The 71,101-nt window shown below is 41.6% G+C and overlaps 7 protein-coding genes across 13 annotated transcripts in view; 5 read left to right on the top strand and 2 right to left on the bottom strand.

Annotated features, from left to right (window-relative positions):
- LOC311048250 (DENN domain-containing protein 2D-like) overlaps positions 1–14,317 on the top strand; it is a 31,183-nt gene extending 16,866 nt beyond the window's left edge. Inside the window, exons 3-14 of one of the 2 annotated variants that reach the window (XM_084061398.1) lie at positions 1–11; positions 1,500–1,615; positions 2,811–2,880; positions 3,030–3,107; positions 4,249–4,389; positions 4,799–4,947; positions 5,521–5,692; positions 7,293–7,343; positions 8,484–8,565; positions 10,136–10,378; positions 13,598–13,693; positions 13,776–14,317. The exon at positions 1–11 is cut by the window's left edge and continues 150 nt beyond it. In XM_084061398.1, coding sequence (XP_083917524.1) covers positions 1–11; positions 1,500–1,615; positions 2,811–2,880; positions 3,030–3,107; positions 4,249–4,389; positions 4,799–4,947; positions 5,521–5,692; positions 7,293–7,343; positions 8,484–8,565; positions 10,136–10,378; positions 13,598–13,683 — 1,199 coding nt within the window. In that variant the 3' untranslated portion in view covers positions 13,684–13,693; positions 13,776–14,317. Of the gene's footprint in view, positions 12–1,499; positions 1,616–2,810; positions 2,881–3,029; positions 3,108–4,248; positions 4,390–4,798; positions 4,948–5,520; positions 5,693–7,292; positions 7,344–8,483; positions 8,566–10,135; positions 10,379–13,597 lie in introns of both variants that reach the window. The other variant, XM_084061397.1, reaches the window with a different exon arrangement.
- A 2,972-nt stretch (positions 14,318–17,289) lies between these two features.
- On the bottom strand, positions 17,290–23,392 carry LOC311048256 (DNA damage-regulated autophagy modulator protein 2-like). Its single transcript, XM_084061405.1, has 8 exons — positions 23,056–23,392; positions 22,141–22,299; positions 21,055–21,122; positions 20,476–20,618; positions 19,941–20,118; positions 18,312–18,394; positions 17,810–17,902; positions 17,290–17,563 (listed from the first exon to the last, which is right to left on the bottom strand). The coding sequence occupies exons 2-8, from the start codon at positions 22,269–22,271 to the stop codon at positions 17,441–17,443; spliced, it is 819 nt and encodes a 272-aa protein (XP_083917531.1). The 5' UTR covers positions 22,272–22,299; positions 23,056–23,392; the 3' UTR covers positions 17,290–17,440.
- Positions 23,393–27,646: 4,254 nt separating this feature from the next.
- On the top strand, positions 27,647–28,690 carry LOC311048460 (E3 ubiquitin-protein ligase TRIM35-like; the record flags this gene model as incomplete). Its single annotated transcript, XM_084061718.1, has 1 exon — positions 27,647–28,690. The coding sequence occupies one exon, from the start codon at positions 27,647–27,649 to the stop codon at positions 28,688–28,690; it is 1,044 nt and encodes a 347-aa protein (XP_083917844.1).
- A 1,626-nt stretch (positions 28,691–30,316) lies between these two features.
- Positions 30,317–31,357, top strand: LOC311048459 (E3 ubiquitin-protein ligase TRIM35-like; the record flags this gene model as incomplete). The annotated part of the gene is made up of 1 exon (XM_084061717.1): positions 30,317–31,357. One exon carries the CDS (start codon positions 30,317–30,319, stop codon positions 31,355–31,357), a length of 1,041 nt encoding a protein of 346 aa, XP_083917843.1.
- Positions 31,358–36,157: 4,800 nt separating this feature from the next.
- Positions 36,158–43,673, top strand: LOC311048260 (transmembrane protein 263). Its single transcript, XM_084061410.1, has 4 exons — positions 36,158–36,458; positions 36,498–36,636; positions 38,789–38,879; positions 41,299–43,673. The coding sequence occupies exons 2-4, from the start codon at positions 36,628–36,630 to the stop codon at positions 41,577–41,579; spliced, it is 381 nt and encodes a 126-aa protein (XP_083917536.1). The 5' UTR covers positions 36,158–36,458; positions 36,498–36,627; the 3' UTR covers positions 41,580–43,673.
- Positions 43,674–45,929: 2,256 nt separating this feature from the next.
- Positions 45,930–63,097, bottom strand: LOC311048242 (cryptochrome-1-like). Of its 4 annotated transcripts, XM_084061377.1 has the most exons (16): positions 63,002–63,097; positions 60,844–61,043; positions 57,256–57,364; positions 56,674–56,816; positions 55,968–56,152; positions 55,195–55,292; positions 52,860–53,000; positions 52,084–52,395; positions 51,413–51,564; positions 50,873–51,075; positions 50,375–50,473; positions 50,162–50,266; positions 49,314–49,426; positions 47,814–48,078; positions 46,999–47,630; positions 45,930–46,609 (listed from the first exon to the last, which is right to left on the bottom strand). In XM_084061377.1, the coding sequence occupies exons 1-15, from the start codon at positions 63,056–63,058 to the stop codon at positions 47,626–47,628; spliced, it is 2,187 nt and encodes a 728-aa protein (XP_083917503.1). In that variant the 5' UTR covers positions 63,059–63,097; the 3' UTR covers positions 45,930–46,609; positions 46,999–47,625. The 4 variants fall into 4 exon arrangements, with proteins under 4 accessions (XP_083917503.1, XP_083917502.1, XP_083917504.1 ...); XM_084061376.1 differs by having other exon boundaries at positions 46,999–48,078; XM_084061378.1 differs by lacking the exons at positions 46,999–47,630; positions 47,814–48,078.
- Positions 63,098–65,415: 2,318 nt separating this feature from the next.
- Positions 65,416–71,101, top strand: part of rbbp5 (retinoblastoma binding protein 5) — a 16,630-nt gene continuing 10,944 nt past the window's right edge. For all 3 annotated transcript variants that reach the window (XM_084061391.1, XM_084061390.1, XM_084061389.1), the window contains exons 1-6: positions 65,416–65,560; positions 66,504–66,529; positions 68,488–68,660; positions 69,196–69,336; positions 69,781–69,943; positions 70,421–70,530. In XM_084061391.1, coding sequence (XP_083917517.1) covers positions 65,542–65,560; positions 66,504–66,529; positions 68,488–68,660; positions 69,196–69,336; positions 69,781–69,943; positions 70,421–70,530 — 632 coding nt within the window. In that variant the 5' untranslated portion in view covers positions 65,416–65,541. The remainder of the gene's footprint in view (positions 65,561–66,503; positions 66,530–68,487; positions 68,661–69,195; positions 69,337–69,780; positions 69,944–70,420; positions 70,531–71,101) is intronic.

The following is a 71,101-nucleotide window of genomic DNA, read 5'->3' as shown; positions in this document are numbered from 1 at the left end:
AGTTCCCAAAGGTTAGTGGACTGGTTAACCACAAGAACCCTAGCATACCTATCCTGGGACAAACGTTTGGCAAAGATAGCCGATCTCCAAGCTCACAGCACGTCGCAACATGTCATTGTGGTGTCTCTCTAAGGCACTGGTTCTCAAACTTTTTCATTTGAACAACCCCCAGTTTGACATGCATTAGGCCACAGACCCCCATTTGATCCTGATTTACACCATAAAATCCTCAATGTTAATGGACCCATAAGGGTCCATTTGGTTGCTAACTATCAATCATTTAGCTGGGGACCCCTTGGAACCCCCTCAAGGACCCCTTGGGGTCCCCGGACCCCACTTTGAGAACCTCTGCTCTGAGGAACATCACAATGTCTCTCTAAGGGACATATCGATTGGTTACAAAAATGACAGTGCATTTGGGGTGCATTCACACCTAACCTGTTTAGTTTGATGAATCTTTGGTTTGTTTGAACAAATCAGAGTGATGCCCTTTGAATTCAGGCGTGGTTAGTTTGTGTTGACACAGCCGTAGCGTCTGTGAGCCAAAATGAATAGAGGGCAGACATGCAGCTATGATGCCTCTTCAGCATATGGGCCAAAGACCAAAGGTGCATCATCTCTTAGTGACGGCCTCTTTCTGACTCATCTGATGTCATAATGTCAGCATGGTTTGCTGTCATTCACAACAGAATAAACTTTGTTCTGATGTTACACCATCAACGTCAAACGCTATGCAAACAAAGAAATGGTGCTTTCCCACTGCATGGTACTGGATCGGCTCGACTTGATTTTAGTAGCATGTATTTCGTGTTCCTCTATAGATGGTAGCGCTTCAAGGTCCTCATAGCGATGTCCAAACCCTCTGTGTAACGGAGTGCTAAAAGAACAATACGTCTGTTTGTCTTGAAACAATCTCTATTTTACCTGTACAGTCCAACAAAAGCACTTAATGATAACATTTTGGGTGGGTATTCAAAATGTATTAATTTGACATTTATTCGTCACTCAAAACCACTTGTCATCTTCAGCAAGTCAACATCCGCAAACTTTATATATCTATGACACTGTGACCTTCAATACTCAAATTCTAATTGGAGTATTTTTTTTAACTAGGTAGATATAGAAGGGCCTAAGTAGGGACAGGGGTCGCAAATTAGCCTTGGCTAGAAACCCCATATACAATGCAACGGTTTCTTGTTTTTATAACTTGATACATTGTTTTTTGTATTGTCCCTGTCAAATAAACATATAAATAAAAGAAATAAACTATAACACTGTGACAAGGCCCTGAAACTAACACTGTGACAAGACCCTCAAACTATAACACTGTGACAACAAGACCCTCAAACTATAACACTGTGACAACAAGACCCTCAAACTAAAACACACTGTGACAAGGCATGGTCACAGTGGACGCAGAAGAGGGTGAGTGGGGCTTGTAACCTAGAGAGAGACAGCTTTGTACAGTACTGTACTGTATGTGTTCTTGTGCGTTGCAGCTCCCTCCAGACCTGGGCCGCTCACAGCGGGAGGAAGAGGAGAAGTCTCGTGAAGCCATTACACTCTTCTGTTTCCCTGAAGGAGTCGACTGGGCCCCGCTTACAGAATACCACAGGTAGACAACTATGGACACAACCAGTTAGTTCTCAAACCTTTTCATGCCAAGGACCCCCAAATTAATATTTTTTTGGCCCGTTGACCGTCATCAGAAAATATTTTGTGCCAGGGACCCCCATACAATATATATTTGTGTTGTTAAATGTTTTTTCCCCACTTTTTTGATACGCATTTTCAAATAGCCAGTATATTATAGGATTAAAGTGGCTAAACTGATTTTAATGCTATATTAGCTCATTTAGCTGGGGACCCCCTGGACCCCCCATCGATGATGTCACTGGTAGGCTTCTCATGGTTGTGATAACGATTCAATGTCGGGTTGTAAATTACCAGGTTGTCAGACGCAGCCAGGAGGATCAAAAGAGAAGGGTTACTCTCCAAAAGTTGAACTGTTTCCAGGTTGAAGTGCCCAGGGTGTTGCGCCAAGAAACGGCGGGCGTCGGGAGCGCTCAAGCGTGATGCTCGGGCGCTGGGAAGAGGAGCGCACCAGCCCCTCTTTACCATAGAAATGCATGGCAGACTGCCAGCTCTAAACGCGTTCTCAGTGGACACGGCCTCCTAACGCTGGTAGCTGTTTACAAAGACACAAAACAAGTCATAAACACTTGACTTGTTAGACTGTTAACAACATATAAATGTTGATTAACCTGCTTGATTAACACCTGGTATCTCCTCCAGTCAAAAGCAAGACTCATTATACAACTATTTACATATGCTACAGTAGTTCCTGCTTTCCATTATTGTAAATATTGAAGATCACTTATTGATTCTTTATGGTCTGAATATGTACTGTACCTAGAATAATGAAATCACTTTAATTCAATTCACTGTGATTATGAAAAATATCACACAATGCTACTTTAACCATGGTGTACCTATTTTGGGCAGTTAAAAAAAAAAAAAAAAAAAAGTTCAGCAATAATAAAAATAGCTGATCTACAAACTCACAATGCGTTGCAGGGTGATGTGTGTGAGCTGTTTTTACTATTTGTTGTACACAAAGTAGATGGTTTAAATGGCTATAGGTGGCATTGGAAGTGAAAGAACAGCGGATGACTCTTCAATATATAATCAAACTATCAACTATTTTAGTTGAGATACCAAAGAGAACATAAACATCAGTATACATTTCAACATTCATGTTTCCATGTGTAATAATGAAAAAAAAAATCTGTTTGTCTGTTTGTTTCCAGTGAGACCTTCTCTTTTGTCCTGACAGAGGTCGACGGAAGTAGAAGGAATGGATACTGCAGACGATTACTGGTGAGTAACAGATTTTTTGTAATTCAAATGTTTATTTGTTTTTCAATATGGTACAAAAGTAACAGATTATTTGTGAATTATAGATTATTTGTGATGCGACAGATTATTAGTGATTAATGTCATTCTTTTGTTTTGTTGATGACCTGAAGCCTCATGGCAAAGGGGCGAGGCCTCCAGAAGCCTATTGCATCATCAGCAAAGTGGCTTGTTTTGGTCTCTTCTCAAAGGTGAGATATACACACACACACACACACACACACACACACACACACACACACACACACACACACACACACACACACACACACACACACAATAATTATTTATATAATGCACACATTATTCAATTAATTATCTTTCCACAATACATCTGCATATACACAATGTAAATATGTATCTATGTATTTTAGGAGGATTTTGTTTAGATATTAATCGTAGAGCAAACATACATACATGCATATGTATGTATGCATGTTCGCTCTACAATGTCTACACAAAATCCTCCTTATATTTAAATTGAATTGTGGGTGGTCGGTGCCGGTGAGTGGATGTCACAAATGTAACAAATGTAACATATCCGACCGATTGCGTGCGCATCGCTGACGACAGGCGTGTACAACGGGTTATGGCAATGGAACAAACTTCAGGACTCTCTGAAACTGGTGCGATTGGTCTCAATAGAGACATTCAGGGTGCTTCTTGAGGACACACTACATAGTGACTGCACCAGCACCTGTTTCATGTAACACTGTTTATTTGCATCTGATTTTTAAATCTCTGTGTTGTTATCCATGTCCTCACTGTATTGTCTGATTCACCGCCTTTTGCGATTATTTTAATGTTTTCTGCTTTTCTTTTTTGCTTTATTGTTAAATTAGTTGTGACATTGTAATGTGATTCAAATGTTTGTTATCAGGGCATCCTTGAAAAAGAGAGCTTGCTCTCAATGGGTTTCCCTGAATAAATAAAGGAAAAAGAAAGAAAGAAATCATGCATTCCCAACTTGCATCGTTACCGAGTAGGCCGGTAACCAACCGGTCAAGTACAACTTAATCGTGCAAAGAAACAAAAATTGCTGATCTACAAGCTCACAATGCTTTGCATCATTATCAGTATTTAAATATAGCCAAAAATAAGCAATACCGTTTATTGTTGCTGAATGTTCGCCAAGAATAGGGACGCTACGTTTCATCTGTTTAAATACTTAAACCCTCTACACTTGACCTGAGTTGGCTCTGTACTTGGACCGCCTTTTCTGTCTACACCTTCATCTCGTCGCCAAAAATCGGCGTGTTGCGATGCGTTGTGAGCTTGTGGATTCACTGGATTGGCTATTTTTGGCTAATGTTCCTGTCATGTTCCTGTCAGATCTTTGATGAGGTGGAGAAGCGCAGACAGAAGTCCATGGCCATGATCTACCCCTTCATGCAGAGTCTGAGAGAGGCAGCGTTTCCTGCTCCTGGAGACACCGTGGAGATCAAGAGCTTCATCCCTGAATCTGGCACTGAGGTCTTTACCATGTCTCATTAATATCTGACACTGTGGTCTCACCATGTCTCATTAATATTTGACACTGTGGTCTCACCATGTCTCATTAATATCTGACACTGTGGTCTCACCATGTCTCATTAATATCTGACACTGTGGTCTCACCATGTCTCATTAATATCTGACACTGTGGTCTCACCATGTCTCATTAATATGTGACAGTGTAAAAACACACCCCAGTTTATAATGAACACTTAGGATTTTACTGTATATCTGGCATGGGTGGTGCATGTATGTGTATAATACTCACATATGTCAAATATACGTTGTGTTATATATATATATATACGTGTATTATATACTGTACATATATCTAATTATAGATAGATAGATGGAAATTATATATATATGTGTGCGTGTGTGCATGTAGATCATCAGTCTGACACGGCCATGTGACTCGTGGTTGGAACATGTGGACTTCAAGACGTTGTTCAGCTTTCTGTCAGACCAGGAGGTTCTGCAGGTGTTCTCCGCCACTGTGATGGAGAGACGACTCATCTTCATCGCTGATGAGCTCAGGTGTGGAGCTCTCTACATCTCACTGTGCAGAGATGGGTGTGAACATTCCCTAGCCATTGAAACCCTGTATCCTACTATAAACTCACAAAATCTCCGTCCGTCTGTAGTTTGTCTGCCCGTATGGCTGTAGTCCACGTGTCTCGCAAACCGTTCGTGGCATGTTGTCTGCTATTTTTGACAATTCTGGAGATTTTGAATTGTTAATTGTTTTGCCTATAATGACATGCCCAAAATAGAAACACCAGGTTGAACGTGGCTAGGGACTATGAACATTCTCTAGAGAAGTTCTCCCAAAACACTGTGTCAAGACACACTGGTGCCAAGTGTGCCTTGGGATTCTGTAACAACCACTCTATATACACTTAAACACAATAATTATTATCAGTATTTTGTGCACACCCCTTTTCCAATACACTACAAAAACATACAGATAAATAGAAAGATATGTTGAAATGTAATGAATATTTAACCACTTTTGAGGCATTTTTATAAATAAAATAAGAAATATATATTTTATAATGGCACAAAACTGACGTATGGGAAAGTAATAAATATGTGTGTGTGTCTGTTCAGCACTCTGTCCCAGGTGCTCCATGCTGTTGTCGCGCTGCTGTACCCATTCACCTGGCAACACACCTTCATCTCCATCGTTCCCAGAGTGCTCATAGACGTGGTCATGGCGCCCACACCCTACCTGCTGGGAGTTCAGAGGAACATGCTGGAGCACATCATAGACCAATCTGATGTGAGTCTAACACACACACACACACACACACACACACACACACACACACACACACACACACACACACACACACACACACACACACACACATAAACCATGGCACATTTGGGTGGTGCAGGGGGTAAAGTACCTGTCCACCACCGCATAGAGTCTAGGGGTTCGAGTCCAACGCGGTGCATCCGGGTTTGTCAAGCGTCTATATGAACACAATTGCCTGTGTTCAGGGGAGGGAAGCCAGACGAGGGGGGCAATCTTTGTTGTTGCTGCACGTACGTATGCCTACGGTCTGGGGCGGAGCCTGTCCGTAGGGAATGTTCAACAGGGGGAGGAGGACGGAGACACTACAGTATATCCTCCTGGTGGGGGCTCCTAACTGGCAGGTGAGCCAGAAGGGAACAACAGCAGTGGCAAGCAGTTGGGGGAATCAATTGGCATAATGACTAAATTTGAACGAAAAAGTGTGATACAAACAATTGGCTATTCTAAATGATTAAAATAATTGATAATAAACACAACACATACAACATGCTGGACCACATCATAGAACACACTGATGAGAGTCTCTAACACGCCACACACTGTTACGACCTGGCCTTATCATGGTGTAACCTGATAACGTGGGACTCTCCTCTTTCCAACTCCTAAGAACCGCCTGCAACAAAGAATGTTCATCCTTTTAATGGGTTTTTATTCAAATCCAGTTTCTTCAGGGCGGCAGCCAAAACCATAAACGAAAAGGAACCAAACATTAACGACCTAAACTTGCCTAATCAAATCATCAAATCAAAAGTAACCAAAAGACAAATCAGTAACCCAAAACACAGGGGGAAACAGGATCAAGCTAAAGACTACCCACCCCTACAAAACCCAGGCTGATAAAATCAACAAAGACTACAGGTTGGCTGGTAAGCTGGCTGGGAGTGGAGAGAGGAAAGCCCACAAGAGCTAAGGAAAGCCAGCCTTTTAACCTTCCTCCAGAAGGCTGGAACCAGGCTTCCTGCAAAATGACTCACTCAATCAGCCGCACGCACGTGCGAGCGCACACACACACCAACCTGCACAGATTAAAACACATACAGTACAAGCATAAAATGAATTTATAACATCAGGGTCGTAATAACGCACAACGTACTGTGTAACACACCCTCTGTAAAAGGCAGCAGCAAACAGAAAGGTCAGAAACAGAGTTATAGGGGTCCTTGAAATGAAAAGGTTTTGAGAACCACGGCTGTAACAGTCGCCACAACTAAAAACTAAATAAACCTTTGTATACAATGAATTAATTCATAATTGCTGTTTCAACTGCTGCTGTTTCCAGCAGCAGTTGAAAAGTCTTGTTCCATGTTGGCTGTTGTTATGTTTGTCCAGTGACACTTATTAGAGCACAGAGCTCTGTGTGTGTGTGTGTGTGTGTGTGTGTGTGTGTGTGTGTGTGTGTGTGTGTGTGTGTGTGTGTGTGTGTGTGTGTGTGTGTGTGTGTGTGTGTGTGTGTGTGTGTGTGTGTGTGTGTGTGTGTGTGTGTGTGTGTGTGTGTGTGTGTGTGTGCGTGCGTGCGTGCGTGTGTCTTTTTCATGTCTCTGTCCTCTTCTCTTGTCAACAGATGCTGATTGTAGATTTGTCAGCGAAAGCTGAGAACCGATTCATAACTAGTGTAAGTATTAATTGTATGTATTGAATCAAAGACTGTTTCAAAATGTGTGTGTACACACAGTGTCTGTGTGTGTGCGTGCGCTCGTATCTTAGTGTATAGAAAATACGACTGATTAATGCAAATTGATCAAACTTGAATTTCTCCCTTATGATACATGCCTCTTCAGAGTTACTCAGGTATTTACTTGTTAAAGTAACTGTGTTTTTTCAAAGATAGACGCATCAACAGGGTCAAGAACATAACCTCATTATCTGTAATGTGATTACAAGCTTAAACCTGTTCCAGCTCTCATGATTTCTATTTGTGTGTGTGTGTGTGTGTGTGTGTGTGTGTGTGTGTGTGTGTGTGTGTGTGTGTGTGTGTGTGTGTGTGTGTGTGTGTGTGTGTGTGTGTGTGTGTGGGGTCATTTAAGGTTAACATTATACGTTACACTATGTGGTTGTATTTCTACACTTGTATTTCTACACACTCATTTCTAAACACGTATTTCTACACTTGTATTTATACACACTTAAACCCTATATGCCTAGTTGACCGGGGTCCCCCAGGGCTCTATACTAGGTCCGCTACTATCTCTTCACCGAAAATAGCCGTTTGACACACTCACAACGTGTTGCAACGTGTTGTGAGTGTGTAGATTGGCTAATTTCACCAAATGTTCGTCCCCAGAATAGGGACGCTAGTATTCAAGTAGAGTCTACTTCAATCCTCTGCTTCATTGGTTCTCAAAGTGGGGTCCGGGGACCCCCAGGGGTCCTTGGGGGGGTCCCCAGCAAAAGTAGTTAACATAGCATCACAATCATCTTTACCACTTTATCCATTTATATGTTGGCTATGCAAAAATAGCAGATCTACAAGCTGACGGCGCGGCACTTTGTGCCACGCTGCTAGCTTGTACATCTGCTATTTTTTTTATATTTGAAAAATATCGATTTTAACACATATCTTCTCTTCTGGGGGTCCCTGGCACAACACCTTTTCAGATGGGGGTCCTTGGCATGAAAAAGTTTGAGAACTACTGCTCTACTTTGTAGACATAAAGCGCCAGTCACACTAACTGAGCATGATAACTATAAGGAAAGTTAAGTTGCCGTCCACACTTAAGAACGATAAAGTTATGCTTCTCTCTTCTGCTCCCAGATTGGAGATGAAGATTCCATCCTACCAGAGAAGATGCAGGAAGACCTGCTGGAGGCACTGAGTTCCAAGAAACAAAACCTCAGTAAGTCGTTTACAACCTTTCTGACACAAACATCTGCCCCCAAATTCCTACAGTAGTTACTGTAGATTATGTTTAAATGTATAGCAACTACAGTAGCTAAAAGTCCTATGAACTACTGTAGGTAATATTTTAAATTCCTAGTTACTACGGTAGACTATTAGAGAAGCCACACTCATCATTCCATTATATTTATACCATCACAGTGTGTGAGATTGGGGGTGGAAGATGATTCACTCACAGATCAACACAACAAAAAACTTTGAGCTGACTTTTGACATCTTATGACACTGATGTCAAAGTGACTCCCTCCACAAGCAAGATGATAGTTGCTAGTTACTTGTTCACGTACAGTATATTGTTTAGATCATTGGTTCTCAAAGTGGGGTCCGGGGACCCCCAGGTGTCCTTGCTCTTTGGGGGGTTCCAGGGGGTCCCCACTCCCCAGTAAAATGTGTTAATATAGAATCACAATAATTTTAACCTTTTTATATTTTGGCTATTCAAAAATAGCAGATATTCAAGCTCATAGCGCGGCACAGAGTGCTGTGCTATGAGCTTGTAGATCATCTGCTATTTTTTTTTAATCGTGAACATTTGTGCAAACCTTTTGAATATACATATTTTTAAGCGAACATTTGTAAGTCAAATCTTTGCCTCTGGGGGTCCCTGGAACAACATATTTGAGATGGGGGTCCACGGCCAAATACATATCATTTTGGGTGTCCTTGGCATGAAAAAGTTTGAGAACGACTGGTTTAGATCAGTGATTCTCAACCGGTGGGCCACAAGGGTATTGCAAATGGGCCCCCAAATAATTGGCAAAACATTTTTATAATATTTTAACATCAATATTAAAAAGTTGTGGCATTTTTTCTTAAAAAGCTTGAAAAGTGAGTTTTCATTGTGATACTGATCTAAGTCCGGAACACAATGAATTGATCATTAAAATCAGTGTATTCTGAAGATGCATGCGGCCAACCCTGTTTGTTTGCTGTTTTGCTTGATCACAAATGTACAGAATGTTAAACAACATGTTGTTTAAGACAGATACTAGGTTTGATGCTTGCATCCTAGTTACTTTGTAGAACTTCATTGTTTTCTTTGCACTCTATTTATGTGACCATTTACCCTGTTGTTGGTTGACCAGGGCTCATAACATTTACTCTGATCTTTAACCACATTCGACCAGATGTCCTTATTTTGTGCATGTCATTATTTGCAAAAGGTTTCAATGTCACAATATTTTTAATAGCCAAAGCTCACATGTCACTATTATTATACTATTACATATAGATTACATACATTTATAATTTAGGCATTCTGCAGACACTGTCCAGAGCGACTTACAATAAGAAAGTTAAACACATACAGGAGAATGCAGAGAGACAGTGTAGTGCCTCAGTAAACTAGGATCACAGGTAAACCAAGAACCTAGCAGCAGTCTAAACAATATACTATCAAAATTATAACCTGTACATTGAAACTATAGGATACCAGGTAAACATCTGCAATTGGATTAAAAACTAAATCGATCCACGCATTTTATTCCTGACGTTATTTCGCCGCCCAGCGTCACAGGAGTTGAACGGCGTGGTGTCAGAGGCCTTCCTGTCGTTCTTCGTCAGGACGGTGGGTCATTTCTCGCAGCACGTGAAGCACAGCTCCGGCGGCCACCCCGGAGTCTTCCAGAAGAAGAGTTTCTGTAAGGCCGTCGAGCCCAGAGCCAACCGGGCGTTCGTCAAGACCTTCATCAAGACCCAGATGTTTGACCTCTTCATCCAGGAGGTGGAGAGACAGCCAGCCACACAGGAAGGTAGATACATTTCATTTCGTGACTCAGACCTAGTTTCCTGGCTAGGTCTGAGTCACGTAAAACAGTGGTTCTCAAAGTGGGGTCCTGGGGAATCCCAGCGGTCCTTAGGGGGGTTCCAGGGAGGTCCCCAGCTAAATTATTGTTAGTTAAAAACTAAATGGACAAAAACCAAATGGAGGTTTAGACCAGATACGGAAACGGCATTTGTGCGTGCCTATGTGTGTGTGCGTGCAAATTACCGGATACAGTAGGCGGGCTCTACACAGGACTGACCAGTAAATTGATTTCCCCCCCTCACAACCAACCAAACAACACACTCTTGACATGAGGTGCACTGGCAGAGAGTAGAGACTATAACATTTTTGTGGTTAGCTGACACATTATTAGGATAGTTCTTTTAGTTACAATCTGGGAACCCATCGCCAAATAAAAAGGAAAAACAGCGCCCTCTGCTGTTTTTTACTCTCTCACCAACGTAGCACCCGTGCGCAAGGTCTATGGTCTACCCTCAGCGCTCCACTTCCGGTGGTGCGCTTATGTTTTCATTCCCACTAACAATATTTCTACACGGAACACTAACACCACTTCTCCCAGAGAACATGGATCGTTTTGGTTATAAGCCCACTTGTTTCTATGATGAAAGAGCAAGTTAAAATGTGAATATCTTTCTGTGGTTTTGTCTGCTCCGAGGACGCTATTGTTAAATGAGTTTCGGTTTGCTTTCAGTGGGAAGCGAGAGCACAGACAGTAAATCCCGCCCACTACATTTGATTGGGTAAAGTGCGGCCTGCTTCCTGATCTGAAGGCACGCCCATTTGTAGGCCAGTGCGTACACGACGAATCCCCCCGACAGATTCAAGCGGAGAGCAGAATCTGTTCTTGAGAGATTAGTTTAGTTATGAGTTATAGTTATGTTTAATTTGATTTAAAACTAAAGTAATTTGTTGAATTTGATATTGAAGTTAATATTGATTAACACATCTGTGGTACATACACAATTTGATTTAATTTTGCTATATATTAAAACAAAGTGCGTTATGTGTTTGTAAAAACAGTTTAATTAGGATGGGTCAAATGCAGAGAGGTATTCGCTACAAATACCCAGCGCACGACCATCTAACCGTCGTACTACGTATGGGTGGATTACCAAAAGGGCCTGCTGGGTCTAGGCCCAGGGGCCCTAGAGCTCAGGGGGCCCTTAAAGCCTCACTATAGCTTTTTTTTATGACTGTCTCACCTAGACACAGGATCTGACACCGAATTTTGACCTGATGGTCAAGATTCAATTTATCCCCCGAGCAAGTAGGCAGGCTCTGTTAGCTCAATGGTAAAAATGTCAGCAGGAAACTACCGGTAGGTTCAAATCTGGGGTAGAAGAGGAAAGTTACATAGTACTGATTAAGCCAGAGCCTTTGCATGAAGTCGCTGTTCTTAACTTTGCATTTCTGGGGTCCTCAGAGTCATACAAGTACCAGCTTGTGACAAGCTAAAACCGCCATAGCCTGAGAGGACGTTCTGTTGCGCTGACTGACAGATTCAGTCTCTGATTCAGTCTCTCTCTTCAGACTGATTGTACTGTAGATCGGCTTGCTCCACAAGCTGGTAAAAAAAAAGAAAAAAGATCTACAAACCAATCTATGAAGCCATCAAAAGCATCACTTGGAGACAACCCATAGTCACTTAACCGCATGAACACTAGCATCCCTATTCTGCTGCGTAGATTTGGCGAAAATAGCTGATCTACAAGCTTGTAGATCTGATATTTTCTGCAAAGACATTTGGTGTAGATGGAAAAAGAAGCAAACCAGATATAGAGCCATGGGAGACCCCAGTGAACTAGTACTGTATATAGGGTTTAAGGGGATAAAAGAAAAAACTATGGAATACTTCCAAGCTAGTCTCAAATCTCTCAATAGACATTTTGCTTTGAAAGCCTTCGTCAAGTTGCTCACTAGATTGCTCAGAAGAAATAACCATAACGATTGCAGAGGATTTAATATTTCCTGCAGCAAGTGATATGTATAAAACAATGTTTTGGCATGATGAGTGTGTTAATAAACTGAAAACTATTCCTGTTGTTCGACACAAACATTGCTCACTGTATTGATGACATGGCACCCTGTGCCCTGGGCAAAATGTGTTGCTGCTGAGCCATAACCAGCTATAACCCGTTAAAGAGCCTATTAACGGAACCTAGCAAGTTGACACTTTAGGGCAAGTTCACAAATTCTAAACCAAACTTCACACCCACATACAGTATGTCTCAGAAATGCGTCTGCGTTCTTATAGGTGTTATATACTAGGCCGAAAAAGGGCAATTTCTCCTATGAAGGCAATCGGGCAGGTGCTTGGGCATTGATTGGCTCTTATGTGTTGCAAGATTCAAGATTGCTTTATTTGTCATTTGTTTTCCAAACGCAAGCAGCTTCAAAAAACAAGATTATGTTTCTCCTATTAAAGACAGCGAAATTCATTATTTCTGTGTTGAGGGCGAGATTGTGCGTTTTGCACCAAACTGCCAGCTGCTCCACCGCCTTTCTATAGGCAGCTTCGTCCTCATCAGGGATGAGGCCGACCACAAGCAGACTTTACTATGTGGTTGCACATACTGTACACACTGTAATTAGCACTGAATTGTCAGATGTTATGGACTCTGTGTCATGAAAGCTGTACATTTTTCAAGAAGAGAGCTTTGCAAATACGTCTCTTCTCTACCCTCTGTGCTGCTGTGAGAGTGTGGCTGTTAAGTGTGTTAGAGTTATGCACGTCTATTCAGGAGTATTTTTTTCTTCCAAAACTGATGATGGCTTCAAATATCAGGGACGAGCATCGGCAGACACACATGGCATTTTCACCATCACATCACACCCATCAAACCATATGGCAGCCTGTGAGGTGTCATTAAGAACACCACATTTGGACACATGTTGCTTAAGTAAAGGGAAGTAAACCGCTTGCAGTAAGTTACATAACACACTTCTATGCACTATTTGCACATATCTACGTCGTAGATACAGTATTACATATATACACACAAGGTACCCTTCACACACACGACTAATCGAATAATCGAGAAGCAGGTTTTTTATATATATGTATTTTAAAATGTTATTTCCATTGTCGTACTACAACAGTGTTGCATCATAATACGACGCAACACTGTTGATAATAAACCGGTTTCCTTCCTGCGTTGACGTTTTGTCTTTCATTGTGTTTCAGGTTTCTTCCACAAGAAAGTTGCTGAATACCAAGAGAAGAAAATGAAAGAGAAGGCCAAGAGTGGATGGATGAGAGGGTTAATGTGATGATGAGAGGGTTACTGTATACTGGTTATGGATGAGAGACTGTTACTGTGAACTGTTCATCTATGAGAGGGTTACTGTTCACTGATGAGAAGGTTACTGTGAACTAGTTATGGATGAGAAGGTTACAGAAAACTGTTCATTGTTGAGAGTTGCAGATGAACGATCAAAACTTGAAATTTGTGAGAAGTCGTTTGACACTTGTCGCTCAAAGCATAAACTGATCCTTATCTGTGAAGTGTTTGTGGATGAGAGGGCAAAGCCAGATTTATTCTTCGCCATACGACGATGTCGGCCGTCAAAAATATCCGATATAAGCTCACACCGCGTTATGAGCTTGCAGATCGGCTGTTTTCGACGTCACTCTTGTGACTCGTTGGAAAGACACTCCAGTGAAGAATACTTTGTATTTATTGTTGCTTTTTATATATTCTATTCATTGTTATTTTAATCCTTGTTAAAGTAGCTCTTCTCTTCTTTGGTAAGATCTTAACTGTACTGTATGTTTTATTTATGATTAAGGTTAATAAAACTATAGAGGTTTTTGTGACAGACTTTCAGGCTGATGGGATTCAAGCAATATATATTTTTTCTTATTTTTTTCATGAAAATAAAATCGAGAATTTGAAACTTACAACACTGGAATAAATAATTATTCAGAAATCAACTTTAACAGTCACATCATGAAGACTAAATAAAAATCAAGTTGTATGTTTATTTGTTGGAAACAGTCAACAATCGTGTATAATACTGCAGATACTGAAAAGCATACTTGAATGAGGCGGCAATAGGTTATATATGAGCTAATATTTTATATATTAGGGCAGTGGTTCTTAACCGTGGATCAGGGCCCACTTGAAAATCTCGAAAGAGTTTGTGACCCACCCATCTGACTATTTAACACGGCAGCCTTTAGGGCTGCAGATATGGTTTTATTTCTACGTTTCAGTCAGCCGTCCTCCTTAATTACTCATCTATTTCCCATCAGTAGTTTCGTTTTGATAGTTTCGGTTTGATCTGTACAATAACAAGCCCCTTTCGTTTCCCCTCCTTGGAAATCAGTAATTTACGTACACACTTCCCATCAGTGCAGTTTTGTTTTGAGTCACTTTCGCCTTACAGGGGTTCAGGAGGTATTTTATGTATTCATTTGTGATCATTTGTTGTACTCATTGCTATCCAGTGGCTTAGGGGCTGAGCCCCTAGGCTAATAATTACATAATCACAAGCTTACAGTTCAGTATAATGTTAACATCTGATATTTGGAAATCGATTAGATGTTTTCTAAATTAAGTAATCAACACAATAGAAAAAATAAAGCTTACATTTTAATTGGATTTGGGGGGGGGCAGTAAGGGACCTGGATTGGATAGGGGACACCGGCCCAAAAAACAGGGTTAAACAGTTAATTAGTAATTAAATAGTCATCTTTATTAACATGATCGCAAGATAATTCCAAGATTTGTAACAACAGCTGTGATATTGATTCAATTTTACATCGCTACTGTTTCCTTGTTTGTTTGTTTTTCCATTCCGTTTTTATGGAGCGAGTGTGAGAAAATATCCAGTTATGTTTTTTTTTACATGACAAAAATATGTTAAATTGTTTCAAAATAGTTTTAAAATTTTCCAGAAATGTTCACAAATTTCCAAAATTGTGAAAATACCAATCTACAAGCTGACAATGTGTCATGATGCGACACTTTGTGATCAATCCTGCTTCTCTGCAGTCGTCGGATGCCACATCCCAAGGTCCCAACATGACAACTTACCAGAAAACTTAATTTACACACATTCAATTATTAACTTTATAGAGTACTTTTCAAAACTTAAAGTGCTCTACTACAGTATAACACTGACAACAATGACCCCAGAAAAATGAAACAAATAGTTTTAAATATAAAAATGTAAAAGGTCCATTCCGATATTTTAGTTCTATATATTCTTTTTATTTTCATAGAACTTGCAATTATAATACATATTACAAAACAAAAGCACCAAGAGACATTATATGCCCCCAGGATGTTATCGTTGTTTGTGAAGCTATAAACCTATGTACAGTAAGCTGCCATTTTCTTGTCAGTTGGTGAAGCGAGTTGTTGAGTTTGACATGTCATACAGTATAGTATTGTGTTTTGATGGTATCAGTGTCATTATAAACAGTGAGGTACACACACAGCCTCATTTCGTGGCTCAATAAACCAACACACATTGGTTAAAGGTGCTGCAATGTTTTGTTAAAAGGTTAAAGCTCTATATTCTGATAGTATCATTGATTATATGTGCTATGAGTGTTTGTTCAGTCTCTCCAGCTCTCTAGTAATCAGAAAATAGTATGATTAATTTATGACATACTAATCAGACCACACAGAATGTTAGGCAAGTTCCCCATCTTGTGGCAAAGCAGAGGTACAGGTAGCATGCATTTCACATTCTATTGAGTATAGCTACTAACCTTTTGGACATACCAACAAATCTCACAAAGTAATTTAGCTAAATAAATAGTATGTTAGTATGTTATTTTTGGACGGAGCCTACATTTTCAGGTGGGACAGGGAATGAAACCCGTACATCTTCCAAGGTTTAGGACCATGAGAACTACAGGTACAAGCTGCTTCTCCATGCTTTTTTTGTTCTAGCCCAGCAATTCCCAACCTGTGGGCCATGAGGATTAATCCAAGCCAAAACACAACCGATTGATCATTAAAATAAACATGCTCAGAAAATGCCCGTGGTCCACCCACCTGACCACTTAACACAGCAGCTATTTCAAGATTTTCAATTGGCCTTAAATCCTCAAATCCTCTATCCTTAAATGGTAAAAAAAAAAAAAAAAAAATGTGATGCGAGTTTGAATTAATAAGAACACCAAGAGTGTGTGATGTAGTCCTTGGTGTTCAGTGCAAACAACTGTAAAGTTGATCTCTGTAAGACAGAAATCTCTTCATTCAACTGGAGGAGACTTTCAGACATCCAAAGATTTATGTCAGAATGAAATACACTTCACTTCACTGAGGTGTTAAATCATTGGGTGATAGAGATATATAATTGGGTGTTCAGCATAAATATACACATTTATTTTGTGCTTTCTGATGACACGGCCAAGTGTTTAAAAAGGATAGGGCACAAGATGGAGCCTTGGGGAACACCACATTATGTCCATCGTACTTTTCTTAAAGGGAAAGTTCACCCCCAAAATGACTTTTTTCTATCGATTAGTCACCCCACGGAGACTTGAATTCATGGATATTTTGGTTTTTTTGTTGCATTCCTAAGGCAATAATTTGATCACCGGCAGCGGTTCCGGCAGGAGACACAAAGAGTCTCCTTTGTATCTCCTACCGGAACCGCTCCCTATCGGCCCGCTGGTCATCAAATTATTGCTTTAGGAATGCGACAAAAACTAAAAATCTCCACAAATTCAAGGCTTCATGGGGTGTGTAATTGATAGAAAATAAGTACTTTTTTGGGGCAAACTACTCCTATAAGGACCCCCAAAAGCCACAAAGAAATCCTGGCTGGTCAAATAGGATCTGAACCTTTGAAGAACTGCCAAAAACAGCTGATCCACAAGCTCACTCTATTTTTTGCATTTCTGTTTTTTTCTAGTTTTTCATTTTATTTTCAATTTTTTTGTGGGAACCACTGCACTAACTTCACAGTAGAGGTCGCCAGGGCAAGGGCAACGACGTGCTAAAGGTTCTGTGCAAATAATGTACAGCAGAATTCACTCCTCCCTGGATGAATCTTCTCATACTGTTCATATGCTTCCTGCTAACAGTGGGGAGGACTCAGAGTGGTTTACAGGCGTGGTGATGCTGTAGTGAGGAGAGTCGTACAGGTGGCTGCTCTGCAGGTCCGCTTCTGCTCGTAAGTTTATTTTCTAGGGGAAAGAAGGTGATAACAAAAAGGTTGTAAATGTCAGTAGACAAGCTCAGGTTTGTACCGTTTCCTGCAAAAGACACCGTGTGGTCATTAATCAAGGGATAATCAACAGGGTCATTATTGAAAAATAAACCTGGATAGGGTGAGTTTGACCCCGATGTGAAGTGGCGGGGTCTTTAACTGTTTTTTTTTTCATGGCATTAATAAAAAGAAAGAATTACGAAAAAAGTATGAATATTATTACCTGGAAGTCTCTTATGTAGGTCAGGAAGAAACTGACGAAGGAGAAGGCCAGAGACCACTCTGAGATGGTGCTGATAATGTGTGCAGTGTAGCCCTGGACAACACATTGGAGCACAAGATCAAATGATTAAAGCTATAGTCCGTAACTTACATCTCTCTTGGTGGAGAGAGGTAATCACAACAAGCATGTACGAAATACAATAATGATGGCGGCGCATTTAGTGTCCAATCCGGTGCGCCGCGCTTGATGTTTTAAGACATCAATGAAAATATCGCCGGTCAGGTGGAAACCTCATATGGCCGAAACTGATACTTTTCAGGATTCAAATTCAAAAACAGCAAAAGTAGCAGATCTACAAGCTCAAAATGCATTTGCGCCGCGTTTCGAGCTTGCAGATCTGCTACTTTAATCCATGCCATTGCAAGACAAAGTACAAATGAGGCTTCAACACAGTATTAAAATGAGCACACACACACACACACACACACACACACGCACACACCGTCTCTCCAGGGGTCCAGTGCAGTTTGTGAGCCACGTCCACTCCTGGCAGACTGCTGTACATGATGACAGACGACACAAACACTAAGACACACGTTAAGGAACACACACTCGACTGAACTAATGAGTACATTTATTAACCCCTTTCAACCTGCCATCCCTATTTTGGTATTTTAGCCTCAGTTTAAAGGCCAATACAGACATACACCGTCCGACGTCAGAAAATCTTCCGGTTCGGAAAGGCTTTCCGAACTATAGTTTGGAGAGTCAGGACATCTGGTACTGGTACTTTTTCTTGGTGTACGGGTTCCAAGAAAAAGTTCTGTCCGAAGCTCGGAATTTGTAGTTATTAGACTTTCCGAAGAAAGGTTCGGACGTTAGAAGGAGTATGTATTGCACTTTAAGTCTTTCAGGTATTATGGGGAAAGTCTTGATTTATAAAAGCTGAAACAAGTAGGATCAAAGGATGAATGACATCAATTACGATGGTGGACAAACTAAAATAGAGATGATTTTTACATGCAATAACAGCTAGTTTTTCATCGTTCATGTTTAATTCTCATTTCAGTTTCCGTTTTAGTCTCGGTGTTAGCTAACTATAATAACCCTGGTACCAACCTGTGTCAATGAAGAGAAGACTGGACTGCCTCACTTTAAAGCAGTGTTTCGCAAACAGTGGGTTGGGAGTCCCATTTTGGGGTCGCGGACCCATTTTTATGGGTCACGAGTGAATAAAAGAAATTCAAAAGAATTTCATAAAATTTCAAAAATAAATTATATATTGAAAATATATTTTAAGAAGTAGTGAAAATAGCAGATCTACAAGCTCACAATGCATCGCATGGCAATGCGTTGTAAGCTTGCAGATCGGCAATTTTCACAAGTTTGGGTCCCGGGGAAACCTCACATTTCTCTTTCGGGTCTCAAGCTACATGTTTTGGGAACCACTGCTTTAGAGAACCCTAGTGGTGTTCCATGCTGAACATAGCTGTAGATCAGCCACTTTAGGGGCAGACATACAAGCTATAAATTAAGCAAATCTCTGCCAGTGAACCCACCTCCTCTTGACAAACACAAACCCCACAAACCACTTGAAACCCAGTAAAAAAGAAAGGCTTTTGAAACCTCTTAATTGTCCTAAATGTAACGTTAAAAATGTCCAGCTTCAAAGACAACCTACTTTGAGCCATTTAAAACACTTAGATGGTTCATGTCCTTCACATCAATCTGATCAGAGCTGATCAGAACACTACGTCACGTCAAGCTTGGCCAAACATGGGAATTTTAATAAAGGATGACCAGCTGCAGGACCACATACTGCCAGGGAGTGGCGCAGTTGAGCTTCATTAGGTGTAAATGCAAGTCAAGGGTTTTAGCAACATGAACCCTAGCGTCCCTATTCCTATTCTAGGCACGTCAAAACAGGCGAATATATGCCGAAAATAGGCAATCTACAAGCTCACAACACAAAGACATTTGGCGTAGAGGGAAAAAGGAGGCCACCAGTAAAAAAAACTACTAAACTACTAAGTACATAGTTTTCAATAGAAAACAAAACACACACTCAGATATTCAACAAACTGCTCTAATCTTTCAGCTGGACGTGGCCCATGTGTTGATGTAAGGATACTGATGATGATGCTAGAGAAGGTCCAGACCCCCACAGCCAGGCGGACCCAGAAGGTGTTCTTGCTGTGGACGTGGGGCTGCATGTTGAGGGACACCAGCACCTGGACCAGGATGTACAGAGCCCCCACCCCAAACGTCAGCACAGCCCCCACCAGGTGCATGGAGAAAAGAGTGGTTTTCTGAAAGCAACAAGTAGGGACATGTGCATTTATTCATATTAATGAAAATAATGACAAAATTATAACAACAATAACAAAATAATAATAATACAACTATTTAAGAGTTTACACACAATGCTTTAAAAGTCAAAACAAAGCAGAAGCTGTGCCAAATTAAATTAAATTAAGCCAAGGTACCAAATGATTAAAAATAAAAATGTGAAAGCAACATTATTATTATTACTGTAATTGCAAAAAGAATAGTAGGATGAAATCAAACAATCATGTACCGTAATTTGTTTTTGTATTTCATGTCAGTCACACACACACACACACACACACACACACACACACACACACACACACACACACACACACCTGGAAGTTGGCTACAACACACATGCCAAAGGAGCTCATCCAGCCGAGCACCAGACCAAACTGGTTGAGTCGGTGGAGTTTAAATTCCTCCTGTCCTGTCAGAGCCTGGACCTGCTTGTAGCGCACGTATGTGGTGGCCATGCCTGCAAACAAACACACAACAATACATTCAGAACATGTGATATGACACTTTACAATGTGCTTTACATTCACACACTGACGGTGGAGGAAACCATGCTGGGCATCAACCTGCTCTTCAGGAGCAGTTTGGAGTTCAGTATCTTGCTCAAGGACACTTTGACACTAGTCTCACGTGGCCGGACTGTTGCCTCCCACAATTTTCACATACAGTCAGGAGCACGGAAGCTCTTTTGATGATTAAGGGGGAAAGTGGAAGCCCCGCCTCCCCTCCACTTCCGTTTCGTCTTTTGGCTTAGCAGAAATGGAAACCACGCTCGCTGCTTTCTCCCAACGTCAAAGCAGAATTTCAATCATGGCCTGAATTCTTCTGGCTTTTGCAATGTATGTCATTACTCATTAGACATAAAAAGACTGCGTTCAGAATATGGAATAGGTTACCTAAGAAGGCTGACACGTCGAGCATGATTCCAAACACACATCTCTCTGGAGCCGTCGTCCCTGTATCACTGCAAAACACAACAAAACATTGAAATTATATTTGACTGTATCACTACAATACACAACTAAACCTTTACAATATGTTAAACTGTATCACTGCATAAACACAACAATTCTATTCAACTGTATCACTGCAAAACACAACAATACATTAAATTCTATTCAACTGTATCGTAATCCCTAAACTTTGGGGTTGTAGTGCTGTACAACAGGGATAGACTGATGCAGCATAGACAAAACGTAGGAATGAAAACAAGGCAACAAGGCCCAACAGTGCAATTATAAGGGAGGTTTAAATTGACATGCCACATACACCCACTGAAGTGGCATGTTTGCTTTGTTCACTTAAACAATTAAATGTCCAGTTTAGGCTATTGTTGCAATAGTACTGTACGGTGGTATGGAATTTGACTTAGACTCAGATTTGATTACTTCTATGAAAATATGACACAAGATATTATACATTGTCCTCATATTAACCTGTAGATAAGCTAATTGTTTTATTTCATGTAGAGTGGGAAAAGGAGCAGACACATTATAGAGCCCAGGAGGACCCCAGCCAGTGTTGCCAGATGTACTATAATTAATACATTTGTAAGATAATTCCAAAAATGCTTAAAAAAATGCTCAAATGTACAATAATTTCACCATTTCACAAAAAAAGGTGCATGAATGTATTAAATTCCCTATCAGCTGATTCGGGTATGGTTTGGCATTTCACGGATTGAGAAAAGGAAATTTGAACATAGATTCTGTACTTGGAGGCATTACTCCTCTATTATTATTTGTTATTATTATTATCATTTTTTACTGTGTTACAATAGTTTTTTTTTTTTTTTAATACTATAATTGTAAGCCTCTGGTATGATAATTTAACATTTCCCATATGGCAACACTGACCCAGGTCAAGTTTAAGTTAATAAGCTGTGAGGGTTAGGTTTGGAACGTTTTGGGTCATGAACCACGTGTTGAGACTCACTGGCACAGAGAGTGTAGCTGGGATACAGGACATAGTATAGTTCTGACCTGATGTAGGGGACCAGGGCGTCCACATGTCTCAGCTCCACAGCTGTTATATAAGCAAAGATGAAGGTAGCTGCCGTCCAGATGACCAGAGACACAGGCAGGATGCACAGACCCTGCTGAAACCACCACATCACCTGGGTGTGTGCTTGGGACTTTCACCTGGAAACACGGAAATGATTGTGTTATAGCTGCATTTTATTTTAATGAATAAAGGATTGTTTTAATAAATCTGTATGACAGAGTATGAATATAATTAGTAGGCTACATGTGCAGTGGTTTGAGGAGGTGGTGGCCTCCCTACTCTTCCATCATTTAGGACATGAAACATATGGATTGCACCTTTAAAATATGTCCTGAAATAACATTAGTTACCCTGTTCTTAAACAGCTGTCTTGATCTCAATCATCAGTTTTAGTTCTCCTAAATATGATGCAACAATTATGGCTGTGGTGTGTTTTTCCTCTTTTTCTTTATTTTCTTGCCCCAGATGGATGATTTGAAGTGTTATCAGCTGACTTATGGCCAATAATCATCCATTATCAGTGATCTATATCATATCTTTAAATAGGACATTCTGCATAATGAGTACTTTCTACTTTTGGTACTTTAAGTACATTTTGATGCCAATACTTTTGTACTTTCATTCAAGTGAATGTTGAATTCCAAACGTTTTCTTGTAACAGTGTTTCTACATTGCAGTATTGATAATTTTACACAATTAAAACATGTGAGTACTTTTTCCACCACTGATTATTATGTTAAAATGAATGAACTAAACTTGAATCCAGTCTATACTGTAGCGTAGCCTGACGCGCTATGTAGATCGGCTCTTGTCGGACCGCGACACGTACCCTGTAGAACGAAGAAATAAAAACATAAAAAAATAACAATCAATAAGGTGAATTAGAGGCTCACCAGTCACCACAACGAGGCAGACAGCCTGTAGAGTCGTATCGATCAAGACAACGTATCGATCACAGGTTTACAGAGGATCTTGTGTGAGATTTAACGTTAATTAAACCAACATGACACACATTAAGTCCCTTTGGTTCCTGTTTTCACTCTTCTTTCACTTCAAATGCTTCGGTGGCAGCGGATCGGCGCTCTATTGGACCGCATTCCCTACCTTGACAAACATATCTTAGTTCTTATGTTTCATTCTGTGACAAAATGCCAGACAGAATTAAATGAGAGAAACTTTATTTATTTTATCTCGCAAGAAGACGCTGAACTATTTTGTTTACTTCCTGGCGCTGTGTCACGTGGGTATCAGTGTTGCCAGATTGTGTGAGAGAAATAATCAACCAGGTCTATGAAAACAAGCCCAAAAGAAGCGACTAGGGTCACATGCACCTAATATGCATAAAATATTGATCAAATACTACAAGCTCGCAACGCGTCACATGCGACGCGTTGTGAGCTTGTAGATCCGCTGTTTTCAAAAAAATCTTTAAAGGTTCTATGACATTCATATTCACTTTTTTTATTTTTTATGTTGTTTTTGGGGGTTTTATGACCTCAATTACACCCAAAAAATCTGAACTTTGAACATTCAGTGGATTTTCTGTGGTCTGGGATTTTCTGAATAATTAGGCTGATAAGTAATCTGAGTTTGGCCCTTCGACAGTGAGGTCACTGTCGATTAATCCCGCCCACTCTCCTCCTTGCCCCTCCCCTCCCCTATCCTTTCCTTTGGGGGGGCGGAGCAGAGGCGATGATTGACAGGCAAAATCCCTCACCAGCGACACCCGCAGGCAAAGATTTCTTTTCTCATTGCAGTTGAAAAGGCTTTAGAAATGTGAGAGAAAAACACCTGCCATGGATCAATGGAGTGGATTTTTTTGTTAAAACTTTCTATACACGTTTGAAGGACCATGACAAAGTCTTTTAATGTGTGGTAAAACTGAACGTCATGAAACCTTTAAGACATTTTGAAAAATGTGGAATATTGTTTCTAATATTTTAAAAACACAAATCTGGTATGGGGGGTCCCTGGCATAAAATATTTTTAGATGGGGTCCGCAGGAATACATGTTCATTTGGGGGTCCTTGACTTGAAAATGTTTGAGAACCACTGCTGGTTTAAACAACATTAGGAAACAAGTCCAAATAAGCCACTACACTTTAGAAACAAGCCCAGAAAACCGCAACCCGCAACTACCAATATTTACAAGCAACTTTACAGAAAAAGAAGCCCAAAGTCGCTTATAATAAGCCGACATGGCAACACTGGTGGGTACCGTCAGTCCCTCTGCTCCGCCCCCGTCAGAGATGGTGGATTCATGAGAAGATCCGCCACTTCATCAGAAATCCATCCATGATGATGATGATGTTGTTTTATCAGCAGATGGCAGTCAAGAGCACGAAACTGACATGGGAGCCTGAGACCAAATAAATGTATTTGGCCGCTTCATTTTTTTTTATTCAATAGCATTCATAAACAACTGGCAATGATACACTTTTAAATAATACTACAAATACATAATAATAATAATAATAATATAATAATTACAGCAGCAGCAGTAACAACAATTTATTTTATTTATTTATTGAAGAGCTTATTTTTCCCAACTGATTTCTTCTCCCTATTATTATTATTACTGATGTCAGGGCCGCACAACTAGGCCCGATCCGAGGTTGGTACAGACAGCACTGGCCTAGTCACTCTGCACACGTCATGCGAAGTCCGGCCCCTCTGGCCTCTCCTCTCCTCTCCTCTCCTCTCCTCTCCTCTCCTCTCCTCTCCTCTCCTCTCCTCTCCTCTCCTCCCTCCCCGCTTTGCTTTGCGGCCCTAACCTCTAGTCCCAACCTCCCAACCTCGGTCATGTGATAAAGATGTCAGACTTCCTGTATCTGGTTGCTATGGCAACCTGCCAGATCAGGCTGGGGGTCTGATAGGCAAATCAGAGAATCAATCAAACCGAGATCACTGATTGAGGCGAAGTCCGGCATAAACGTCATGCGAAGCCCTGCCAGATCAGGCTGAGGGTCTGATAGGCAAATCGGAAAATCAATCAAGCCGAGAGTCTGATCACTGATCGAGGTGGGGTAAGGAGCAACAAACTTTCGGAGCTTTTGTCAATTATATAGTAGTAATTATTATTATATATTATTATTATTATTCTCTCCGCCAGGAGAGTTTGTTTTCACTTTCTGAAACTGGGACTAACATTGGTCAAGCCTCACGTGACACGTGACAATACGGTGAAATAGTGTGATCCGATTGGCTAGTGACGTATAGCGGCCTATAAAATACATGTGTCACTTTGAAAGTGTCTGTGCCACTTTCAAAGTGAGGTAAGACACTTATACAGACAGGACGGATCGGACACTTATACAGACAGGATGGATAGGACAGTTAGAACATAAGAATTAGAACATTCCCAACATTCCCAACACAAGTCTGCTGGCGGAGACTTGTGCTCCGAGGAGATCCGAGGAGCACAAGACACTTACACAGACAGGACGGATAGGACACTTACATAGACAGGACGGATAGGACACTTATACAGACAGGAGGGATAGGACACTTATACAGATAGAACATTCCCAACATTCCCAACACAAGTCTTCTGGCGGAGAGTTGTGCTCCGAGGAGCACCTTTTCTAGTTATTATTATTATTATTATTATCTCCGCCAGGAGACTATGTTTTCGTTCTCGTCCTTCCGTGTCCACCAAGCTAACAATTGGTCAAGCTTCACGTGACACGTGACAATATGTTGAAAGGGTGTGCTTTGATTGGCTAGCGAGACGCATGATGAAATAGAGTCCTATAAATAGGTGTGTCACTTCAAAAGATCATTTATATCTTTTGAAGTGAGGTAAGACAGGATTAATCAGGAACAGTACTGGCGGAGACCTGTGCTCCGAGGAGCACATTTTCTATAACTAAAATGTCAAATTAAAAACACCTTAAATATTTTAGTTATTTTATAAATGGTTAATCTTTTACTAAAGGGAGACAACGCCTGTCACAAGTTGATGATGTAATTTGTCCATGTGTGGTCCAGCCCTATGAAATGTTATTAGCATGTCCTAATAAAAAACAACTTAATACAGTACTTCCTAAGATTAATATGAACATCAAAATTATATTTTCGATATGTTTTATTAGCATATGCATTCCATACATTCCAAAGGGATGGACCACACATGGACAAATGACAACGTCAACCTGCGACGGGTGTTGTTCCACTTCAGTAAAAGTAACTATTCTAAAATAAATAAAATATTTAATATATGATTTTATTTTATAAAATTTATATTTTATATTATTTACATTTTAAAGTTTAGTTTTAGAGGGCAATTATAATGTATTAAGGCACATTTGGCTTATTAGCCAGGGATCCTTAGGTCCCCTTGTGTAGGGGACAGGTCTGTGAGTCTGTGAGTCCAGGGCTAATCTTACAAATCACTAGACTGATCAGCGCCAAATTCTTATGCACGCTGCCAGTAGGCCAAGGGTACATAACTCCCCTGTGTCTTTCCACACATTGAATATTTCTTACCTTTTTCTAACTTAAATGTTATAATGAAAGTCAATGGTGGACGAATTAGGCTGAATCTTTGCCCAAATATTGAGATGACTGACAGTGTATGACATCACAGGTGACATCATAGCCCACATGAAGTCTGAGATCCACAGCCATTATATATTTTATATATATATTTTATATGTTTTGTTTTTCCTAATTCTGAGCATCCCTTCTGCTTATTTAAAAAAAAGATTCTCCTTGGCGCAGCATATGTTTTGAATTCTTTACATTGGGAGCGACGCGTTTTTGGAAACACCAGCAGCGCAGTGTGGCACTGAGCATTTATTTTGCGCTGCCGTGTTCATGTGTGGCATTTTTATCCGCTCGAAGCTGCTTGAAGCTGCTTGAAGCTTGAGCTGAAACATTTTAAATTTTCTTTTTTTTTAAGGCGAAAGCTTTGGCGTTTGCCGGGAAAAGAGGCCTCAGTGGACACGTCCTCCTTACTGACTTGGTTTTTCTCATGTATGTGTTTGGTTATTTTGCCATGCGCACGCAACTGCAGTGATGTCACTGTGATGTATAGACTCCAAATTGGTCTATTTCTAGAGAACCAAAACAAGAACACTGTCTTTCCACAGCCTCAGGAGAGTATACTGACCCAGACACCTCAAACCTTCTTTTGACCAACCCCCGAGTGACTTTAACAAGTAGGATTCAAAGTGAAAGTAACTTCAGGGAACATTCTAGAGACGGATAGTTACCACGACTGATTGGCTGATTTTCTCTCTTGAGCAGAGTGTAGTTCCACTCAAAGACTAAATGGATTTCCAGTTGTCCTTTTCAGAAGAGGATTTATCCTGTCCTGTGTGTCATGACATATTTAAAAATCCTGTTGTCCTGTCATGTAGCCACAGCTTCTGTAAAGCCTGTCTGCAGGAATGGTGGAGACTCAAGGAAATAAAGGAATGTCCAGTTTGTAATAAAAGATCTTCAGTGGATGATCCACGCTGTGTTCTGGTTCTGAAGAATATGTGTGAGACCATACAGGAGAAACGGAAAATGGATGGAATGGAAAAGGAGGACGCCAAGGAATCACTGAAGCTCTTACAGGAGAAACTAAAGGTCTTTAATGAAGTTAAAACAAACTGTGACCAAGCAGCAGAACACATTAAGGTCCAGGCCCAGAACACAGAGAGGCAGATGAAGGAACAGTTTAAGAAGCTTCATCAGTTTCTGCATGAGGAAGAGGAGGCTAGGATCACTGCACTGAAGGAGGAAGAGGAGCAAAAGAGTCAGATGATGAAGAAGAAGATTTGGGATCTGAAAAGGGATATATCAACTCTTTCAAACACAATCAGCGCCATGGAAAAGAAGCTGACAGCTGATCATATCTCATCTCTGCAGAACTACAAGGCCACAGTGGAAAGAGTCCAGCTCACACTGCAGGACCCAAAGATGGACTCAGGAGCACTGATAGATGAGGCCAAACACTTGGGCAACCTGACCTTCAGAGTCTGTGACAAGATGAAGGACATTGTCTCGTACACTCCTGTGATTCTGGACCCCAACACTGCCAATTCAAGACTGATCCTGTCTGATGATCTGACCAGTATGAGACGTGGAGAGGAACAGAGGCTTCCTGACAACCCAGAGAGGTTTGACTACTGGTACCGTGTCCTGGGTTCTGAGGGCTTTAACTCAGGGACTCACAGCTGGGATGTCGAGGTTGGCGAAAACAGACGCTGGTCAGTAGGCGTGTCGGCAGATTCTTGCCAGAGGAAGGGAGACAGCGGGGGTAAATTCTGGAGAATAATGTTATATGATGGTCAATACAAAGCACGCTCCAGACCAGGGTCAGTTACTGTTCTCGCTGTGGAAAAGAAACCATGGAGGATCAGAGTCCGACTGGACTGGAACAGAGGAAAGCTGTCCTTCTCTGACCCTGATACTAACATGAACCTACAGACCTTCACACATATCACTTTCACTGACTCACTCTTTCCATTCATTTTTAATGGTGGTCATGTCCCTCTGAAGGTGTTACCGAGGAAGATCAGTGTATGCTATCTATAAATTCCACAAATCTCTCAGTGAGTGAGTGAGTGAGTGAGTGCGTGGATCTGTTCTCCACGTATCTTAAGAACCGTCAGAACGATCAACTTCATATTCGGTGTGTGTACTGCTGTCGCCTGTCGCCACAGCGGAGTGCAGTGTTGAATGTGAAGTTGCTCTGATCAGCGGGTCTCCAGAACAGAGCGGATGGCTGTATTCCTATTTCCTAGGGAAACAATTGAAGAGGTGGCCGTCACCCGCAAAACACACACACACACACACGCACACGCACACGCACACACACACACACACACACACACACACACACACACACACACACACACACACACACACACACACACACACACAGAGGGAGGTTGACAGAGAGAGGGGGGGACAAACACACACGCACACACACGCGCACGCGCACACACACACACACACACACACACACACACACACACACACACACACACGGGGAGGGTGCAAGAGAGGGGCAGAGGGGGACAAAACAAACACACACTGGGGTGACACTGTACTAAGCTGACTGTAGCTTCTGCACGTCGAATGCCTTCATATTCGGCATGTGTATTGACGACTTTCATGGTAATCATCATGCTAACCACAGCTCAGGTTATAAATCAAACTATGACAATGTTTATAACTAGTATACTGCTCCTGAAGAAACGGTGTGGGCTCACTGTGGGGACATACTCAGGCATGCAATGCTCATTTGGTATGTTCTTGCACTCTATTTCAATGACGTGACGCGCACGTTGTGTCAAAAAGTTAAAGTTTGGTATGCATTACGCCAGTGTTTCCCAAACACTGTGTCGGGACCAATTTTTGGTTCACGGGTCTATTCTTATGGGTCACGACGAGTAATTATCACTTTATTTCTTTACAATGTTTTATTATTATTCCAAAAGATTAAAACATGATAATTAAAAAACAATTAAATCTTAAAATATAAAATGTAAAAAAAATATATATATAAAACATATATCAATAGAATGTAAACAAGAAAATAAAATAAAATAAATTCCATGAACTTAAATCTGTTATATCTATACCATACCATCTACATACCATCTACCCTACAGCTACAGACCATTTACCATACCATAACAGCTACACACCAGCTCCGGTGTTGACTGAGCAATGAATTTGACATGAAAAGCAATTTCATCTTATGATACGCTTTCTTGCTTTTGCAGATAATAATCCATTAGGAATAGCATTGACCTGACCCACACCATGAAGTCACTGTTGTGATGTCACTGTGACATCCTCTCTAAATTGGTCTAGTTCTAGAGAAACCGAAACAGGGACATAGCACAAACTTTCTTTCCACAGATGCAGGACAGTATACTGACCCAGACAAAAGGAACCTGCTGCTAAAAGTCAACTGACTTGAAGGTTCATTCAGAGACTACAATGTCTTTCCAGTTGTCTTTTTCAGAAGAGGATTTATCCTGTTCTGTGTGTCGTGATGTATTTAGACACCCTGTTCTCCTGCCATGTAGCCACAGCTTCTGTAAAGCCTGTCTGCAGGAGTGGTGGACACATAAGAAAATAAAGGAATGTCCAGTTTGTAAGAAAATATCTTCAGTTGATGATCCACCCTGTGTTCGTGTTCTGAAGAATATGTGTGAAACTTTCATACAGGAGAAACGTCGCAAAATCGATTCCAAGGAGGAAGCCAAGGAATCACTGAAGCTCTTACAGGAGAAACTAAAGGTCTTTAGTGAATTTAAAACAAAATGTGACCAGGCAGCAGAACACATTAATGTCCAGGCCAAGAACACAGAGAGGCAGATGAAGGAACAGTTTAAGAAGCTTCATCAGTTTCTACATGAGGAAGAGGAGGCCAGAGTCACTGCACTGAGGGAGGAAATGAAGCAGAAGAGTCAGATGATGAAGCAGAAAATCAAGAGTCTGAACAGAGAAATGTCAACTCTTTCAAACACAATCAGAGCCACAGAGAAAAAGCTGAGAGCTGAACACTTCTCATCTCTGCAAAACTACAAGACCACAGTGAAAAGAGTTACACTGCAGGGCCCACAGATGGACTCAGGAGCACTGATAGACGAGGTCAAACACCTGGGCAACCTGACCTTCAGAGTCTGGGACAAGATGAAGGACATTGTCTCGTACACTCCTGTCATTCTGGACCCCAACACCGCCAATTCAAGACTGATCCTGGGTGATGATCTGACCAGTGTGAGACGTGGAGAGAGACAGCAGCTTCCTGAGAACCCAGAGAGGTTTGACTTCTGGCCCTTCGTCCTGGGTTCTGAGGGCTTTAACTCAGGGACTCACAGCTGGGATGTTGAGGTTGGAGGAAGCGAATACTGGTCAGTAGGTGTGTTAGCAGAGTCTTTCCCACGGACGGGGGACATCGGGAGTCAATTCTGGAGAATAATGTTATATGATGGTCAGTACAAAGCACGTTCCAGACCATGGCCAATCACTGTTCTCTCAGTGAATCAGAAACCCTGGAGGATCAGAGTCCAGCTGGATTGGAACAGAGGAAAGCTGTCCTTCTCTGACCCTGATACTAACACACACCTGCACACCTTCACACACACTTTCACTAACAAACTCTTTCCATACATTTATAATGGCCATGTTAAGCCTCTGAAGATGTTACCAAGGAAGATCAGTGTAATTCAAGATTTAAGTTGATGATGACCATACATCTGGTTCTTAAAGGGGAATACCACAACATTTAATAGAATCCATATCATCGCTGTCAGGCAGAAACCTTGTATCTCCATATTGTTGGACATACATGGCTTCCACCCAACAGCAACTATATGATGTTGTGGTCTACGACAGTCAACATGAACTAGTGTCTCCTAACCAACACTCTGATGTGTGCGTGTGTGTGCGCGTGCGTGCGTGCGTGCGTGTGTGTGTGTGTGTGTGTGTGTGTGTTCGTCTGTCACGGGTAGAACTCGGGCATCGTCCGACCAATCGACCTCGAACTTGGCAATTCGGTCGGACTAATGATTTCCGAGAACAGAGAAAGGAAGGAATGAATTGGCATAATGGCTAAATTGGAAAGAAAAAAGGGGTAAAAATAATACTGCATGTCAATAGCTGTCAATTCAGGGGTTGGACCCTTCGAAGTGTCCTCCCCACTGACTTCCAGTATAACAATTAAGCTTTAATTAACTGTTTAAATATTTCAAAAAGCTTAGAACTGCCTTGTCGGTGGACGGTTGGTCCACTTTAAACTAGATCTGAAGGTGGCATAGTGGCCTCGAAATCTAGTAACTACAAAGGTTCACTCACTGTGGTGTACATATCTTCAGGGGCAGTCTTAGCAAACCAGCAAACCAAGCAAATATTTGGGGCCTCCAGGTAAAGGGGGACCTTTGTACAATCAGTGTAATTGTTACATAATAAATCGGTTACAATGTTATGAGCACATGACGCATGTCCCCGCATCTCCTGCATATATTGTCTTTTCATTGCATTAAATACATTAAATTAAACATGCTCTGGCCCGGACTGCTGGCGTAGCGGTCTGTGCACCTCGGCTCTAAAGTAGCCTGACAACGTGTCGCGGGTTCGAGTCCCGATCCCGACGGCCTTTGCGTGTCTCTCCCCATCTCTCTCTCCCTCTTTCCTGTCCATCTTCACTTGAAAATCTATCAAAAAAGGCAGAAAAGTCAAAAAACGTCTATACAATAATACTATAATGGCCCTTGATGTCACATGGGCGGACCACATCAGGTCACAAACGGACACTGATCAACCCAAGGCACAGCTATGAGGGGAAAGAGGTCCACCACCTACGTAACAACACTGCACTTAAAGGGATAGTTCACCCCCAAAAATACTTTTTTTCTATCGATTAGTCACCCCATGGAGACTTCAATTCATGGATATTTTTTTTGTTTTTGTCGCATTCCTAAACCAATAAATTGATGATCGGCAGCGGTTCCGGTAGGAGACACAGTCTCCTTTGTGTCTCCTACCGGAACCGCTGCCTACCGGTCCGATGGTCATCAAATTATTGGCTTAGGAAAGTGATAAAAACAAAAACAAAATCCATGAATTCAAGTCTTCATGGGGTGACTAATTGGTAGAAAAAAGTATTTATTTCGGTAAAATATATATATATATATATATATATATATATATATATATATATGTATTATACCATATATATGGTATAATATATACTAATATTATACCATCCATCCATCCATCCATCCAACCAACCATTACCTGGCTTAAAAAGACAGGTGGCCTATTGCATGTGTGGCCTCAAGGAAATCTTGTGGCCTTAATGCAGCGGGTAGGTAGGTACGTCTATTGTTATGTATAAGTACACACAACATCTGCAGCTGTTAGTGGCTCAGAGGAGTGAATGGAGGAGAGGAGTGCCTGGCATTTGCTAAACAAGATCAGAAGAAGTGAAAGTTGCTGTCACAATAGTAATAGTAAATGGGTATACAATACATTTATAGTGCCTTTATCCAAAGTGCTTTACATTGACCCACCATTGGCGGAGGGAGCCATGCAAGACACCAACCTGCTCATCTTGAGCAGTTTGGGGTTCAGTGTCTTGCTTATAAGGACACTTCGACACTAATGAGGGGGAGCTAGGGATCAAACCGGAGACCTTCCGTTTCCCAAGCGGCCGGTCTACCTACTGAGTCACTGCCACCCTAGACAGGTCATATCTCAGAGAGTTGCAAACAAAACAAAACAAAACAAAACAAAACAAAACAAAACAAAACAAAACAAAACAAAACAAAACAACACAACACAACACAACACAACACAACACAACACAACACAACACAACACAACACAACAACATTCTCGACTCTTTTTACCAGTGAACTGATTGAATCTACAGATTATAGCTAAAACAAGCTATTTTACTTAAATCTAACATTTTATAGTTTGTAACTTTGCCATGTGTTTACATAACAAAACAATATCATGTTCGTCCTTCGCGTGCGAAGATGACCAATGACTTCACAATGTCTTGTGAGTGCGAAGATGGCTGATGAGGCCGATCCTCGCACGAAATGTCCGGTTGCAGTGAGGGCAGGTGATGGCTGAAGGATGGTTGGGTGAGAGGGAGGAACTGGCTCTGGTTTTGCGGAGCTGTCGCTTCTGTTCAGCTTCAAGGATGCGGCGCTTTTCAGACTCTGCCACACCATGCTTGACTGCAGAGTGCTAGTGGGGGCGGCGGTGGCTCAGGGGTAGAGTGGCTGGGTAGAGTGAACTGGAAACCACAAGGTTCCCAGTTCGATCTCGGGCTGGGGCGCTCCCCCAGAGTTAGTTTCGAAGTGTCCTTGAGCAAGACGCTGAACCCCTAACTACTCCCGATGAGCAGGTTGGTGCCTTGCATGGTTTCCTCCACCATCGGTGTATGAATGTGTGTGTGTGAATGGGTGAATGGCACAACCAATGTAAAGCGCTTTGGATAAAAAGCGCTATATAAATGCACCATTTACCAGTTGGAGCGGTGTTGGGCGTCGGCCTCCCACGTCTCTGGATCCAGACCACAGCTTTTGAGACTCGCCTTTAGGGTGTCCTTATAGCGTTTCCGCTGGCTGCCGCGTGAGCGCTTGCCATGGTGTAGGCAGACATGGCCAGCCAATCTCAGCTGGGAGCGCTTGAGCATGGCATAGATGCTCTCCATTTCAGCCCTGTGGAGGACCTCAGTGTCTGGGACCTTGTCCTGCCATTTGATGTTGAGCAGCCTCCTGAGGCATCTCATATGGAAGGCATTGAGCTGCTTTGCACGCCGGCTATACACAGTCCATGTCTCACAGGCGTACAGCAGGGAGGAATGGACAACAGCACGGTAGACTTTCAGTTTAGTCTGTAGGCTGAGCCCTCTACGCTCCCAGACAGAAGTGCGAAGTCTGCCGAAGGCGGCACTTCCATGGGCTACCCTGTGCATTACCTCCTCATCGATGTTGCCCACGCGAGACAGGGTGCTACCAAATTAGACAAACTTTTCAGCAGCAGCAGGTGTTCACCATTTACGCTGATGAGGGGCTCAGTGTACAGAGCTCCAGGAGCAGGTTGGTGCATCACCTCTGTTTTCTTTATACATTACGGTCATTTAGCAGACGCTTTTATCCAAAGCGACTTACAATAAGTGTATTCAACATAGGTAGGGAACGAAAACTACTAATCACCAGAAGTTTTAAGTACATTTCCTGCAAAAACAAGCAACCAAGAGTATACCTAGCGCTAAGGTAAAAGTGCAATATATCAGCTACCTACTTTCTTAAACAGATGAGACAAAAAATGGCAAAATCAAATGAGCACGAGCTAAAACAAATAAGTGTATCGACTAAACAAGATCCAATAAAACAATACAAAAATAAAATGCTGATGGTAAGGCCAAACAAAGTCTGTGCATGCTGTAGCGAGGTTATTCATGCTCAGCTGCATTTCTAGCTGGTTGGAAGCATTCAATGCGCAGTTGTCCGCAAAGAGGAAGTCGCAAATAGTGGTCGTCTGCACTTGGGTCTTTGCCTGGAGTCTTCGCAGATAGAACAGCTTGCCATCAGTGCGGTAGCGCAGGTCGATCCCCATGTCCCTCTATACCAGCAGTCATTAGCCACTGGAGTAGTGTGGTGGTGTTTACCTGCAGAGAGACATTACCCTTTCTCGCTGTATTTTGTTTTGTTTGTTTGTTTTGGTAGTGCAAAAACGTCCCTGTCTACCAAACAAACAGTGAAAACACCAAAATACAGCAAGAAGGCAGTGAGCGTTCTGGTTGTTTCTGCGACAACCAAAACACTCGCCCCAAAACACACTCACCCCAAAACACACTCGCCCCAATTTCTTTCACAGAACGCTCGCCCCCAGCGGTGGAACACACATCTAAGTTAGGAAGTAGTTAGTTAAACTGTTACAACGAGGTACGTCGAAGGAGGTACGTCGTCTGAACCAGACTTGAGCCACGAGAGGCACCACCGAGCGAGGCACCTGAGGTCGCGGGATTTGTGCGTCCGACCGTTCCGAGGTCGCCGGATTTCTAAATGATTATAAATGATTATAAAATAATATAATTGTTATCATAATTATTTGTATTATTATTATTATTACCCGTATCATCATTATTATAATTATTATTATTATTATTACCCTTATTATTATTATTATTATTATATTGTTGATCTCATTCAATCATAACATCTTGATAATTATTCACATACAGATTTGTGTCTGTAAAAAAAGAATAAGAAAAAAAATAATTGTAGTTTATCACAGTTCTCATGATCTTCCAGATAGCAGCTGTACAGAGAGAGAGAGAGAGAGAGAAAGAGAGAGAGAGAGAGAGAGAGAGAGAGAGAGAGAGAGAGAGAGAGAGAGAGAGAGAGAGAGAGAGAGTGTGTGTGTGTGTGTGTGTGTGTGTGTGTGTGTGTGTGTGTGTGTGCGAGAGAGAGAGAGAGAGAGAGAGAGAGAGAGAGAGAGGGAGAGAGAGAGAGGTGTAGTCTCGGCTAGTAGTGACGCAAGATCCGGGGCTGAGGAGGCGAGAGACCCTTAAGAAAACAGATCTACAAGCTGAAAACTAGCTGGTTAGCTGGTGTCCAGCTAGCTTGTAGATCTGCTCTTCCACGACACCGCAGTACGACGCAGCACAAAGCAGGCTTCAGTGTAACTGTAGGCGCCACGTAGGCAGAACCAGCAGCAGCAGCAAAACACTACAAGTTTACAGTGGAAGAAGAAAGTGCAACGTTTTCTATGTGCATGAAGACCTCAGATCTGTTGGTATAGGTTAGATCTTTAGGTGTAGGTTAGATCTTTTAGGTATAGGTTAGATCTTTAGGTGTAGGGACTAAGGTTAGACAGAGAAGAACCAGGGGCTGAAGTTGTTCTCAAACTAAAAGTTCTGGTCCTGCAAAACTTGTCTGATCGTCCAGCCAGGTGTGTTTTCGAGGAGACTGCAAAAACACACTGGAACAATGGTGAAGGTAAAAAAACAAACTCACTCTGTTTTTGTGGACTATTATCATTATTGCCTTTTTATTGAAACGATTCTCTGGCATGCTGGACGAGTTAATGAGCCTTGGATCAAGTCATGACTAGTGTCATATAGACTTATTGTATCGAGTTTGACATTTGCATGTCTTGATCTAGCCCTGGTTCAGAGCGTTAGTGACTAACTAACGCTCTGAACCAGGGCTAGTCTTGATCCAATAGAGCTGAACGTGTGATTGAAGTAATGTTATCTATTATCGGTCTAGTGTAAATGTAGGTTAATGTGTACGAGTACAAGTCGTACTCGTACATTACGACACGTAACCGTGCTGATAACGTAGCTGCAGTGATGGAAGAATTAAGTGCTCACTTTTTGTCTCCGCCAGGCCGACCGAGACTGTTTTGCACCATGTCCGTCCATCTGTGTGTCCATGTGTCTGTCCTTCTGTGAACAGCTTATCTCCGGCACCTTGCCTTGATTGCAGCGAAACTGTACACACACACTCCATGGATCATACTAGAGCAGAACCTCTGCCCCAAATTTTTCACATGGGCCTGTTATAGCGCCACCAGGAGGCCGGTTTTTGCCAAACATTTTTTTTGACAGTAGCCTACTCCTACAGATTTTGTCCAAACATCACGCAAATCAGTACACAGTGTCTCTATAGTCATTAAATAACTGTATTCAAAGAATTACTTGAGTAAAGATAGGCTAAAGTGTTGGCATCTAAATATAGTTACAGCGCCAAAAATAAAAGTAGGCCTCATTGTGCAGAATGGTCAGTTCACAATCATAATTGGATTGTAATTAGTAATACAATACCATTTACATGTTCATCACTTTAATGTTGCAGTTGGTAAAGGTGGGTCTGATTTTAATTACAGTAGGCTAATCTTTGTGCTGCTGATTAACTTATAAATACATCATCATTTATCACTTAATGTATGTTTTGTAGTAATTCCATTTGCACAGTAACTAGCCTAGTAACTAAAGCTGCCAAGAAGTAATTTAATTGATATTTCCCCCAGTGATTGTGTAATGTAACGTGGCTAAATGCACATGACTGCTGGTAATGTAAAGGCATAATGTACATATTGTCTACCTTGAAGAAGTAGGCCAGTCAGAATTTAAAGTAAAAGTAGCCACAGTGTAAAAATACTTAGTTTACAAGTATCCGAGTATACAAGTGTAAAAGTAGTAATTATGCAGAATGATCATTTCAGAATCATATCATGTTATTGACTATAATTATAGTTATGTGTTGAGGAAAAAATGTGCATGCCTAGTTGTTGCCTACTGTACTGTAGTGGCCACCTCAATGTTGGCTTCTTTTTTTCCCCCCAAATGTAAAAAAAATAATAATAATTTGGAAAATGGTCTGTAATAATATAAAGTAGCTACATGAACTTGCATGGTTCATCATTATCAGACCTAATTTACCCTTCAACTTCTTGTTTATGCATGCCCAAAATGACTGGCTATGCAGGTTTTGTAGCAATTATGGAAATTAGTCAAATGTTCAAGCATGTTCTCACCATGTATGCTTTACATTACATAAGATCATTTTCCAAATAGTTTATTTTACATTTTGGAAAGAATAGGCAATTTAACATTGAGGTGCCCACTCTTCCTTGGTGCCCACTCTTCCGGTTACCAACATGTCATTGCATTCACTTAAAACAGAATACAATATGACAGTACTTCTCAACATGGGGTTCTGGGGACCCCCAGAGGTCTTTGTGTGGGGTCCAGGGGGTCCAGGCCAGCTAATTGATTGATTGTTAGGAACGAGGAACCAGATGGTTCTCAACCAGTGGTTCTCAACCTTTTCTGGATTAGGGCCCACTTGAAAATCTCAAAAGCGTTTGCGGCCCACCCATCAGCCATTTGGCTACCGTGTTAAGTGGTTAAATGGGGGTCAGAAGGTGATTTAGATAGCATTTTGAACTTGTTTAGACAGGTGCTAGGTTCCTTGTTTACCTGGTATCCCAGACTCTCTGAGGCCCTACACGGTTCTCTCTGCACTCTTATTTTTGTGATTGTTTACCTTGTTTGTTGACTAGAGTTAAATAAACAGTCTCTCTGGATAAGAGCATATGCTAAAGCCTACATTGTTCATTGTCAATTGTGTGTTGTTTTGTCAGAACGCCAACAATGTGAGTTCAGAGAGTCAGCCTGGAACGACCGCCGTGGGAGAGGAGCAGGAGTCTGCTGGGACTGATATGATGACAGCAGGTAACCTCATTATTGTTACATAATTGCCTGTTACATAATCGCCTGATCACAATTATTTGAGATCATTTTGAATAATAATGATAATCACATTATGATTTGGCTATTGTATCGCAATTATTTTGAATGATCGTCAGATTCCTTTCCATTCATCTGTATGAATTAATCTGTCGAAAAATCACGAAAATAGCCGATCTACAAGATCACAACATGTTACAAAAGCGATGCATTGTGAGCTTGTAGATCACCTGTTTTCGCTATTTTTGATAACATTTTGGACATGGTGGTGCCGGTCATTGTTAACCATGGAAACTGGTGGAATCTGCCAATTCTTGTGTGCCCTCGCAGTGATATTAGTCTGGCCATGCCAGGCTAGGTCATTGTCAGTAATTTCTTTGCAGATTAAGTTACTTGTCATATGCCCTGTGCAATGTTTTGTTTACAAAGCCTAAAAAAATCATTTTGATTTATACGTATGTTATAACCTCCAATGCTCAAATGCCAAAAACACAATTAAATCGTTAATCATCATTATTTGGTGGACAATTAATCATCAACTAAAACAGTCACGATTGTGACTGCCCTGCCTACACACTGTAAGCTCCATGTTATTTTTACATGCTGCTTCGTTATTATTTTTAAGTGCTTCTAAGGAGGGTGCGTCTCTCTGGAGAAAGTTGCGGGGTTGCTGCCTGCTGCTATTTTAGAAACTGTCATGGGAATGTTTGTTTGTGCAACCTCTTCTTGCAAACTGTACGTTGTGAAATGCGGGAGACATTTTGCATCATTGAGGCTTTGTCCAGACTGCAGGCAAATTTGAGAGACAAATTGGATTTAATACCTGTTAATAGTGGTGATTTGCATGCCTGTCACAGTGATTTGCACAATGCTCTCCACTTCCCAATGCACTGAAAACACACAAAAACTGCCTAAATTCACTCTACACGGTATATGGTCAAAACTCTTAGAAAAAAGGATCAACCCATTTAGACCTGAGGCTGATTCTAAAAACGTCCTCTAACTCCTGACCTAAGTTTTCTGAAAAACTTCAAATATTTATTCAAAAATTACAAAGAAATGATTTTGCTATATACTGTACATAGCAACAGCAACCCCAAAAGGGGTTCCCGGCTTGAAAGGTATAGTTACAAATAGGGGTTCTCGCCCTAAATGGGTTGAGAGCCTTTTGAAAAGCAGAATAATGCCCCTGTATTTATTTTATGTATAAGTATTACATGTATTTCAGTGTGTGGGCTCTGACCATCTTGAGTTACAAAAGGTTGAGAACCCCAGATACAGTATAAAGACAGTTGTAAAATTCTGTACTAAATCGAATCTAAACAGAAAACATCTTCTCTTATGGTGGTCCCTGACACAAAGTCTTTTCACATGGCTCTGTGGTCTAAATACGTATCAATTTGGGGGTCCTTGACATGATTATGTTTGAGAACCACTGTACTAGCCCATTAAAACCGGGAAAGCATCTGTGTCATTTTAGATTTTTGGTGCTATTCAAAAATAGCAGATATACAAGCCTGCGCTGTGAGCTAGAGCCTGACCGATATCACATTTTAGTTTGAGTCCTAGACCACCAATTACCAATGTTTTGACTGATATATTTTGTCAACAAGTGCAAAATCTCAACATTAGATTAGTGAGATTTTTAGCCATAGATTATTCAAACATGTATAAGATGTAGAGTTTCAGAATCTGTGTTGACAGGTTGATTATGGTTGTTATACTGTTGTTTTGACAGGGAGTAGAGCCTGCTCACTACCACTTCAATTTACAACTTTTATTAAACAACATTTTGATCCACAACAGTTTCACCTAGTATAGTTGGTAGGTCAGCTTTGCCGCCTGTCAGCGTCAAAGTTTGAACGGGAGGAGCAGGAGCAGTCCTCAGTGCTTGTAGATTAGCGATCTTGAACTAACCTAGCCTCATAGAGCCCCATAGAGAATCTATGTTGTATTGTCAAGAGGAAGATGAGAGACACCAGACCCAACAATACAGACGAGCTGAAGGCCGCTATCAAAGAAAACCTGGGCTTCCATAATGCCTCAGCAGTGCCACTGGCTGATCACCTCCATGCGACACCACATTGATGCAGCAAATCAAAAGTTGCCTAGAAAAATGTATTGAGTGCATGGACATACTTTTCAGATGGTCGGCGTTTCTGTAATATAAATCTTTTTTTTTTTGTAATATTTTGTAATGTATGTACTATATTTGTAATATTTTAATATTTTGAGATACTGGAAAACAAAAATAGGTTTGGGTTTGAAATATTTCACTTTATGTGCAATGAACCTAGCTTCACTTTTTGAATTATATTATGACGAAAAAGTATATATTTTTGAATGGACCTGTAACAGATACTACTACTACTACTACTAATAATATTAATGATGTTTGTTTCAGACGTAGGGAAGGAGCACCCAGAGGTGCAGCCCGGCATGATGTGGCGCGTGACCGGAGGCCTGTTCAACGTCACCAAAGGCGTGGTCGGAGCGGCGGTGGGTGGCGTGGCCTGGGTGGGCGGAAAGAGCCTTGAGATCACCAAATCGGCCGTCACCACCGTGCCCTCGATGGGCGTGGGCCTGGTCAAAGGGGGCGTGTCGGCCTTGGCCGGGGGAGTGTCCAGCGTGGGCTCGACGGTCGCCAGCAAAGTCACGTCCAAGAGGAAGGACAAAGCCGAGTGAAGAGGATCACAAGCCAAAGTTGTGCTCCGTTGTACGACGGTGTCGCGCGGCAAAAATAGCTTACGTGCAAGCTCACAACGCGGTGTGGATGTGCTGCGTTGTGAGCTTTACATCGCCTATTTCCGTCGTGTGAATCGGGTTTCACGATATTGACGATGATGGACATGTAGTCTCTCGAGCCAGGCAACTCTTTTCCGCAATCTTCAAATGCTACGGAGAGTCTGTAACTCCTCCTCCTCCTGGAAGTCGCGAACGGAAGCTTGTTTGTCATTTCCGTTCACGAACATAATAGTTTACGATGTCTTTAAAATATGTATTTTCTAATTTCCGTTTATGCTAAGCAGCAAGCTACATACGCTTCGACTAATTTACAGTTTACAAAAGGACTTATTTACGCGACTGCAAAGACGAAGCGGAAGTGTGTGTGTGTGTGTGTGTGTGTGTGTGTGGGGGGAAGGGGGTGGGGGTGCAGACAATCCGCTGTAGTTTATTCACATTTTCGGCGAAGCATTTGAAAAATTGTGTGAGCCAGCAGTCTGTCTGGAGAGACTAATGGACTGTTTCTCAACGTCGGCTCTGGGGACCATCAGAGGTCTTACGGGTCTGTAACTCTGAGAGTGTACAAATGTAGACTCTCAGATCTCTCTATCACTGAGGATTTTACTATGATAGACTGGGGGTTTCGGTATAGTTAAGTTAAGTTATTTAGTGACCCCCGTTTGATAAAATGTTTTACTATCTGGGACCCCAATCTACTCTGAGCCAAATGGACCCACAAGAGTTACAGACCCGTAAGGGTCCATTTGGACCCCTGGTGGTCCCCGGACCCGCCGTTGAGAACCAGTGGACTAATGCGGACTTTGTGGATCCACCCTGAGCCAAAGAAAGAAGACATTTTCAAAGTTTCGAATGGACCGTTGGTCTCTGTTGGGACTATATTCACAGTGCTTCAACCTTTACCGTGTGTGCTTTAAGTTCTCTCGTTTCTTGAAAGAAAAGAAATTAGGTTATTTTTAGATGTCTGTCAGTGTTTGAAGCAACAGGTTTTGTTGCGTGTGTGTGGGACTGGGAGATTAGGGACACAATCAAATATCACAATATGTTTGACCAAATACCTCAAAATCGACATTGTGATAATATCATATTGTGACGATAATTTGACATTTCTTTTTGATATTTCAAAAATTGTGCAGAAAAAATAGAAAGAAGCTGAAAAGGGCCATCTACAGGCTCAAAGTGTGTTGCAAACTGCAACGCATTGTTAGCTTGTTTAAACATTTTGGATTAAAATAAGGCTGTAAAAGACATTAGACCATATGGATACTGTCCAGCTCTAGGTAGCTGTTATTTTCGTCATGTTCTACAAACAGGGTTGAACAAAACACAAATACCGGCCTCGGGATGACCTTGACCCTTTTTAGCCCTATTTTATACTTTGTGTAGCCAATCTACAAGCTCACAACACGTCACATCTCAGAAGCTTGTAAATCGGCTAAATCCACTATTTTTTGGACGCCAGGTTGAAGGTGGTTCTGCAACCTTGGAACACGTTCTGAAAGAAACCTCCAATCAGCTCAAAGGTTTCGTTTTCTATCATTAATATACTTCTGCTTTTTAAATTGCAGAATATCAGAATTCTGAAGTAGGTTTGGAAGATTTCTAGAATCATTGTAACACCTTTTAAAAGCTTGTACTGTATATTTTCGAGTGGCTAGGGCAAAGTGTACTACACAGCAGAATTCTTATTCTTAAGTATTATTTTAACAATCTGTACTTTGCAAAATATAGCATACTCAATGACGGCTGAGACAAAAGTTTAATTGCCATGTTAAAAAGAGACATTTATATAATTTAGAACATGAATATCTAATTAGAATCGAGCCATTGTGTGTATGAATTCCAATATATTACATGAAACCCAGATCTATTTATTGAAGGGCAAGTTTCTCTGTTTCGCCGTCTGCTGACAAGTTTTTATTTTCAATGTTTGTGAACATTTATATGAATGAATTTCAGCATTTCAATGCAACATTTGAACTGAGGTGAATGTCTTCTATGTTTTTACGTATATCAATAAAGAGATTTGAGAAGTTGCTTCTAGAGTTGGTGTGTTATAGTGCACTGGTTCTCAACGTGGCGTCCTTGGGGAGGGTTCCAGGGGGTCCCCAGTTAAACGAGTTTTGTTACAATGGAGTCTGTAACTTTGAGTATACACATGGAACCAAATGGACCCTTACAGGTCTGGACCTCAGAGTGTACAAATGGAACCAAATGGACCCGTAAGCTGCAGTTGTCTCAAGACACCCTGCAAGCATTTTTTTTAATGCTGTCAACAACAAACTCCCCCTTAACTGGACGAAAAGCCAGGCAAACCCAGGCTCTACAGGTGGTGCTTGACTTTAACGGCCGATCTACACCAGACTTTTGAAAGCGAGCGTATGCGTGGCGCGTACAGCGCGTTTGTTTAGATCCAATTGATAATCAATGATATCGGCTACACCAGACGCGCGGATACGTGAGTGCCGCATACGCACTCTAAAAGTGTTGAGTATCACTGATCTGGTATAAATCCAATGTACATGCATGAACATTGGATTTATATCTAATTGAAGGCCTTTGTATTTGCCCAGTTGAGAGAGACAAGTAAACATTCATTCAATCATAGAGGTATATTAAAGTTACCAGATGCTTGTTGCCAAGCAACAGTGTCAATGTGCCCTTGGGCAAAGGGTTGGACCCAAGAGGGTGACAATACCCAGTGGGCACATGGACACAATAAAATCCTCGGTGTATGGAGCAAGTGATATTTATTTTATTAAAACAAAAAGTTGATTGTTAAAGCTCTATATTCTGATAATAATCATTGCTATAGCGTTATTTCAACAATAAAAAAACAAAAGAAAAAGAAAACGGTGTCATTGAGAGCATTTATTTTCAGCTTTTGGACACAAACATATAGAGCACAACGCTCTAAAATAGACAAATAGACAGACCACAATACATCATCTAATAGAAATTAGACGCATATCATGAGGTTTAAAGCAGACATTGTTTTGGTAATGTGGTATAAAAAAGGAAAGAAGTAATATACAGGCCAATAAAACACTGCTAAAACACATGTGTGGTTCGCTCCAGTAGTTACCCTCAAAAAAGTTGAGGAAAGACAACGCAGGCAACCAATCGGAAGCGAGCGGTGGTCTGACTGAACTGGAGGTGGCCTAGTTTGACAAACTGTAAACCCAAAAATGCAAGTTGTGGTAAGAAAACCTCAACAATTTAACTTAAGGAATAAAACAATATTATATAACATAGTAACTAAGTCACTGAATGGTCCATTTCACGACTGTTCTACAGCAAGAATAACATTCACCCATTCGCCAGAAGACGAGATGCATGTCCTCGCTGTCAGGTGGAAACCTTGTATGTCCAAAACCATCACTTTTCAGGAAATGCCCCAAACCTGGCATCCCTATTTTGGGTAAGAACTTTGAAAGATTTTCAAAAATAGTGAAAATAGCAGATCTACAAGCTCACAACTTATATAGCTTGTATAGATTTGCTATTTGTGTTATTTTTGCATGGCGCTGTCAGATGACAAGAGGAAACTGGGCTTTCATTTATGAAAAAACATTAAAAAGATGGAATATGGAGATACAAGGTTTCTGCCCAACAGTGACAATATATTACAAAGTAGATACAGTGTTCTACACAGCAGAATAGCAAACAGCAATATACATTAGCTCTGCAAAAATGTAAGGGTTGCAGAACATTTTACCCCAAGAGGACTTCTTTTTAGGGGTTAATTGGGCCAATTCCACTTATTATCTAATGTCATTGGATCATAACTGGATCTTCTCATTGAATGAGAAGAATTTTAAACCACTTTCATTCAACCTGGCGTCCTTACTTTGGGCATGTTGCGAAAATGTTTCCAAAAAAATAAATTGTACAGTGAGCTTGTAGATCAGCTTGCACGTCACGTACTGCGAATTAAGGTCCTTACACAACATGAGCGTTTTTAATTAATCCATTAATTTGCCTGTTTGCGTCATAAATGAACACTAAGGATTTTACAGTGTAGATTGAAGTCCCAGAGATTAAAAACAAAAGAGATAAAAAACATTAAATTGGGGTCTGTGGCCTAATCTAACAGGGGCTTGTTGAAATTTAGAACGTTGAGAATATCCTTTAGACAGAATTCTATCTTCCTTTCTGGTGGTGTCCAAAACTGTCCCCATCTTCATGCAAACCACACACTATAATATATCCACGTGTCACACTCTGTACAAAACATGTCCTATAACAGACTGTTGTTAACAGTGGTTCTCAAACATTGTCATGTCATGACAGCTGACCCTTATCTGAAATATTTTGTGCTAGGGACTCCCATATTAGAAGATTTGATTTTCAAAATGATTCCAAAATGTTCAAGATTTTTCAAAAACCTAAAGAAAATAGCCGGTCTACGAGCTTGTAGATCGGCTATATAATAGCCGAAATACAAAATAGGGTTAAAGTGCCCGAACCGATTTTGATACATTATGAACTCCTTTTGCTGGGGACCCTCCTGGAACCCCCCCAAGGACCCCTGGGGGTCCCCGGACCCCACTTTGAGAACCACTGTTCTATAATGATCAGCTGACAGTAGTGTGAGAACAGCCAACTCCCACTGAGGTATCACAACTGTGTAATGCCTTCAGACACACCTGGTCATGTGGTCCACATTGAGCTTGTCCATAGCAGGCTGTGCATTCAACTGTTTACCAACTGTATTTAATCATCGTTCATTATACTGGGCTTAAACTTGGAATGTCCATGTCAAAGCACTTTCATAAACATTTTGTACAAATATATGTCTATATATATTATATATATATATATATATATGAAGAGATCTTTATTTACCTACAAAAATGTAAAAGCTCGTCTTTTTTCATATGGTTACTATGTACAGCATGTATAAATATCTCTGATGGGGCAGCACCTCAGGACGACACAGCCATCAGCTGTTCCTGTCCACCGGCATCCTTCTGAAATACAAGTAGAAGACAACAGGAATAAGTCCAGAACTCTCAGCTTTCCTACTCTCTGTAATGTTCAAGTAAATCCTTAATGTGCTGCAAGAATAGAGGGTCGATGATATTACGCCATGAATTAGACGGAGCTAACAGTAAATGGAGGATGGAAAACAGTAGATTGTTTATCAGCTTGTTTATTGTTTAACAAAATGATGTCTAAAATGTAGCAAATGCTATAGTATTTCTCTATTGGAGTCAACAACATTTTTGCAGGTTGGGGCAATAAATGTGCCTCCTATAATTCGGGTTCCCAAACTTTTTAGGCCGTGAAATGGTCACATAATTGAGTGCAAAGAAAACAATTTAGTGCTACAAGGTAAACATCAAACCTAACATCTCACTCTATCTTTCAAATGTTCATTTGCATAGTTTGGGAGCCAGGTGGGAGAAGAGTATAGGATGCTTGCGGCGTTGGATCACTGTGTTATAGGGAAGCAAGGGACAGACTATCTGCGTTAGCTGATCTAAGTTGGCAGAAAGGTGGGTGTGGGGTTGTAATCATGTCCTGAAGTATGGGGGTGTCATGCCCTTGATTGGCTTGTAGGTCATCACCAATGTTTTGAACTGGGTGCGGGCTAGCAATCAGAAGCCAGTGAAGGGAACGTAGAAGAGGGGAGATGAAGAGGGCTGCGGCAATCTGGATGAGTTACAGTAGTCAAGCTTTCAGATGACTGAGACCTGGATAAGAACCTGGGCAGACTCCTTGGTGAGGAAGGGCCTGATAATCTGGATGTTATAAGGTGTAAGTGATCGCTGCAATGTGTGCCTTGAAGGACAGTTGACTGTCCAGGACAACAGCCAGGCTCTTGCCAGTTGGAACAGAAGCCACCAGGGAGCTAGTGGAATGTAAAGATCCTGCAGAGGGCTTTCCATGGAAGAAGAGAGGCTCAATCTTTTCTGCGTTGAGCTTGAGGTGGCGGGAAGACATCCACTGTGAGATGTCAGCCAGGCATACACCGATGCACTCTTCAACCTGTGCGGCAGAGGGCGGGAAGGAGAAAAACAGCTGAGTGTCATCAGCCTAACAGTTATTGGAGAGCTTGTGAGCAGAGATGACAGAGCCAAGAGATCTGGTGTAGAGAGAAAAATGGAGGGGGGACAAGTACAGAACCCAGAAGGACCCCGGTCAAGAGGGTATGGAGGGATGAAAGCAAACCTTTCCATGAAACCTGGTAGTTCCGACCACTCAAGTAGGACGAGAACCACTTGAGTGCTGTCCCAGTGACACCAAGGTCAGAAAGGGTGTCAAGGAGAAGCTGATGGTTCACTGTGTCAAATGCTGCAGATAGGTCTAGAAGGATGAGGAGTGAGGAGTGGAAGGCATCCTGAGCAGCATGGAGTGCTTCTATGATTGCGAGAAGTGCTGTTTCAGTGGAGTTGGCTGGCTTGAATCCTGACTGGTTGGGATACAACAGGTTATTCTGTGAGAGGTAAAGAGAAATCTGGTTAGAAACAACTCATTCAAGAGTTTTGGAAAGGAGTAATACCGGTCTTTAGTTCTTGACGAGGGGTCAAGACAAGAGTTTCTTTTTTTAAAGATATGTTTTGGGGCTTTTACGCCTTTATTTTGACAGGACAGAAGGCTGACAGGAAATGGGGAGAGATGGGGGGGAGACATACAGCAATGGTCATCGGGAACGGGAGTCAAACGCTGTCAAGCTGGATTACCAGCATATGTGATATGCGCCTGGACCGCTAGCGCTAGGCCAGCGGACACCCCAAGACAAGAATTGGTTTTAAGGAACTGAGTAACTCTGGCTGACTCGAAGGCAGATGGAATGCAGCTTATGGATGTGTTGTTGATAATGGTGGTAATGAATGGGAGTGGCGCAAAGTCCAAGAAGATGCAGCACACACCTGTAGTGGAGAGGTGCCAACGATTATAGAGACTTTAGATAGAAAACTTGTGACTTCGGATGCAATTACATAGAGATGGAAAACTACCAACGTTTCAGCAGTCAGTCTGCCTTCTTCAGGGTTGAATGAATGGGAGTAGATCAGCGGCAATGGTCTTGAGGACCATTCTAACCTCTCAGATGGGATGAAGATCAGCATCTCTAAATCTGAGGCCATGGTTCTGAGCAGCAAACCAGTGGATTGTTCACTCTGGGTAGGAAAAGAGGTCTTGCGATACTTGAAGGAGTTCAAGTATCTCAGGGTCTTGTTCACGAGTGAGGCGAGGACGGAGTGGGAGCAGCAGGAGCAGTACTGCATTTGTGGTACTGCGTTTGTTGTTATGATGAATAGAGAGCTGAGTTAGAATGCAAAGCTCTATCTCCCGGTCAATCTTCGTTCCTTCTCTAATCTATGGTCATGAAATGTGATCATGAACAAAATCGCAGATACAAGCGATGGAAATTTGTTTTCTTTTTTTGGCTGGCATCTCCCTTGGGGATAGGATGAGAAGTGCAGTCACCCGGGAGAGACATACCGTACATAGAAAGGAGTATTTTCCTTTTCTTCATGTGTCTGATTGTCATTGGGAAAAATGCAGCCTGGCATATGGGCATTAGAGAATGGTTTGTGATCAAACTATTTAAAAAACGACATATTCAGCTGAAATAAGTGTAATTATTATTTTTCAAACATCTCATTTGGTAATTTTTAGGTCATATAGCACAGTCATGCGATGAATTATAAATAACCCTTTACTGACCTGCTTGCTTTGTCGTTGAACTTTGCAGGCTGAAAAAGAGTCGGTGTCTCTGCCCTGTTCGGACTCGCGCGGCCTTTTCAGCGAGCTGCGCCCAGCACCGCGTATCAACGCACCTGACAGGAAACCAATACAAAAGCAAGGAGACTCATTTTACTGTTGCACAAAAGAATTTAAAGCTGTGATCCAGAACAGTAATATTTCTTCATTTCATCTTCTTCATTTCCACTATTTCTCCAGCACAAATTACTTACTGCATATATCTCTGCTGTCGGGCAGAAACCAGCTACAGTATGTCCAAAATATTAACTTTTCAGAAAAAAAGAAAAAAAAAGGAAAATGGAAAAAAATGTTTTTAGAACACAATACTGCCTCATCAAAGTTGGTACGGTGACTTTATACATTGTAAGCTACTTAAATGTGTCCTTATATTATCATCACTTTACCCAAATACAGCTCAAGTGGAGTTTCCGTCTGACTTCGCCATTCTAATCAATGATGGACAAACCACCTGACTCCACAAGTTGGAGTTAGATGGATTGTCAGACAGTTTGAAGATCCAATGGAGTTAGGAGGTTTAGTCAGAAGCGATTTTTTAATGCTTTCATTGGTTCAATATTTGTAAAACCCACACAAAGACGTAAAGGATGTTGAATAGCACTGATTTATAAATAAATAAATAAAAAAAGTTGAAAAATGGAGATTGCTGGTTTCTGCCCGGCAGTGACAATATGATTGTTCAGTGAAACACAGAAATGAACTGAACTCAACTATAACAGCAGTTCAATTTACAAATGTTATACATAAAAAAAAAATGTATTCCAGTGAGCAGAAATAAAATTACTCCAAACCTGGATTCTGAGGCACAGCAAACTCTTGGCTGCTTCCTGTCTGGCAAACCTCCTGATTAGTTGTTCCTCTCTGTGACCTCGTTCCACTAGGGTTATCTCTACAACCTGGAGAGAAGAGACGAAAAGAGAATTAGTATTATTCAGAGAGGTGTTAACAAAGTTACAAAACATTTAAAACATATAAGCTCTTGGTAATTTGCTCCGGGTACTCACCTTGATGTGCACTGGCCCCACATGGTCTTTTAGTAGTGGAACAGCACCTGATGACATTCAAGTCCTCAATGGGACCCGATGGCACCGCTGCCAACAAGCCTACAAAGGATCAACATTAACTGTCAGAGCCAAAACACATGGAAATTGTGACTATTTAAAAAAAAAAAAATTTCAATAGTGTATGGCTCATGTCTTAAATGAGGCTTAACAAATGGAGAAATACACAGAAACTATTTTTTTCAATATCATGTCTAGAGCCTCTGCTCAATGATTGCAGGTGTGTCGCTCCAACCCACTGCATAGGAAAGTGACACCAAAAATGGAACTATTGAGGCTTGAGGCGCTCAGAGCACTCTGCCAAAAATGCAGAGAGTGCTGAAACGCAATGAGGAGCGCTCCAGCGTGTCTTTACCATAGAAATGCATGGCAGAAAGGCACTGGCAGCTCAAAACAATGCTTTGGATGCCTCCCCATAAAGAGTGCTGTGGTGTTCCTTACTTAAGCCTCTGTATCGTGACAGCTGCTGGTAGATCTGTCTCATCCTCTCGATGTTGAGGCGGCTGGCTTCTGCGTGGTTCACCATGGGCTTGGGGTAGTCCTGTCCCACAATGCAGTGTGCATCCCGCTGCACCTCCTCCGGGGCGTTCCAGGGGTCGTAGATGTACTTTGCCGGGAAATTTCGGAGGACAGGTAAGTAGCGTCTGCAAGCACATGGAGACATTACAACCACAGCACCACATCACAATGGCCACAAGCAGGCAGAGTATATTGTTAAAGAATCTAACCACCTACCTGGCATCCCTATTTTGGGCATGGCATTATATTGTACAATAGTCAAAATATTCAACTCTCTTTTTTTCTTTTTCTTTTCAATTTCAAAAAGTTGTAAAAATAGTGAAAATAGCCAATCTACGAGCTCACATGTAGGTCGGCTATTTTCGCTATTCGTCGTACAAGAAGTATATAGTGTGTAGGGGGCTTCTGATTTTCTCTCTGATCCCCTACACGCGTGGTTACACATGACTACATCATGTTTACCTGATGTAGTCTCCGTTTGGGTCGATGCGTCTTCCGGTACTAACAGGACAGTAGCAGTGGAAGAACTGCTGGAAGAAGGAACTGCACGAGTGACACATCCAGCTCCCCGCGTTCACACTCCAATCTGCATCCAACAGCAGGTCCTCAAACACCTACAAATGAATCAACACTCACATCACTAACAGCTCCTCAAACACCTGCAAATGAATCAACACTCACATCACTAACAGCTCCTTAAACACCTGCAAATGAATGAACACATCACTAACAGCCCCTCAAACACCTGCAAATGAATCAACACTCACATCACTAACAGCTCCTTAAACACCTACAAATGAATCAACACTCACATCACTAACAGCTCCTCAAACACCTGCAAATGAATCAACAGTCACATCACTAACAGCTCCTCAAACACCTGCATGAATCAACACACATGTAACAGCCATATTAAGAATTATATCCAATCCACAACAGCAGATCTATAAGCTCACAACGTGTCGTGATGCACTATTTCCGCTATTTTTGTGCAACAAAGTTGTACAACAAAGTATTAAATAGGGCTCGAGTGGTTCATCGGACAAATCAATTTAGTCTATTAGAATTATTTCACGTAGATTTGCTGATGTAGTAGCCTATATATAAAACATATGAACGGATAATTCCACTACCTTCATGCCTTCCTCCCAGCTAATCCACAGGTCACCTCTGGTCAGGAAGCAGGCCACGGCGTGTCTGGCAAGGTGGTGGATCCAGCCCTCCTGCCTCAGCTGGGTCATGATGGCGTCGATCCAGGGGAAGCCCGTCCTGGCCTCGGCCCACTTGGCCAGCGCCTCAGGGTTCCTGTCCCAGGGGATGCGGATGCAAATGGGGTTGCCGTCCATGCGGTCGAAGCGCGGGTTGTTGGTGGCGGCCGCGTAGAAGAACTCGCGCCACAGCAGCTTGTCGCACAGAGAGACGGGGAGGCTGCCGTCCTGTTTCACCTGGCAATGGGCATGTCATTATATAGGTGAAAGATTTCTGTGAATAACATTTAAATATGAATAAGTAAATAAACAAATCACAGAATTTCATTAAATGTTAGACGAAAAAAAAAAAAAAAAAGGAAACAAAACAAAAATCTTAACGAATCCCAACATTTCAAATCTTCAAAACAATTCACGTTACACATTTTTTTAAATAAAAAAGTAAAGTAGTAACGAAAAAAAGCAGATCTACAAGCTATACAAGAGCTTGTAGATCTTCTCATTTTGGGGGAAATATGACTTAATTGGTTAAAAGAAACCTCTCGCTGCTGAAGGGCATTTCAGTTGATTATCATACCGGTAGTCTAGATTCAGAAATATTTGTATTACAGTATAACCCATATGAACATAATTAACATCTATTTCTCTGTGTTCCTACATTTCCCATGATGCATTGTGACCTGGCACACCCTTATACACACCTTCTTGTAGAGCTCGGCCAGCTTGCTGTAGAAGAGACGGCAGGACAGGCAGCCGAAGCGCAGGTAGGGGCTCAGACCCAGGTTGCTGGGCAACAGGGGGTTGGAGCTGACTTTAGGACGCTCAAAATTCATCTGCCATGCCTAGAACACACAGAGAGCAGGGGTCAAAGGTCAGCGTTCAGTGACCTTTACCTCTATCAAAAGAGCTGTTTCTGGCCCAAAAACAAATACAAAATACAAACTCCCTCTGTCTCATTACATTACATTACATTACAGTCATTTAGCAGACGCTTTTATCCAAAGCGACTTACAATAAGTGCATTCAACATAGGTAGGGAACGAAACTACTAATCACCAGAGGTCTTAAGTGCATTCCTGTAAAAACAAGCAACCAAGAGCATACCTAGCGCTAAGGTAAAAGTGCAATATATCAGCTATCTACTTTCATAAACACATGAGATAAAATAGCCAAATCAAATGAGCACAAGCTAATAGATCCAATACAACAATACAACAATAGTTCCTACAACTAGTTAACAACAAGTAGGCCAGGCAAAGAGGAAGGGTAGTGTTTCCTGAAGAGGTGGGTTTTCAGCCTGCGGCGAAAGATGGGCAGTGACTCTGCTGTCCTGACATCAGTGGGAAGTTCATTCCACCACTGTGGGGCCAGAACAGAAAAAAGTCGTGACCGTGTCGATCGACCAGAAGGACCGTTGAGTGGGGAGGGAGTGAGTCGCCCCGAGGTGGCAGACCGGAGTGGTCGGGCAGGGGTGTGGGCATTGACCAAAACCCGGAGGTAAGAAGGAGCTGTTCCTTTCACTGCCCTATAGGCTAGCACCAGGGTTTTAAACTGAATGCGAGCCGCTACGGGGAGCCAGTGCAGAGAACGGAGAAGGATAGTTGTGTGAGAGAACTTGGGGCGGTTGAACACCAGACGAGCCGCAGCTTTCTGAACAAGCTCCAGAGGTCTGATGGCAGATGCCGGAGCACCAGCCAGGAGGGAGTTGCAGTAGTCCAGGCGGGAGATGACCAGAGCCTGGATGAGCACCTGGGCTGCCTTCTCCGTGAGGAAGGGGCGAATTCTCCTGATGTTGTAGAGGAGGAATCTGCAGGACCGTGTCACTGATGCGATGTTAGCCGAGAACGACAGTTGATCGTCCAGGGTCACACCCAGATTCTTCGCAGTCCGAGTTGACGTCACCACAGCGTTCTCAATGGTGATGGCCATGTCTCGGTGAGGACAGCCCTTCCCTGGGATGAACATCAGCTCGGTCTTGTCCAGGTTGAGCTTCAGGTGGTTCGTCGACATCCACTCCGAGATGTCAGCCAGACAAGCAGCAATGCGTGCCTCCACTTGTGTGTCAGAGGGGGGGAATGAGAGGATCAGCTGGGTGTCATCGGCATAGCAGTGGTAGGAAAAGCCATGGGAGCGGATGACAGCACCAAGAGATGTAGTGTAGAGAGAGAAGAGAAGAGGACCCAGAACCGAGCCTTGGGGAACCCCAGTAGTGAGCCTGTGTGGTTCTGACACAGACCCTCCCAGCATCACCTGGTAGGAGCGACCCGTCAGGTAGGATGCAAACAGGGAGAGTGCAGAGCCCGAGACACCCATCCCCTCGAGAGTGGAGAGGAGGATCTGATGGTTCACTGTGTCGAACGCTGCAGACAGGTCCAGGAGTATCAGGACAGAGGAGAGAGAGTTCGCTCTAGCGGCATGGAGCGACTCCGCCACTGCCAGGAGGGCAGTCTCTGTTGAGTGACCCACTTTGAACCCAGACTGGTTGGAGTCCAGGAGGTTGTTCTGGTGGAGATACGAGGACAGTTGTTTGAACACAGCACGTTCGAGAGTTTTAGATAGGAAGGATAGAAGGGAAACCGGTCTGTAGTTCTTGACTTCAGAGGGGTCAAGTGTCGGTTTCTTTAGGAGGGGGGTGACTCTGGCAGTCTTGAAAATAGAGGGAAAGTAACCAGATGTCAGAGAGGTGTTAATAAGGTGGGTTAAGAAGGGAAGAAGTTCAGGTGCAGTGGACTGCAGCAGAGGGGATGGGACAGGGTCCAGAGAGCATGAGGTGGGGCGGCTAGAGGTAACAAGGAGAAGGACCTCGTTAGGGGAAAGGGGAGAAAAGTGGGATAGAGAGGTGGAGGGGGGGGGGGAGGAGTAGATGAAGCTAGAGAGGGGAGGGTGGAAGACGGACGGGTGTGGGTAGTGCGCAGGGCACCAGCCGGGGGAGGAGGGAATGAGGATCGGATATCGGACTCTTAGTGTGAGAATATCTGTACACCCCAGTGGTGTTGAAATGGCTAAACTGTGTGTGTGCGTGCGTGCGTGTTGTACCGTCGAGACATCGGGACCCAGTTGACCTTCTATTCGAGCCAGAGCTTCAGTTTCACCACCTGGCCACACGGCGGCGTCCAGCCCCTCTGTGTCGAAGCCTGCCATGAAACACAAAATAAATACATGGTCCTATGGATCTACTGTATTTCACATGATAAATCTATCTGTAAATGGACAAAATCTCTGCGTATCTGTGTGCCTCGCATATCTGGAGCAGCACACTGTCAGATCAGTGGTTGTCCAGAACCACGAATCCACAAATGTCCAATAAATACCACTAAGTAATAGCTTAAAGTAACTATGATGTTCCATTGATCCAAGGAGGAACACAAGTGACTTGACTTCTGGGGGTCCCTGGAACAAAACATTTTGAGATGGGGTCCGCAGCCAAATACATGCCTACATGCCGCGGACCCCCATCTCAAAATATGTTGTTCCAGGGACCCCCAGAAGCACAGATCGAAGTAAAAAATGTTCGCTTGAAAACACACATATATATATATATATATATTCAAAGATTTGCACAAATTCTTCACGATTTTTCAAAGAAATAGCAGATATACAAGCTCATAGCGCGGCACTCGGTGCCGCGCTATGAGCTTGTATATCTGCTATTTTTTGAAAAGCCAAAGAAATCTTAAAATGCCACAGATGCGTTCCCAGATTGAATGGGTTAAAAGTGTGCAGTGTTTTGGGGTGTTGTGTGTGTGTGTGTGTGTGTGTGTGTGTGTGTGTGTGTGTGTGTGTGTGTGTGTGTGTGTGTGTGCTCTCACCAAGCTCCTCCAGGAGGGGGACGCTGTACTTCCTCCTGCACTCCTCCGTGACGGGGGTGACACAGGCGCCCATGGTGGTCCGGGTTAGGGGCTCCGCGGGGGGGTCCGGCGGGGGCATGGAGCTCACCAACGCCTGGAAGCGCTTGAAGGTCAGTGGAGGCTGACCCCCGTTCAGCTCAATGATCCTTGAATATCCCACCAAAGAAAAACACATTATGAGAGAATGTCTTGAGAGACTTGAGTCAGTCAGTCAGTCAGTCAGTCAGTCAGTCACTCAGTCACTCAGTCACTCACTCACACGGACGAGATCCTAAACCAATCACAATGAGCCCCGTTTCAGGTTTTGAGGGATGGCGTATAGCGCCAATCTAACACAATTATATTTCACACGTCTAATACAGCCTGCCGCAAAGCCATTGTGAGTTGTATGACTCAACGTGCACGTGTGGGCCCATGCACGCTTCTCACGGTTCTCAGCCTAATACTTTGTCCGTGTACTGTGTTATAAGCTGATAACTTTCACACAAAATATGTTTACTTCACTACATTTCTAGGAAGGGACAAAAATATGTTATGAATTAACCACTCGTGCCCTATTTCAAAAATAGTGAAAATAGCCAATCTGCAGACACACACACAGACACACAGACACACACACACACACACACACACACACACACACACACACACACACACACACACTCACTTGTCCAGGTCATAAAGTGTGTGTGAGGTGCGCGTGATGACGTCCACTCCAGCTTCCTCAGCCAGTTTCTTGATGGCAGCGTCTCTGTCCTTTCCGAAGGGCTCCGAGTCACATTCAAACGTCAGGCGATTGACGTTCCACTCCTGTATGGACACACAACATTCTCACCTGTGAGCTCTGGTCAGACATATCAATGTACATCTGTTCTTTAGTGATACTTATCTGATTATAATTGCCATTTAACCCATTAAGACCTGAGGCCGATTCTATAAATGCTTTCTAAATCAGTAGTTCTCACTTTCAAGATTTTCCAAAAATGTCGATAAATAGCAGATGTACAAGCTTGCAGCGCGGCACGAAGTGACGTGCTGTGAACTTGTAGATCTGCTATTTTTAATAGCCAACGCAAAATGACGCTTAATCTGTCTTTTCTTAAATGTTTTAGAAACAACAACAACAGCAAGGCACTCTTCCAGAGTTACAGTTAAAATTCCAACATTTAAATTGCCTTGTTCAAGGTGTAACTATTAAAAGCTCTGACCTGATTGGACTACATGGCCAGAGAGGCCGGATGTTGTTTACCTTGAATAGTCGAGGGAAGATGTTGGCTGGCTGCCCTCGGATGACGAACAGACGAGAGTTGAGCTTGCGTAGGCTAGCGTCCAGATCCTCCAGACACTGCAGCAAGAACCTGAAACAACAACAACAACAACACATGTCTGTAAACCAGGGGTTCCCAACCTTTTCCGGATCAGGGCCCACCCTAACCTGACACAGCCAGATCCGAAAAGCTGCTTCACACATTTGTTTCACAGGAACGTAGTTACTCAATACCGCCCCCATCTGGCAGAGTCAGGTTAGGCCCACCCACCTGACCACTTAACACGGCAGCCGTTGAAAATAGCCGATCTACAAGCTCACAACGCGTCGCATAGATCTGCTATTCTCTAAAGATTTTTTTATACATTTGCAAACTTGTGAAATGGGACTTTCTGCATAATGAGTACTTTGTACTTTTGGTACTTTAAGTGCATTTTGATACCAATACTTTTGTACTTTTACTTGTAACAGAGTATTTCCAGATTGCAATATTGATACTTTTATAAATGTTGTACTTTTTCCACCACTGTGTATCACATCATCATGGGTATCATAATATTATGACTTGGAGGCATTCAACATGACTGGACCCTTTATTTGCTTGCTGTCCTATGACACCCAGTGGCCTACAGTGGAACTGCTCATAGATAAGCAGGAGCAGTTTAACTGTAACAAATCAGTTAAATACTGAATATGACCCACTGTAGATTAAATGACGTTAGGGTTGTACCAGTTGAATATGAATATGTATTGGCAATCTGCCTTTGCCAATTTAAAGGAGATCTTTGGGCTGCTCTTCAGCTTTTTTTGTGTTTGATCCTTTTTGACAGATACTGTATGTACCAAAGTATATGCATCATCAAGATGACATATAGGATAAGGAATAGAGGGCAACCTATGTGAGACAAGATAACTTAAAAAAAAGCATTAAACGCACAATTCACTTGTCAAGTGCAGTAGCTCTGTGAAGAAAGCAGAAGAGCTGGGGAGCTCTGGAACATTTTAAGCTGTATCCAAGGTACTTTTCTAAATGATATCGGTATTGGAAAACAACTGTAATTAAGTAAGATGTAATCACATTTGGAAGTTAATTATGATGAAAAACATTGGATGATCATCATGGCTTTTGTCATTTGAGGTGTGTGTGTGCAATTGGTTGACAGACAGACAGACAGACAGACAGACAGACAGACAGACAGACAGACAGACAGACAGACAGTAGAGAAATCCATTTTATAGGATATGAAGACTGAAGTAGTTCTAGACTTGTGAAGTTGTGATCCTGATCAATAATCTAACTGGTTTGCAACCGTCTGAGTCTGACTGATGGTCCCCACACGCACGCACGCACACACGCGCACACACACACACACACACACACACACACACACACACACACACACACACACACACACACACACACACACACACACACCGTGCTCTTCACGGTTAGTTGCTTAGTTTTACGTTTTACCATTAGATAGCAGCAGTTTGAGATTCCGCCTAAATTTAGGTCATCTCCGCAGCAACCAGTGACTCAGAACTCTCCATTGGCCCACTAACCTGCCTCTCATTGTGGTCCCTGTTGGCACCCTGGAAACTCCCGGAATGAAAGGAACAATATGTTCGCGTAGCGGCCCGAACCCATTAAAAAATCAGATTTTTCTATGCTCCCCACGACGCACGCACACACTAACGCACGCACGCACGCACGCACGACCATATCATTCTTAACAACACACCTCAGTGTGAATTTATCCATTTTTGACTCAAGAGAGTTAGTGTTTTGTGTTTGGTTTACACTGAGCATCACTATGGAAATAAGAGATACATTTTAAGTGCTATCCTCTGGATTTTTTATTGTTGTCATGGGATGATGTAAAGGGAATATATGACGCAAATAAGCCCTTGGGCTTTATGATGTTTTATCCTCTGAGATGCTATGACTATGTATGTCAGGAAAGTGCTACTGTGCTCTTTTTTATGTAATGTCACCAAATAAAAGCTATGCTAAAGCTATGTTGATGAATTGAATACTTACTGTAGGACCACAATGGAAACAAGACCCCAGGACTTTTTTGTGTTATCCTCTTAGCTTTAATGTCTTACTGTACCACCTGCTGTTTACATTTCTGACTAATGAAATATTCAACCAATCAAAACAGTACAATGTGTATTGTAACATACAAAAGGACAACTTCTGGGTATTGTAGTCCACAGGGTATTGCAGTCCACAGTCCCAAACGGGTCAGAGAATAAAGCAAAATACAACAGGACGTGTATCCGTGTCTCTGAGATCCTGAACCAATCAGAGCTGTTTTGCTGTTTATCGTCAAAAGAACACGATGCCCCGTTTCAGGTTTGTAGGGATGGAGTATAGCGCCAATCTAACACAATCTAATAGCCTGCCACGAAGCCATTGTGAGTTGTATGACTCAACGTGCACGTGGGCCCATGCGCACTTCACACGTTGCATCCCATGCGTGTCAGACAAAGCACTATCCACCTGACCTAAATTATGGAGTTTTCATCCTAATACTTGGTCATTACAGTGTTATATCATATGTTTTGCACAGTGGTGGAAAGTAACCAAGTACATTTCCTTATATGATTGAGTTACTTTTCTTTTTTTTTATACTTATTCTTTCTCTTCCGCACTGTAACTGTATATGTTATTTTTTACTTATTTTGTTTTATGCATCCTAATGTCACTGTATAATTGAATTTCCTTTGGGTGATGTTCTGTGTAAAGCACATTGAATTGCCTTGTTGTTGAAATGGGCTATACAAATAAAACGTCCTTGCCTTACTTGAGTACTGTATTTTTTTGTTAGTATTTAATTTTTGTTTTTTATATCGTACTTTTGACTTCACCACATTTCTAGGGAGGGACTCTTTATGACCGAAACTTTCAAAAACATATTATGAATTAAACACTTCTGCCCTACTTCAAATATAGTGAAAATGGCCAATCTACAGGCTCACAACACGTCACAGAGCGATGCGTGTAGATCGACTCTTTTCAATATTTTGGAACATTTCTGGAAATGTACCTTGTAATCTGTACTTTTGAATACTTTACTACTACTATACTATTAACTTGAGTATATACTTTGTCCACCACTGATCATGCATGTCTTGCTCGACAAAAACCTACTTAGTTTCACCTGAAATAATTTTACTTTGTTTATCTATTAATTGATTTTGTTAACACTTGAGCCCTAGCATCTCTGATCTGGGCATAATAGGCAAACACTCTGTGAAAGTAGCAGATCTACAAGCTTACAATGTGTCACGTAGCTATGCATTGTGAGCTTGTACATCGGCAATTTTTCGTGACGATATAGTGTAAATCAAAAACATAAGGCGAGCATAATATGCTTTGGTGTCAAGCGAGATACAAGCTCACAATGCATCATGATGCTACGAGTTGTGAGCTTGCAGATTGCCTATGTTATGTATTATATCAAATTGAATATTTTATTAAGATTAAAACAAATGTATAATTTATTTCATTTGCTCGATGAACTGCTGCACCTCTAACACACACACACTTTCTCTCTCTCTCACCTCCAGCGGTTGACCCCAAGGTTGGACGCCCCGGCAAACCAGGGGTCCAGGAAGTAAACACAGCGTAGCGTGTCGGCGCCGCGCGCCGCCTCCAGCAGGGAGGGGTTGTCATGGAGACGCAGCCCCTTGCGGAACCAGTGGATGGAGTTGATCTTGTTGGGGGCCATGGTGGGGGGTGGGGGGCACACAGCGACGGCTTTCTAAAGAAAGTGTTAGAATAGTTAGCATATAAATGAGTATTATATAAATGAGTAGTATGTATCTGTTATTTCTCATAATGTGGTTCGCAAACTAAACTTTTTAATGTCGAGGACCACCAAATGAATATGCAGGCTACTTGGCCGCGGACCCCCATCTGAAAATATTTTCTGTCAGGGACTTGTGGTGGAATTCACGGTCAATCAGTAATAGGAAATAACGTGGTCAGAGCACTACTTAGAGAAGGTGGTGGTGTTGGTGCTTTAATACATTAGTGGACAGGGGAGATGTTGTACATTGACTACGCACAGGCCTGTGGTAGGAATCAGACCATAGTTATACTGTCATGTTACAAGGACAAGCTGTGAAGCCATGAACAGCAGAGTCAGGACAGCAGAGTCACTGCCCATCTTTAGCCGCAGGCAGAAAACCCACTTCTTTAGGAAACACTACCCTGACCCTTCCTCTTAGCCTTGCGTACTTGTTGTCAATTATTTGTATGAGCTCTTGTTTTATTGGCTCTTGTTTATTTGATACACTTATTTGATTTAGCTCTTGCTCATTTGATTTTCCTATTTGTCTCATCTGTTTAAGAAAGTAGGTAGCTGATATATTGCACTTTTACCTTAACGCTAGGTATGCTCTTGCTTGTTTGAGAAGAGAATGCACTTAAGACTTCTGGTGATTAGTAGTTTTCTTGCCTACCTTTGTTGAATGCACTTATTGTAAGTCGCTTTGGATAAAAGTGTCTGCTAAATGACTGTAATGTAATGTAATAAACAATAGCTATCTACCTAAGAGAGACATCTTGGCTTTTACGTCATGTAAAATATAATGTATCATAGGGCACAAGGATGAATAACAAAAGATGAACAGCATAATGTACTGGAAATAAGGTTACAACCAATCATAATAACATAATATAATTTCTTCCTCAGACCCCTCAAGGTGTGCAGTGTTAAAATGTTTCCAAAATAGCCTATTCCACATGGGAGCAACACTTTGAGAACCATTGATATGTACACAGGCAAATCATCAATCTGTAAGTTTTATGTCTGTTCTAAGATTCGATCCCGGGTTCCAAAGATCTACTGGTCATACAATAGTGCAATCTTCACTTTACCAGGGGAGATATTGCACATGAGCTTCAAGCAGTACTGCTTCCAGGTGACCTACCTAACACCATGGTCTTAAATGTCGCACTGGAAGAGTAGGCAGGCCACCTCCAAGAGTATTAACATACGCTACGATATGCATTGATTAAAATAACTCATTCATTATATGGATTGTTAACTCTGAGAGTGTACAAAATGTACATTTATAAGACCATGTAATATATTATAATAATGTTGGCTGTGATATACAGCAAATGATCTTGAGGCAGCGCCAAATATTTCTGGGCGGAAAAAGAATGTGTCGAAGGGTATAGGATGAACCTTCCAACTAATACAAATTATTCAAAGTCAGATTACGGTTTTAAATGTTAGTGGAAAGGGATACGATGAATGTACAGAGATAGAAATTGTGTCAAATTGGAGAATGTGGGTCATTCTGAGGAGAGCACACAATCCCAGTTTGAATACAATAAGTCCAACTGATATAAAATACCATTAAAATGACAATGTCAGTATGTCAACTCAGAGATACAAAAATACATTGTATATAACTGAATAATAATAGCAACAATTTGTCAACACCGCATTGGCTATTTGAAAATAGCCGATCTACAAGCTCACATGCTATTTTCAAAACAAATCTTGGAAGACTTTTTTTTCCTTTTTTCTTTTACATTTTAACAACACAAATCTTGTATGGGGTCCCTGGCATAAAATATTTTCAGATGGGGGTCCGCAGACAAATGCATATTAATTTGCAGTCATAATTGGGTCAGTGGGAGTCCACAGGTTATACGTACTGAATTCATCCTCATACACGTTATTACAATGTTATTACCACTCACCTGGTATAAGTGATGATCTTCAGTCAGAGTTAGATTTTCATCATGTTCTTCTAGCATCCAGTGGACTTGTTGATTCTTCTGATCCTTGGAAAAGCTTCTGATGTCTTTACTGGATCTCAAAATCAGACTATGGTTTCATAACTTTTTTTTGCCAGTGCGCACGCTCTGTTTTTCCAGCACACCGGAAGTAGATGTATGATAACATAGACATGAGTTGTTAGACACAATGGTTCTGAACATGTGGGTCCCCCACATGATTTTTTTTGGGGGGTCCCCAGATGACAGTGAAGTGACAATTTAATGACTTTTAATTCCCCAGTTCATATTTGAACTGGGGGTCCCCAGTTCAAATATGATTATTTTGGGGGGGTCACATCCTGAAAAGGTTGAGAACCGCTGTAGGCCCTACTGCACTAGTAGCTTTTGCACCATAAAGTCCTGAGTGTTTTGTTCAACTTCGAGAATGTACAAAATAATGTAACCAAATGTGTGGTCGCATTTACAGTCTCGAAGTTGCAAATGCATAAAGCTCCCTCTTTATGCATAGGTCTACTATCCGATTATTTTTTGTCATGTACCATAGAAAAACAACACCATTGGTGGGTGGGTATTGATGTAAAGTGAAGTAGCCTACACTTACTCAAATGCTGTAATTAAAAGTAGGCTACATTTAGATAGGCCTAATACTTGCGTATTTCAATTTTTCTGCTACTTATACGTTTACTCCTATTATTTCAAAAATAAATATTTAACTTTATTTTTTCACTTCTGCATTTCCCCACAGCTTATGGTTACTTTGCAGAATCAGACTGTACATTGGGTACTTTAAAGTACACTGTGTTCCTAACTATTCACCTTTTCTAGGTGTTCTACTTCTATGGTTTCTGCTGGGTGTCATAATCATAACACGTCTAGTGACCTACATAATGCTCTGCTCCCATTGGTCCGTTTCAGAACGACGCAGAGAGGCCCGACTCACGTTTCCACGGCATGGACAGTGTTGCCAAAGTTGCTTGTAATGTATTGGTAGTTGAGGGTTGCGTTTTTTTGGGGGGCTTGTTTCTAAATTGTAGCATAGTTGCTTTTATTGGCAATCTGGGCTTGTTGTTTCTAAAGTGCAGTTGTATGTGGACTTCCTAATGTTTAAACCAGTGGTTCTCAAACATGTTCACGTCAAGAACTCCCAAGTTAATATGTAGCCTATTTGTCTGCGGACCCCCCCCCCATCTGAAAACATTTTATGCCATACAAGATTTGTGTTAAAATGTCAAATAGTTTTAGAGATTCTTTTGTAAAATAGCAGATCTACAAGCTCACAACGCGTGGCATCACGATTCGTTGGAATTGTAGATCTGCTATTCTAATTGCCAATGTATTATGTTTAAAGGGCGAAGGGCTTGCTTCCTTTGGGCTTATTCTTCAAATACCCGGTTGCTTGTTTCTCTCTCAAAACCTGGCAACACTGGTTTGAGGCTCAAATGTACGCCATGTTGGCTCTTTCATGTGCAGTTGCGCGAAAAGACGTCAGGTTTTATTGAAAGTAACCGTGAGCTGCTCCAGCAGGTCACTGGGGCCAAAATTTGGCTTGGAACTGTTTCACGAGTAATTTAATTATTAAGTAATTATTCACTTTATTTGAAATTCTTACAATACAATTAAAATAAATAATAATATCAAATCAAATGTAAAACAAATTGAAAGTTAGCTAATAATACAATATAATAAAGGCAACAAAAGGTTTACTAGCCAGTGGTGTAAAGTAACTAAGTACATTTACTCAAGTACTGTACTTAAAGGTACAAGGTATGTTTTTTTTTTAACTTAATACTGGAGTATTTCCAATTTTCTATACTTTCACTTCTACTCCATTACATCTCAGAGGCAAATGTTGTACTTATACTCCACTACAATTATTTGAAAGCTTTAGTTGGCCTACTTAGATTTTGATTATTATTACAAAACATGAATTAACTGACTTTTTTTGGGGTCCCGACTCCCTAACATTCATTGAGCTCTGGACTTAGTATTTTTTTTTTCGTTTCGATCCACTCCAACCCATTTTGGCCATTTGAAAATAGCCGATCTTCAAGCTCACATGCGCATTGTGAGCTTGTATCAGCTATTTTCAAAATATTTGTATACATTTTAAAACGTGTCAAATGGGACATTCTGCACAATGAGTATCTACTTTTGATAAGTACATTTTGATGCCAATACTTTTGTAATTTTACTCAAGTAAATGTTGAATACCGGACTTGTACTTGTAACAGAGTATTTCTGCATTGCAGTATTGATACTTTTACTTAAGTAAAACAATTAAGTACCCCCCCTCCACTTCTGCAAAGAAAGAATGAATTTCCATTCAGGCATGTTTGTGTGATGCCTCTTTGTGTGGGGTCCTTCGTTGACGGCTAGGCGCCAGTCGCGCTGTTGATATGTTAGCATCGGAGGCTAATCTGAGGCTAACTGTTGTGTGACGCCGTGCAGAACAACAACACAGCGCTGCATTCACCCTGTTTGGATGAGTTAATCTCTTCACAATGAACTTAGAATTGCTCGGTAAATATTAATAGTTTTTTTGTGTTATTTATTAAGCCTAGAAATGTTCACGAGATCCGTTTAGTCGCAACGACGAGAACAGCTTGTTAGCATGTTAGCCTAGCATGGCAGTGGTGTTCGATTAGTCAAATCAATCATTATGTTAACTACTTAATTACTGTAAACTGCAGTGAAGTATCATTACTGTACCACGGTATAGAAATACAAGTACAAGTACAAGTCCGATGTTTCTTTTTTATTTTATTTACTTGAGTAAAAGTACAAACGTATTGGTATCGAAATGCACTTAAAGTATCAAAAGTAGAAAATAGTCATTATGCAGAATGTCCTGTTTCACACGTTTTCAAATGTATACAAATATTTATGTTTTGTATTAATAATCTAAATCTACAAACTGTACAAAGTAACTAGTAACTTAAGTTTTCAAATAATTATAGTGGAGTAAAAGTATTATTATTTGCCTCTGATATGTAGTGGAGTAAAAGTACTGAAAATGGTTAATACTCTACTAAGTAAAAATATCTCAACATTTTACTTAGGTACAGTACTTGAGTAAATGTACTTAGTTACTTTACACCACTGTTATAAACTGTATTTATACTGGTATTTATCTGTGCTAAACTAGTGTACTGTGAACCTGTAGAGGATGAATTATCAACATTATGTAACCTTAGAAGTTCCGTTACATTTAGTATGAATGGCTTTGTCTTTATACTGAGTGGTATGACGGTGTCACAAAGAACAGATCTACAAGCTAGCCTACACAAAAAGCTCTTCAACTTGTAGATCTGTTCTACGGCGGATGGTAAATGTCGGTTTATATACTCTGTCTGTAAACAAACTGTGATTCGTTTTCTTATTTATTATGTGATCATAATTTTTTGTTATATATTTTTTATTTTGAATATATAATATTCATTATATTCCTTTGCTTTGTTTACAGAGTCATTCGGGCAGAACTATCCAGAGGTATGCAAATCTGTTCATTAATTCTACTAGTACAAGTGAGATATAGTATTGATTGAATGCTTTATTATTAACAGTTTGCAAAAAAAGCACAGAGGTACAGTTTCTTACAAAAGGATGCTAAAAAGTATAAACCCAAGAAAGCAGTATGGCTTGTTTCCATTGGGGTCCTGTGTATTCTTCATAGGAATTAGGTCAGAGACTGTAGCAACACTGTACAACCACTGTACAAGCTTCTGCTATGTTTATGCATTGGACATTTGCTTTTCTCTTGTCTGCACCAATCTACCTTTTTATTGGGCTATATTTGTTTTTGGCTTAACCACTTAACTCTTGCTAGTGTCTTTTCAGTTTTCTGTTATTGTGGGGAAATATTTTGCTGACAATAGCAGATCTACAAGCTCACAACGCGTCGCATTATAAATATGTCATTAACCAGTTAATACACAAATACGGATTAAGTATAAAGTAAAAGTAGGTTTTGGAAACAGAATCTGGATGTTGGCCAAGTATGTTCACATAACAAGGAATTTGGCTTGGTGCAGACCACATTTGAAGTGAACACTGAGCAATAATTCTACAGTAATATTGCACAGACAGAAATAGATAAAGCAATAACATTGCACAGGTTATAATAACAGGTATTATTTCTTAATGAACTTATAGACTTGTACTTGGTAGGTGCAGTGATGGCAGTGATTTAAGTTAACCATACTAATCTTGTATGTTATAAAACTGAACTGTACCCCTTAAGGTAGCTCTCCACCGCACCGAAGTCAGTGGCGGTTAAGTGTTGGAAAGCATCTGTTGGCAAAAATCTGCTGAATGGGCGGTGGGTCGCGTCGGGTTGCAAGTTGTAGGGAAGCGTCAAGCCGAACCGAGCAAGTTCGGTCGGCTTTCGACCGTCGGATAGCAGCGGGTTTGTTGTTGAAAAACACGTCGTCAAGCCATAGGCTATGTTTAGCACCATAGTAGTCGGCTCTCAGGTGCATTCAGCTAAAAATGATCGATACAATATAATAAATAAGCCTGTAATTTCTGTTCGAGTAGCCTACTGTAGGGCTACTCAGCACACGAGCCTTGCGAATCCACGAAGCAATCCAACGTTTCATCATCATAATTTTCAATTGATAAAATGATCAATCTAGTATCCTCCCTGTATATTCATTGTCCCATGAAACAGTTGGAGAATGAGCACTCTGGTTTGCAATGGTAAAATAAAACTCAAGTGAAACCTATAGAACACCACCGGTTGCTTCTGTGTTTTTACAGACCTTTCTTGCCTTAAAGGGGAAAAAGGTGCTCATGATATTATACGTTAAAGATACAGCATACGCTATAGTTTCGTTTAAGAGAAAATATGACAGCTGACAGTTCGGTGTTTGAAAGAGACAAGCCTGCGTGCACTGTCCCACGCTTTGTGTCTGCATTTTGAGCACACCTGCAGCTGTAGTATTGTGTATATACCATGGATATGAGCTGTAGTCAGACAAAATAAATGTCCCGCATTTTAGAAAGGGTCCCTAGCCCCCAGCCAACCAGAGAGCTCTATATCTGACGGTCGAAAGCCTCCCTACAACTTCCGACGCGACAGTGTACCCACCGCCCATTCAACAGCAGATTTTCGGCAAAAGACGCTTTCCAACACTTATTGCCGCCGGTGTCGGTGCGGTGGAGAGCTAGTTTTAGATTTACACCAGTGATGCGTGTGCCCAACGTACTGAGCTGTTATAAAATGTGTGAACTGTGTACATACTGTAGAACCTCCTTATGTGAAGATGATTCACAATACGCACCCAAGATAACATAGCGTATAACTGCTCGTACTGATGTAAAAAAAGACGGTCTGTTTACAGAATGTAATCTATGCAGCAAATCTTATGGGAAAGTGCTTGAATTAAGTTTGAATTTCTGTTGTGAAAAGCTGTAAAGATGTTGTGTCCTCTTATGTGTCTTTTCAGGAGTCAGATGGCACTCTGGACTGTATTAGCATGGCGCTCACGTGTACCTTCAACCGCTGGGGCACCCTGCTGGCAGTGGGATGCAATGATGGCCGCATCGTCATCTGGGACTTTCTCACACGAGGCATCGCTAAAATCATCAGTGCACATATCCATCCTGTCTGCTCTTTATGGTAATACATTGGACCATGGGCATGGGCAGCACACCGGACTTTGGTTGAAGGCTGAAAAACGCAGCTTGTGCACAACGCCTTCTTTGTGCAGTCTGCAATGCAGCTTACGGCGCATTTTGTCTTCATGTTGCCAGGCAACCAGATACGCAACTGTCACACACTTTCAGGTCCCCGCCCCGATCACACAAAATTTGTTTTTAAAGCAATATCTTATTATCTTTGCCTGTGTACCAGGGGCACCCTGGGCCTGGCTTCAAGAGGGCATGAACGCAAGGTGTTGGCAACGGGCGTGAAACCATGCAATGCCATCAAAACTGTTAATAAAGTATAAAACGCTGTGTTGTGCAGGCAAAAAGACGCCTGCACAAAGTCTGGTGGGACCGTGACCACACACACACACACACACACACACTCCATTTCCATTTCACCCACTGGTTTTCTTGGTGTGATTATAAATTCAGGTCTCTGAAGCCATTTGAGAACCACAGTCTTTTACCTTAAAGGGTTTTGTCTCAATCTGTGTGTCTGTTTGCAGTTGGAGTCGAGACGGTCACAAGCTGGTGAGTGCGTCAACAGACAACATTGTGTCACAGTGGGACGTCCTGACAGGGGACTGTGACCAGAGGTTCCGCTTCCCCTCGCCCATCCTCAAACTCCAGTACCATCCCAGAGACCTGTGAGTGTTTTGAAATAAATCTATTAGTTCTCCAAGTGCGGTCCGGGGACCCCAAAGGGTCCTTGGGGGAGTTCCAGGCCAAACAAATAGGCCCTTACCGGTCTGTAACTCTGAGAGAGTACAAATGGAACCAAATGGATCCTTATGGGGGGAGTTATGGGGGTCTGTGGCCTAATGCATTCTAAACTTGACATAAAAATGTTTGAGAACCACTGTTATGAAACTCAACTTGCAGTACCACCACCACTTAACCCTGTATTGTACTTCTTAGTACAATGGTGCCGTACAAAAATAGCCTACAGGCTCACAATGCGTCACAACACATTCTGAATGTGTAGATCGGCTATTTTAGCCACATAGGGGTGCCAGGTTGAAAGTGCTTAAAGGTGAAGGGTGGATTGACAAATTTGAATACTAACGTAGAATTGTTCCTGTGTGTTTTAGAGACAAGGTTCTGGTGTGTCCCATGAAGTCTGCTCCGGTTCTGTTGACGTTATCGGACTCCAAACACGTGGTGCTTCCTGTGGACGACGACTCTGACCTCAACGTAGTAGCGGCCTTCGACAGGCGCGGCGAGTACATCTACACTGGCAACGCCAAGGGAAAGGTGAGGGCTGTTTTTTACCTTGTATTCTCTTTTTTTATTCATTATTATTATAAAATTTGCTTCTGCATAAAAAGAAAAAAAATCTTAAATTGTTTGTACGGTCGTATACACTTACCCTTATTTGAGTGACCGTTGTCAGCTCGAACTAGTCTGGCCATTCTCCTCTCACCTCTGGCATCAACAAAGCATCTTCGCCCACAGAACTGTTGCTCAATGAATATTTTCTCTTTTTCTGACCATTCTCTGTAAACCCTAGAGATGGTTTTGTGTTTAAAAATCCCCGTAGATCGGCAGTTTCTGAAATACTCAGACCAGCCTGTTAATAACTGCCTCGTTATTGGCTGATTAGAAATTTGCCTTAAGGAGCAGTTTGATAAGTGTACCGTATAACGTGGCCGGTGAGTGTATTTTGCAATATGTGAGACACCTTGACTTGTCTCATCTCATAGTGTTGTTGTGTTGTTTTGTTGTGTGTAGATCCTGGTGTTAAACACACACAGTCAGGAGCTGGTGGCGTCCTTCAGAGTGACCACAGGGACCAGTAACACCACAGCTATCAAGTCCATCGAGTTTGCACGCAAGGGCAGGTGAGTGAAATGTGAAGGAATGGGGACAAAATCCACTCTGCCTGTGGCACTGAATCTCCACAGAAAGATTGTAGGTGTCCCGTGCTGACAAAGTTGATCTTTTAATTTAGTCTTTATTTGACCAGTTAAATGTTTTGGTGCCCAAGGCACACCAATGGGCAGATCAAAATCTCAAGGCACACCTGTATTAAATTAAATAAATGAGCAGACAAAATCGGTATTGGAATACTATAAAATTGAAGGTGATAACTGAAAATATATTTTCTGTTTACTAAAGAGCTGGAGAGATGGGGAGACCAAGCACTCCATAGCAGTGATTATTGTCAGAATCTAGAGCTTTTACTTTTTAACAAAACAGTTTTTGTATCAACCAAACAACATCTTTAAGTGGACTTCCTGAAAATGATGTGAGATTTTGAATGTGTGCTACACACAGTAAAGTCCTGAGTAGGCTTGTCCATATGTAGGTTTCCATGCTCTATGCAATGTTGCCAATTGTAATCGTCCAAAATGTAATTTTAAAATGAACAATTTCAAAGACAACCTACTTTGAAGCATATTTTCCAAAAGT

The sequence above is a fragment of the Gymnoscopelus microlampas genome (assembly GCF_963454915.1).
Source record: "Gymnoscopelus microlampas genome assembly, chromosome: 7".
Taxonomy (NCBI): domain Eukaryota; kingdom Metazoa; phylum Chordata; class Actinopteri; order Myctophiformes; family Myctophidae; genus Gymnoscopelus; species Gymnoscopelus microlampas.
This window is presented reverse-complemented; position numbering and strand designations above follow the sequence as displayed.

Coding starts and splice junctions, on each gene's coding strand:
- LOC311048260 (XM_084061410.1), top strand. Junction 38,880..41,298: donor GACTGATATGATGACAGCAG/GTAACCTCATTA, acceptor TGTTTGTTTCAG/ACGTAGGGAAGGAGCACCCA.
- LOC311048242 (XM_084061376.1), bottom strand. CDS start 63,058: ATGCTAGAAGAACATGATGAAAATCTAACTCTGACTGAAGATCATCAC. Junction 55,293..55,967: donor CCCCCTCCTGGAGGAGCTTG/GTGAGAGCACAC, acceptor GTTTCATGGCAG/GCTTCGACACAGAGGGGCTG. Junction 50,267..50,374: donor TGGGGCCAGTGCACATCAAG/GTGAGTACCCGG, acceptor TCTTCTCTCCAG/GTTGTAGAGATAACCCTAGT.
- LOC311048256 (XM_084061405.1), bottom strand. CDS start 22,271: ATGTGGTGGTTTCAGCAGGGTCTGTGCATCCTGCCTGTGTCTCTGGTC. Junction 20,119..20,475: donor GTGTTGTAGCCAACTTCCAG/GTGTGTGTGTGT, acceptor TGTTGCTTTCAG/AAAACCACTCTTTTCTCCAT. Junction 18,395..19,940: donor CTTCTCTAGCATCATCATCA/GTATCCTTACAT, acceptor CGTGTGTCTTAG/TGTTTGTGTCGTCTGTCATC.